This window comes from Nuphar pumila, chromosome 5, assembly GCF_984573655.1.
Source record: "Nuphar pumila chromosome 5, dmNupPumi1.hap1.1, whole genome shotgun sequence".
NCBI classification, from domain to species: domain Eukaryota; kingdom Viridiplantae; phylum Streptophyta; class Magnoliopsida; order Nymphaeales; family Nymphaeaceae; genus Nuphar; species Nuphar pumila.
The window spans coordinates 107,289,579-107,361,667 of NC_143253.1; the positions used below are offsets into that span (position 1 = coordinate 107,289,579).

The 72,089-nt window shown below is 37.3% G+C and overlaps 2 protein-coding genes across 7 annotated transcripts; one reads left to right on the forward strand and one right to left on the reverse strand.

The window, feature by feature from the left end:
- Positions 1–25,766: 25,766 nt before the first annotated feature.
- LOC149838041 (uncharacterized) lies at positions 25,767–49,171 on the forward strand. Of its 3 annotated transcripts, none has more exons than XM_090006333.1 (14): positions 25,767–25,991; positions 36,308–36,419; positions 37,982–38,094; positions 38,947–39,069; positions 39,194–39,366; positions 39,491–39,566; positions 41,136–41,222; positions 44,439–44,519; positions 44,612–44,644; positions 45,785–45,838; positions 45,972–46,013; positions 47,145–47,223; positions 47,712–47,782; positions 48,842–49,171. In XM_090006333.1, exons 1-14 carry the CDS (start codon positions 25,812–25,814, stop codon positions 48,944–48,946), a joined length of 1,329 nt encoding a protein of 442 aa, XP_089862459.1. In that variant the 5' UTR covers positions 25,767–25,811; the 3' UTR covers positions 48,947–49,171. The 3 variants fall into 3 exon arrangements, with proteins under 3 accessions (XP_089862459.1, XP_089862460.1, XP_089862461.1); XM_090006334.1 differs by having other exon boundaries at positions 39,236–39,366; XM_090006335.1 differs by lacking the exon at positions 41,136–41,222.
- A 741-nt stretch (positions 49,172–49,912) lies between these two features.
- Positions 49,913–52,646, reverse strand: LOC149838042 (zinc finger A20 and AN1 domain-containing stress-associated protein 4-like). Of its 4 annotated transcripts, none has more exons than XM_090006336.1 (2): positions 52,298–52,646; positions 49,913–50,793 (listed from the first exon to the last, which is right to left on the reverse strand). In XM_090006336.1, the coding sequence occupies exon 2, from the start codon at positions 50,695–50,697 to the stop codon at positions 50,188–50,190; it is 510 nt and encodes a 169-aa protein (XP_089862462.1). In that variant the 5' UTR covers positions 50,698–50,793; positions 52,298–52,646; the 3' UTR covers positions 49,913–50,187. The 4 variants fall into 4 exon arrangements, with proteins under 4 accessions (XP_089862462.1, XP_089862464.1, XP_089862463.1 ...); XM_090006338.1 differs by having other exon boundaries at positions 52,290–52,638; XM_090006337.1 differs by having other exon boundaries at positions 52,195–52,638.
- Positions 52,647–72,089: the final 19,443 nt, after the last annotated feature.

Here is a 72,089-nt window from a genome sequence, read left to right on the forward strand (position 1 = left end):
TCAAAAACATTTTATATAAACTCCAAAAAAATATTTAATCTAGTAAAAAACTTGCAGTTTACAGATTTTTTATCAAAACTCTATCAAAATATGGTTTAATAAAATATTTTTAATTATTTTTTGTTTATTATTTTTTAGATCGGTTTATTGGGTTGTGTTCTTGACATGTACAGGTAACCATGGTAAAAATATTATGATTTTATGTGTGATTTGTTATTCCTGACAGATTTTATAAAAATGGGTCATCAAGGATCTGAATTTTCCTTGATGACTTATGATTGTAATTAAGTGGTAACATGTTTAGATCTTATGATTTTAATATCTTTCTGATGTCTACTACACATTATCAGTGGTTATAAACCTTATTGAATCATAAATAAAGGGCTAAACATTTAGAAAGGATCTGAAAAGTAATTTATGCAAGATGTAATTGAAAGATATAACTAAATCTTGATTTATCTTGTAAACTGACTGTTTTGTTTATTTTTTAAAGAGAGTACATTTGTTTATATTATCATATTAATCATGTTTTAGCGTGTTTAGTTTATGAATTTATGATTGACCTAATAAAGTTTTAATGAGTTGTGGTTGAGAGAATCAAGACTGTAATTTCTTAGAAATTGATTTAGGGTTTTGAGCTCTTTCTTGGATTTTGATTTTTCCAAATGTGTTTGATGTTGAGATATGATGTTTATAAGCTTTGTGCAACATAAATTGAATCAAGTTATGTGTATTCACCTTGTTTAAGCATGGTTACAACTGAACGTAATTAAAAATACATAAGCCTTTCTAGTTTAGGCTTTTCGGAACCTAGATCGAGAAAACGACTTATGTATTTTTTATTATGGGTTAGTTGTAGTGAGTTTTTTTATTTATATCTTATCGTGAATATTTTATTTAGGTCTGATATGATTTGAGTACTGAAAAGTTAAGATATTAATTAGAGTCAGGTCGATTTGCTCAGTGAGGGTTTATAGGAGCTCTTATCAGAAAAGTTGGATTTTTTACTTTAATTGTGTTTTGATGTTTTTTCTAAACTATTCATAAATTCAGTTTTGAATCATATTGGATCTAATATAAATGTTTATGATGGATATAAAAGTAAGTGATCATGATTATCGTTGTGGTATATTCCACACCCCCAGGTATATTTCTCTCGAAGCATGTTGTTACTTCTCATAACCTCTGACTCCGCTCTTGGAGGATACGACTCAGTAGCTACTTGAGAAAATTAAAATATATAGCATAACAAATACTCGAGTAGTCTAGTCTATTTTGTATTGGTTCTACGTCATACCCAGGTAGGCCTTGATAATCAAGTAGAACATAAAATACTTATTCACTTAACTTTACTGCACTTTTATTAATGATCATGTGATTATGTGGATTCATACACATTAATAAATGTCTTGATTTCACTTGGAATAAAGTTATAGATGCTTGAAATTGTTATATCATACTTGTCTATACTTTTCTTGAATCTTAAATCCATGAATATCCAGTGAAGTCGTTTATTCTGCCTATTAGATGGTTGATGTGGTTCCTTAGTTATTGATGTATATTATGCAAGCTTTATGTATTATATCTTGCATTAACTGTGTGAATTTTACATAGACTTCTTAAAGTCTTATGCTTTCAAAATAAAATATTTTTCAAGAAATAGGTGATCTGTAGAGCGAGTGCAGGATGCTAGATGGGGCTGTGAGAACTGATGTTTTTTAGATCCCAAGGGCTATTTGTCTTTTTTTATATTCAATAATAGTTGACTATTTATTTAAACAATTGCTTTAATGGTTTGATACTTAAATACGACTATTTCATGTTTAGTTAATTTCTCTTGGTGGCATATGTTGATAATGTTTTTAAAATGTAATGTGTCTCAGAGATTTAACAAAAAATCCAGTTTATTAAATTGATTTTTAAAATTAATATTTTCCGTTGTGTTTGCTCACATAAGTAATAACTTAAGGATTTTGTCATTTGAACACTATATTCTTAAACTTTGTTCTAAGGAGCTATTAAACGCCAGTGCATGTGCAAGTTGACTCCTTAAAGCTTATTTTGGTTAGGGCAATATCAATGATGAAAGACTTAGATTAATAATTTTTTCTATGTAATGGTTCAATCAGATTTTTTAATGGTGGTTTTGTACTAGATTTGGTACAAGGAGGTTAAGACATACTCGTGTTTTTGCTCAGGTGGGTCGTCTAGTATTTGGCATGGTTGAAACGAGTATATTGATAAGATCGTTGCATTATTACATTCTAGAAAAAGATAATCAACAAGATGTTAACTTTTAAACAAAATTCTAGTATTTTTTGCTTTAAAATTTGTCGGGTCGTTACACCAATGGTGCTAACTATCACCACCGATCCACCTTCCTTCGTTAATGGTGGGCAAGAGAAAGAGAAGAGACCAATCAAGAGATGAGAGAGAGAGAAAAGAGAAATAGGAAAGAGACGAGAGAGGGACCCTGAAAGGCAGGCATCTTTTTGGGGTCTGTACACCTTATTTTTTAATAGTTTTTTTCATTTAAAACTTGACAAAAATAGGGAAGTGTTAAGTGCCATGTGGCATTCATCCGAGACATGTAATGGTCGGTCATTATTTTTGCATGAGCATAACACTCATGTTCTGCATGACCTGATTTGCTTCCCCATGTGTGATGGGTGACATCATTAGTGTTTTATATGAACCTTCCAAGCATACCTTTTTTTAAAGGGAAGTTGAGGCCAGGTAGACCCACCCGTTATTATTCAACATACCATTGGGTTTTGAACATGCAATGTCCCACCACAAGGAGACGTGCATTGACAACTCCTACCAATTGTGTGGAGCCAACCCGCCATGTTGGTACCAAGCATACTGTTATTACTAGTTAAAAAGTATTCACCTTTGGCGTGCAAAAGTATATTTGAGCTAAGAATGGCATGCATCTTGCCACAAAAAATGCAAGGGCACAATTGTTTTCTGAAAAGTTTAATTAATATTAGCAAGAAAGTATTTAGCAAATTGAAATGACCAAAATGACTTCAAAAGTGCTCATATATTTAAAAACACATGGTTACTTTAAGGGGGCACAATGAAAGAAGACTTGGTTGAAGGGTTTCTGCGGAGTCTTTTTGCTCTGAAATAGAATCAAAGCCCCACCCCTCACAACAAGAAAGCTTTTCACAGAATGGGGGTATCACATTAAAATTGGCCCTCTTTGTGCAGAAAAAGAGAGGGCAGTGTTTGTGTAGCCATGGTGGGGCTTGCAGAAATGCTTTGTGCTTTGTGTGTTTTCGAAGAAAACCCCCCTGTTTTGGTGGCACGCAAATGTGCCCTAAAAGGCAAAGTAGCAAGCTTTATGAGTAACTAAGCAGGTTTGGTTCTGATTGGGTTCAAGCAAACATTAATTTCCAAATAACATGTATTACATGAGTTGAACATAATTGGCTACTTGATGGAGATGCCCAAACCAGGTGCTAGTCCAACTAGAGGATAGATCATGAATGGACCAAGTAGTAGTCATGTTGCAAGCTACTCAAGCCTCAACTAAACTCGAGCTCAACGTTGCTCTCTATTAGGAAATTCTCTACATTTTACCCTATATTTTATCTTCATAACAATTGACAACAATTTTTTTTTAAGTCAAGCTGGGGTTAGGCCAACCCCTACCAGTATCATTAAAATGAATTAAGAAGATTCTTTGCTATACATTTTTCCTATTAGGGAACCAATCAGAGGGTGGTCCTTTCAGGCTTTTTTGGACACCCATTTTGCTAATTTAGCTAGTAATTTAGCTATACATTTTGAGTTACAAAATGGTTTACAGATTTTGAGGCGATCAAAATTGCTCAAAAGGTTTGTAACCTCACTTGGGATGGCTCATTTAGGATGTCTTCCTTCAAGATATCTAATGATGTTGGTTGTTAGATCCTTCCTACTCGATTCCAAGAGCACTTTGGATCTTAGTTTGATCAGTTGCAAGATGTCTGACTATCATCGCCATTCCTTAACAAAAACAGGATCAGGTCTAGTAAAGCAACCTACAAAACAAAAGAACCTAGTATGGGATCTAATGGAGTATCTGAAATGCCATGCTCTATGGTATATTCAACAAATGCTAACTTGCATTCAATCCAAATTCGGTGGAGTCCAACAATTCATTTGCCTCCATCTGACAAAGACTGGGTTATCCATATTTTTCAGTAAGGATAGTACATGTCCTCTAACTGTGAGCAGCCTCTCCTTAACTACCAATGTATCCTTTCTAAAAAATAAACTTGTTCCTACTCTTCCAAATGAACCAAACTATCACTTGAAAATTTCTTTCCCAACACCATTTGATGTGCTTGTCTTGAAAATTCACTGCATAGCTTATTAGATCCCCCTTAGAGCCCCATTTCAATCCAAAGATATCCATTGTTCATCTCCACATCTCCATGAGGGTTGGGCATCCTACGAAGAGATGATTAACATCTTCTCTTGCATTTTTGCAAAACTCGCATCTACTTGAAAAAGGCATACTTTTTTTTCAGATTTTCTTAGGTGAGTAAGTGATCTTCCAACACCCAATGAAGCATCACAACAGCTCTAAAAAAAGCCTTATTAATCCATGCAAATCTAAAATTTCTCTTCTTTTGCTCTTTTTCCCAGATTGTTTCCCTGATGTGCTTGTCAAAGAGAAATCTCATTTACTGGTCCAATTAAGACAATCCTGGATATCAGAGAACCATTTATGTTCTTTCACTTCCTCCTTCACATTATCTGGGACATGCGGGGCAAACTCCATGAAAGTACAATCTAGGTGCCTGTTTTTGGTAACAATTAATATATCATCCATATACAACATCAAAATAATATATGAATCATCATCAAGAACTCAAAAATAAACATAATTGTCATATTCACTATGGGTATACTCAATCTTAATCATTTAAAAGTCAAAACGCTTATACTACTATTAAGGAGATTGCTTCAACCCATAAAAAAAAATTCTGTAACCTATAAACAAGACTCTTCTTGCCTATTTTCTTGAAATCCTTAGGTTATTGTATGTAGATTTCTCTCTTTAGGTCTTCGTGAAAAAATGCAGTCTTCACATCAAGCTGCTCTAACTCAAGATCATGCATAGCAACCATTGTCAACAACACTTGAATCGATGTGTGTTTTATAACCGGTGAGAAGACTTCATTATAGTTGATTTCTTCTCTATGCGAGAATATGTTCGCCATCAATCGAGCCTTATACTTTTCACTGTTTTTTTTCTGATGCAACTTCTTTCTTTCTGAATATCCACTTGCATCATATAGCTTTCTTTCCCTTGGATAACTCCACCAAGTTCCAAGTTTTATTCTTAAGTAGTGACTCTATCTCTTCTGTCATGGCCAACATCCACTTATTGCTATCATTTGATTTGATAGCATTTTTATAGCATAATGGATCACTTACATCAATAGTTAAAGCAAAGGAAACTATATTTTCAAAGCTATACTTTATCGAAGCCTTATGGGTCATTCTTTCTCAGTCTTTTGTCAAGCTATAGGGTTGTTGCTTTTGAACTATGCTAGGAGCTTCTTGAGGAGAAATCTAACATTTTCTTGTTGGTGGATCAGTCTCATCTACTTTCACTTTAATAGCCAGTTTATTCTCATCATCTTTCTATTGCATGCTATCCTTTTTATTTGCTTTCACCATATGCTCCTCATCAAACACATTCCTACTTATGATGACTTTATAGGAATTATGATGCTATAACTTGTACCCCTTCACTCTCTTTTCATATCCAAGAAAGATGCATGGTTTAGACTTAACATCTAACTTGGAACATTGTCCACTATGCACATGAACATAAACAGGACATCTAAAATTTTTCTAAATAGAATAATCAACTAGCTTACCTGTCCATATCAACTCTAGAGACTTGCAATCAATTCTTTTATATGGATACCTATTAAAAATAAAGCAAGTCATATTAATTATCTCTGCCCAAAAGCTTTTCTTTAATCTTTCATTCAATCTCATACTGTGAGCCCTTTTCATAAGAGTCATGTTCATTTCTGCTAAACTATTTTGTTGAGGTGTCTCTAGTATGGTAAAGTGATAAGTAATTCTCTTATTTCTACAAAAATCCATAAACTCATTAGAGTTGTATTTTTCTCTATGATCTGACTTCAAGTATTTTATCTTTTTTTCTATTTGTATCTTTACCTTTGACTTCCACTTCTTGAATTTCAAGAAATACTTCTAATTTGTTCTTTATGAAGTAGACTAAACCTTTTTTGAGTAGTCATCTATGAAGATAATGAAATATTTAACCCCACTAATAGATTTAACTGATGCAGACCCCTATACATTTGTATGCACATACTCTAAGATGTCACGACTTGTACGCTTTGCAGTTTTAAAAGTCACTCTGCATTGCTTTCCCAATACACAATATTTACATATATATAGTTTGCATGACTTAACATTATTCAACAAGTTTCTTTTATCTTCAGCACATCTTTTTTACTCATATGCCCTGGTCACATATGCCAAAGAGTGGTATGATCTACATTGACCTCTTCATTGATGGTCGTAACTTTTCAACTTGAAATTGTGTTCTCTATCAATATGTATAAGTTTTCTATCAGCTGGCCTTTCATGACTATCAAAACTCCTTTAATCACCTTAAGAGCTCCACCTCTTGCTACAAACATGCAACTACTTGCATCTAAATCACCTAAAGCAATTAAATTTTTCATAAGTTTAGGCACATATCACACATTAGTCAAGGTTCTTATCACCACATAGACATCTTGATTTTTATTGTTCTTGTTCCTGTGATCTCACACACATAATTACCCATAAGAATAGAACCACCATCATAATCTTGATAGATTTTAAACCAATCTCCATGTTGGCATATATGGTATGAGCATTCAAAATCTAAAATCCAATTATACGATAATTGATTTATACCTGCAAAAACTGAAAGAAGATATGCACCATTACCTTCATTTACGTCGGCTGCCATACTTGCATGTCCTGAGCTCTTGCCCTTCTTCTTTTTTGTTTGATGTCATATTTATGCTTTCTACAGTCCCTCTTCAAGTGTCTCTTATTCTTGCAGTAATAACAAGTAATAGAGGTATTTTCTCTCAACTTCAACAATTCCTATTTTCAATACCTTGTGACTTAGATATACCTCTTTCTTGACATAAATCACTTCCTACTAGAAGCCCTTCTTTGTGATGTTGATCGGTGTTCGCTTTTTTCTTATCGCATTCATTAAAAGAGCTGCAATAACATCATCTAACTCAATAGTTGCATTTTTTAATAAAAGAGTGGTCACCAGGTGATTATATGATGGAGGAAGAGAGACTGAAAGTAACAAAGCTTGATCTTTTTCTTCAATCTTTACTTGAAGACTCAACAACTGAGTCAAGATCCTATTGAAGACATTAAAGTGATCCTACAAATTCGAGTCTTTGACCATCTGAAGAGAATATATTTATTTTTTCAAATAAATCTTGTTAGTCAATGATTTTGTCATGTATAAACTCTCCAATTTCAACCATAGCTTCAAGACCGAATCTATATTCATGACATTATAGACGACATCATTTGCAATATTAAGCTAAATAATACTAACCATATGTCATCCCAATCATCATTAGACATAGCTTTGGGTGTTGGGTCAAGAGATCTGTTACTCTATGTTACCATAACCCAAAATTCATCTTCTCATTAAATTTTTTGACCTTGTGCTTCACGGTTGATCTTTTAATTGTCATTATGAACAAGCCCTAAGATTGAGTCTTGCTCTGGTATCAGTTTGTGACAATGGAAAGCATGCAACCACACAATATAATGAAAGAACAAGAAAGCAATCATGCACACAAAATATCAAATCTTTATGGTTCGGCGAAATCGCTTACATCCACGAAAAGAATATGAGAAAAAACTTTATTGAAACCAGAAAGTACACGGTGTTACAAGACTCAAGAATAAGAAGAAATATACTAATATGCAATAAATGTGGATTACATTGACTTGACATGTCAAAATCAAACTCTATACCACCTTCTTTCTCCTCCCTTTTTGCAATCTGAATAAGTTGCCTTTCACACTTGTGAACAAGAACCCTCAAAGTCCTCTTAGTAAGAATCTCACGTTGAAACCAACATTTTATATGAGTAGTTTCGAAAACAAAGAGGGAATCTCCAAATACGCTGGGGGTATCTGTTGATGATAACCCTTCTCACCTCTCTCTCCTTGATTTACGGGATCTGATCTCGACGGTTACAAGAAATATCTCGTGTATCAAGTTGGTTATGGAAACTGTATATTGCACCGCTATGATTGTTTCCAAGTTAGTTATATGTTGTGTATTATTAATATTGTATCTCTGATGATTCAAATAATAGGAGAAAAAAGGAGAGCGAGAGTGTTTGTCGTGGATGTAGGTCTAATATGACTGAACCACGTTAATTCCTTCTTGTGGCAAATCGTGTTCATGATCCATTTGGTACATTGTGTAAATCGTTACACAGTGATACCTACAAATCACTTCCTATCTACATATCGCTACATGGTGTGTGAGTCATCTCAATAAATCGCTACATGGCGATCTCTTATAAATCGCTATGGTGGTATCTCTCATAAATCGCTACACAATGATATCTCATAAATTGCTACATGGCATCAGAGCCTAGTTGATCTCTGGCTGATGCGTCTTCCTCTCTTCTTGTGAAGTGTTTCTGGCAACTGTGTGTGATTTCTCTTCATGGCAAACAGCTCGTCAGGACAACCTTAATCTCCATCATCAACAGAGTGAATCCTCATTCAGAATAAGGTACCTAATACAAAAATCACATCGATATTATTGAATGGTACAAATTATCTTTCGTGGTCCAAATCGATTTCCCTATACTTAAACGGTAGATCTAAACTCAGGTATATAAATGGAGAAATAACAAGGCCAAGCATAAATGATCCTAAATATCGTGATTGGAGGTCTGTCAATGACCTTGTTATGTCTTGGCTTCTTAACTCAATGGAAAATTGAATTGCTAAGGGTTTCTTATTTTTAAATATCGCTCAAGAAATATGGACTACTGCTGAAGAAATATATAGCGAGCAAAATAATATAGCTCGTATGTATCAATTGTCCTGCGAGATTCATAACCTCAAGAAGGATACTCAAGGTTTCTCTGACTTTTTTAGAAAAATGAAGCGTCTATGGGATGAATATGAGTCATATACATCCACATGCATGGGTATGATTTCCTTTAAAAAACTTCATGAAAAGGAAAAAGCATTCCAGTTGTTTGTTGGGCTTGGGAATGAATTTGATTAAGTTCAAAGCCAGATCTTGTTATCAACTGAATTACCATCGATTAACAATATATGCTCTATCACAATGAAAGAGAAAAGTTGTTGTCGAGTAATGAATGTAGAGAAGTTTCTCCCTGAAGCATCTGATAGAGCTCTTTTTTCTGATGTTGTAGCTTGTGCAGCAAAAAACTATGAGTCATCAGGCCTCAAAACAAGAAACAAGATTTCTTGTACCTTTTGTAAAAAAATTGGACATACCTGGGATAGATGCTGGAACCTTCAAGGTAAACCAGGAACTGCTTCAGTTTGACGTCCCCATGAAGCCGCACCATCTAGTCATGTGGCTACCACTTCAAACCTGAACGATAAAGTTAGCTCAAAAGATTTGTCTACTCAATTGAAGAATATTGTTGAGCTGCTTAAAATTGTTTGTCACAAAAATGATCAAGTAGCTATGACGGCCTCCACATCCTCTCCTTTAAATCCAGGTAATATTTTTTCTTATCATAATGATAAAAATTGGATCATTGATTCGGGATCAAGTGAACATATGTGTTCGACCATAACTGATAAATTCAGGCTAAAACCAATTTGCGGTTGCAAGCATGTTGTCATTGCGGATGGAACAAAAGTTGAGGTAACAGGTATCAGTAGATTCCAGCCATTTGATCGTGTAAAAGAACTGGATGTTATGGTAGTCCCAAGCCTATCAGCCAACTTATTATCTGTGTCAAAAATTACAAATGAGCTTAATTGCCATATCACTTTTTCACCATATAATGTGATATTTCAGGACAGGGCGACGAAGATAGTGATTGGTGAAAGAAAAATTTCAGACGATCTTTATGTGCTTAGAAGACACGAAAGGGCCATGCTTGCTGAAAAATATGAAAGATGTATATGGCATAAACGCCTAGGACATCTATCAAGCCAGTCATTAAACATTTTGTTCCCTGGTTTTCAATTTGATTGTCATTCGTGTGATGTTTGTAGATATGCTTGAATGACTAGACTTTCCTTTCCTAGATCAGATAATATTGTTGAAAAACCATTTGATCTAATTCATATCGATGTATGAGGACCTTCTTCTGTGATGTCTTACTCAGGTTTTAGATATTATCTAACATTCATTAACGATTTTTTAAAGGCTACATGGATCTATTTGCTTAAGACCAAAAATGAAGTCCTTGGTAAATTTAAAGAGTTTTTTTCTATGGTAGAAAACCAATATGATACAAAAATCAAGATCCTAAGATCTGACAATGGCACTGAGTATAAGAATACTCAGTTTGACGAATTTGAAAAATAAAAGGGTGTAAACCATCAATTTACCTGCGTAGGTACCCCTCAACAAAATGGAGTAGCCGAAAAGAAAAATCGTCATTTGCTTGAAGTTACCAGATCCCTGTTATTCCAAATGAATGTTCCAAAATTATTTTGGAGTGATGTTGTTATGACTGCTTGCTATATTATAAATCGTCTGCCTAGCCGGATTTTAGAAAAACACTCTCTTGAAATTTTGAAGGGACAAAAACTCAATTTAAATCATATGAGAACCTTTGAATATGTTGTATTCATAGCCAAACAAGGATCGGATAAACTTAGCAGTCGTGCTTCCAAATGTATCTTCTTGGGGTATTCTGCATCCCAAAAGGGATATAAATGCTATAATGTAGAGGAGCAACGTTTTTTTATCACCAGGGATGTCGAATTCAACAAAAATGTTTCATACTTTCAACAAAATCAATGCCAGGAGGAGACAACATCTAGAGACATATTTGAGAAAAACTATTCTCAGGAAGAAGTAGTTCTGCCTGCGACCGACTCATATGAAGAAATTGCAACCAGCATAGGAAGAACTTTAGACTTATCGCAAGAGGCAAACTCTGAAACAGAAAATCAACCTTTGCTAAGAAGGTCAGAGAGTCAATCCAGAACTCCTGCTCATTTAAATGATTGTGTTACATTTTAAGTTATGTACCCCATTGAAAATTATATTGGGTATGACAAAATTAGCAGGACCCACAAAGCCTACATCGGTTTCATTTCTAAAATTAAGGAGCCATCCACATATGAGGAGGCTAGAATTGACCCAATATGGGTTCGAGCTATGAATGAAGAGCTTCAAGCTCTTTATAAAAATAAGACCTGGGAAGTTGTTTCTTTACCTCTTGGAAAAAAGGTAGTCGGATGTCGCTGGGTATATAAGATAAAACATAACAGTGACGGGACTATAGAGATATACAAGGCTAGGTTGGTGGCTAAAGGGTATACTCAGACTCAAGGTCTTGATTACGATGAAACATTTGCTCTTGTTGCCAAAATGAATACTGTCAGAATTCTCTTATCTGTTGCTTGTAATTACAATTAGCCTCTCTATCAATTAGATGTTAAAAATGCTTTCTTGCAGGGAGACTTAAAAGAAGAAGTGTATATGAAACTTCCACCTGGACATCCTGAAGAAGGAAATATTGATAGAGTATGCAAACTACATAAAGCCATTTATGGCCTGAAACAATCTCCTAGGGCATAGTACTATCAATTGAGTAGTTGCTTGGAACAACATAAATTTGTCAAAAGCAATGCTAACAATTCAATGTTTGTCAAAGGAGAAGGTAATCACTTGGTTATTATCTTGGTATATGTGGATGATATCATTGTGACAGGCACAGATGATGAAGGCATTCAAGAAACAAAGAGGCTTTTTCATAACACCTTTGACATAAAAGATTTGGGCAAACTTCGCTACTTCTTAGAAATTGAAATATCACATTCAAGAAAGGCTATGTTTTTATCTTAAAGGAAATATATGTTAGATCTTCTTAAAAGTGCAAGAAAAATTGGGTGTAAGCTCGTTGAAACTCCGGTAGAAAGCGGACAAAAATCTATTATCTCTCCTGATGGTGTAACCATTAATAGGGAAAGATACCAGAGATTAGTTGGAAAACTAATCTATTTAACTATTACTCAACCAGACATTACATATGTCGTAAACCTCGCAAGCCAATGTATGCATGCTCCTCAAGAACTACATTGGAAAATCATAAATCGAATATTGCAGTATTTGAAAGGAACGCCAGGCGAAGGATTATGGTACAAGCAGAACGATTGTCATCAAATTCAAAGGATCACAGATGCAGACTGGGCAGGAAGTTCAGACAGAAGGTCTATCAGAGGATGTTGTATTTTTGTTGGTGGCAATATGGTTATCTGAAAAAGCAAAAAGCAAGGGGTGGTTGCCAGATCTAGTGCAGAAGCCGAGTATAAGGCTATGGCAACTACTGCCAGTGGAATAACCTAGGCCAAAACTCTCCTAACAGAAATGAAGATGTCAGTCAATCTACCTATTTTCATGTTTTGTGACAATCAAGCAGCAATACATATTGCAGCAAATTCAGTTTTTCATGAACGGACTAAGCATATCAAAATTGATTGTCATTATGTTTGTGAAAAGGTTCAAAGAGGAGAGATCTTTACTCCATATACTAAAAGTGCAGAATAACTTGCTGACGGTTTCACCAAAGGACTGAGTCGAGTTCATCATCGTAACCTTCTCGACAAGTGGGGTTGTGCAAACATCTACACCCCACTTGAGGGGGAGTGTTGATGATAACCCTTCTCACATCTCTCTCCTTGATTTACGGGATCTGATCTCGACGGTTACAGGAAATATCTCGGGTATCAAGTTGGTTGGAAACTATATATCGTACCGCTATGATTGTTTTCAAGTTAGTTATATGTTGTATATTATAAATATTGTATCCCTGATGATTAATATAATAGGAGAAAAAAAGAGAGCGAGAGTGTTTGCCGTGGATGTAGGTCTAATATGATAAAACCACGTTAATTCCTTCTTGTGGCAAATCGTGTTCGTGATCCATCTGGTACAGTGTAAATCATTACACAGTGATACCTGCAAATCGCTTCCTATCTACATATCGCTACATGGTGTGTGAGTCATCTCAATAAATCGCTACATGGCGATCTCTCCAAAATCGCTACGGTGGTATCTCTCATAAATCGCTACACGAGGATATCTCATAAATTGATACAGTATCCTTCGAGACATATGAAATGAACTCCAAGTGAGTCCCATGTCCCATGCGGCAAGTCAAAGCCACATTACCCAACAGAATTATCATGGAAACTTCAACATAAACAAAATCAATAAATTTATAAAGGTATATATTAAATTTTGAAAAATATCTTTTGATCAAAATTATAATAGTATGAGAAACTTGAACACATGTTTAAACCACTGGAAAATAAAACTTTTGAAGTTATTGAAAATTTATCAGGATTTTAATGTTTTGTGAATTTTTGACAATAAAATTAGTCAGGATAGGTTCAAAATATCACCAATATTTGTGACAGACACTTCAACCGAGTTATATTTCAGTGTATTCATTGGATCACTTCTGCTCTTACCATGATGGAATGAAGAATTTTTTCATAGTAATTCATGACTTGAACTGGCTGACCAAAACTGAAACATGAAAAATTACGCATGAGGCAACTCATCTAGTTTGATGTGATAAAACTACCTTTAAACCGTGCATGGATGTACTAACTTATACGCAAACCCAGATATTTTAGCTTATTATATATTATTATTCAATAATGCAATTTTCCAGCTTACCCCAAGTTTTTGGATAAGTGGCTTCATCTAAATGTCCTTACTTTCAGAGTGTTCAACCCCTTCTTGATTCATAGCATGTGGTATAGAGATTGTGTCACAAAAAACAGGGTCAAACATCCATTATGAGATCTCCTACAGTATATTCTAGTTATTTGCAGTGTCCATATATTCTTTTTTTGACAAGCTGCTGTTGCAAAACTCTAGGTTTTTTTTGGGGTTACCCTTATTTTTCCAAAAAGGAAAAACCTAGACATGTGGGTTGGACCAAACTTTTGGTTTGTAGCCCAATTGATCCATGCCTATGCACAAGAAATGACAATCAAGCTGGTCCAGTACTGAAAAATACACAAACACGTGCCTGGTTTAACTGCTAATTGGTTACATAAGGAACCATGTATAATTAGGACAAAGGCCCGATCAAATCATGCCTAAGCCGCCCCAAGGGGGTTGGTGTAGTGGGGTTGGGCATTGGCTAAAAGACGGGCACTCAAGGTTCGATTCCTATAGGTATCGCCTCTCTGTACAAGCTAACACGTAGCATAGGCCCTGGGGGCAGCATCGGAGTTTTATGCTGTTGGCACGACGACCGTAGGTATGGCAGGCTGAACCAGCGCGACTAGGTCTTCGTGCTGGGTGCAGTTTCTTCGGGTTATAAATAAAAAAAAACCATGCCTAAGCCCAAGACCACATGAGGGGGCTTCGTTTTTGCAAGCCAATGTAAAAAATCGGTCCAATAAGTGAATCGGTTTTCTAAAAAAAAAGGATAAAATCTCTCCAATTCCAATCGTTTTTTTAATTGGATCGTTTCAAAAATCATCGAATATTGTTCAACATATATGTGTGCGTGGAATGGGGTGGGGGGTTGGGAATATTGGCTACTCGAGTGGGTTCCAAACCCTCTAGTTGAAACTCATATGTGAACATTGTTTTGATCAAATCTGACCCCATGGATGTGTTCAACTTGGTCAAAATAGTAGAAATCAACCCTTGGGTTTTATTTTTTGATGTAAAATTAATATTTTTTAAGGATTGAAAATTTGGCCCATTGTAGGCAGATTATTTTTTAACTTCCATAAAATCTGACATACACATAAAAAAAAACATGACCCAAGTATGTAGATCATATTCATGATAGAATTGGCCTGATATGGGCCAACTCTACCCAAATTGGTTGATTCCAAGAGGGTCCCACCAGTACCACCCCTTGTATCAACTTGATAATGTATCGATTTGAGTAGAATCCGCCGATTCAAGGCGAATCAAATCGGTTTTTACATCACTGCAGGGGGGACATTACCAATTTTGTCCAACCTGAACCATGCTGTCCTATGTCCACCCCTACTTAGGCATTGTGTTGAAGCTCCTGCCAGTCTTACCAACCAGCACTTGCAAGTAAAGCACACGCAAAGTCTGATACAAGTCTCCATCAAGTTGATGAGGTCCATCCACACTGCCTGCCCCACATGTATGCCTTGCAAATTTGCTATTCTTGGTTGGCCAGCTTAGTGTGGTCCATTAGAGAATTGTCTGCAACTCGGTTGTAGGGAGGTTCATCTTACGTTCTATCATTGTTTGAGGTCTGCATAGAGGACACAACAGAGTTGTCCCACCATTTGTTGATCATTAAGATCCAAGTAATTTTTGTAGCTTACAATTTGAAGTTTTCTTCTTTTATATTATATGCATGTAATTTTTTGTGGTAAATGTTTCTTCTTAGACTCGGCAGTAAATGGAAGTGTTGGAGATGTGACACCCCACATTTTTTTTTTACTCGGCGAAACCGCCCCAGGCGCAGAGACCTAGCTGCACTTGCTCAGCCTACTGTACTTATGGTCTCTGTCTATGTCGGCGTACAACTCTGAGGGCTTACCCTTCGACCCCAAGGAGTCGCCAAGCTCAAGGGTAACGCCCATGGGATTTGAACCTAGACTGCCCGTCAATCGGTCTAGGACCCATCCCACTACGTCAAACCCCTTGGTACTGATACCCACAGTTACAGAAGAAGGAAAACGTCATTTTGTCATAATGCATAAGAACTTTAGTGCCATAAGAATATAAATTTAAATAGCCGAAAATGTCATGTCATTTTCATAAGAAGGATTGCATGACATGAGCTTAGACATACATAAACATTGATATGGCTGAGACCTTCATGTGGAAGAGGGTTCAAGATTAACCACACTCTAGAAATGAGGCATATCTTGATACAATTGTGACAAGAAACTCCTAGCAGTTCTTCCATTGAAAATCAGGGACAGAATATTAGGAGATTTGGAAGTTATATATATATATATATGAAAAATGAAAAATGAAAACCTACCCAATAAGAAACATTTATTAGGTTTTGGGTATTTTTTCAAAATTCTGACCTTACAGATGTGTTCAGCATGATTGATTTACTAGAAATCGATACTTGGATGAAAAAAAATGGTATTTAAAGCCTCAAAATTTTATGAAATTTGTAGGCCATTGATTTTTAAAACCTTATAAAAACATATCCATGCATCTGTATCAAATAATCTAAGAACTAATTCCTATAAAAACTGACACATAGATCACATCTGTAAGGTCAGAATTTTGAAAAAAATACCGAAAATCAGATAAATGTTTCTTATTGGATAGGTTTGGCAGGTTTTCTATAAGGTAGGTTTTCATTCCCATGTGTGTGTGTGTGTGTGATGACTAGAAAACCTGTCCAAGGTGTCAGACCGTTTGGTAGATTCAAAATCCACATGGCATGGGCAAGTCTTCAGTTGGTAAAACCCTTAAGAGCCCCGATTCATTTGAGTTTGACCTTGCGGTAAGGGATGCTCGAACTCATGACGTCCCATTAACTTGAAGTTCACAAGCTGCCCCTATTAGATGAGAGGAGCCCCTGTGGCATCAACATGAAATGTCTTTGAAGCAACAAATTCCTAGAATTTTTGTATGCCAATGTGTAAGGCAGTCTTTAGGAAGCCATGAATATTATCTTGTTCCATTAAATTAGGTGTAGATCGGGAAAGCCATGCAAATAGGAGTAACTCGATTTACACCAAAAAATTTGCCCAACTATGATTATCTAGAAAAAATAGGAAATAATTAGAAAACAAGGAAATATCTGAATTTAATATCTCAAATCAACTTAACTGTCCATGTACTAAGATCCCTCATCTATAAAATAAATGAGATTTTCCCTAAACTTTCTACCCTAATAACTTTTTAAAAAGATAAAATTTATCCTAATATATTAAAATCTAGATATTGGATCTAATTCATAAATCCAATATCTGTTATGAACCAAAATACAAAATTATACAAATACAAAAGATTCTAATGATAAAAATCTAAAATATGAATTAAATCCAAATAAATCCTTATAGACCCGGGTCTTCTGCTCTGCAGAAAGTGATGTTTTTCATGCCCTTCTTACTAAGACAAGTTGACAGCAAAAGTAATTGTTGGGTCAATCAATATATTTTTTATGAAAGAAAATGTTTAGGTCAGTATCAGATGATGCTGCATCACACGATCGTGAATAAATTTCTTTTAGAAGGGGATCCACCACATTCCATATTGATGTTTCATTTTCATCAGCATAGTGTCTCTTAGGGTCGTAGTGAGGCGGATGTGGACCCAATAAAGCTGGACCCAGATCCAACCAATCGGTTCAATGATCTTATCAGGCTGGATCAGTTAGGACCCAAATTGCACCAGAACCGAATTCAGTTTAGTATTTTTCCCCTGAAATTTAACCCAGCCCCCGCACATTTCATATGTAGTAAAATTTTACGAAGAAGAATAATACACAGGTTTACTGTTATTGATCCAAATTAAGCTGTGCTCTTTGTATAACAAAACGCGTTATGCAGGGCTGAACGGATATCAGGCCTTGAGGTTACCTGCACCAACCCGATAATGATAATCTCCCTATGTACCAAAGCAGGCCTGATTGCTAATTGGTTTGAATCTAGAAGATCTAATCTTTGGTTTTGAACTTATAAACCAGAACCAAGTCTGACCCATGACCAAATTAAGAGCTAGAGTTTGCATGTAAAAATGTTAAAAAAATAATAGCTGGATCTGGTTCTTACATCCATTCTTGAATCCAGTTCTGGTTCTGTCTAAGTCGGGCTTGTCGAGAACCAGGTCCGAATCCGGCACCAGCACCTCAAAGTCAGCTCAATATATCTTTTTTACAGAAAGCAAAAAAGCGCAAATTGATTGAAAAAGAAAGGGTAATTTACATATCGGTACATATGGAAAATTTACAATTAGCGGCCTAAAGTTTAAAACATTTAAGATAGACTGCTATTGTTTTAAAAAATTACCACCATAATTGGTTTTTTTTTATAGGCAAGTTGGGGACCTGGGGTTAGCTAGGCAGATACACCCACCAATTATACAGTACTATACCATTGGGTTTTGAACTTGCAACCTCCCAACACAAGGTGACTTGCACTAACTGCTCCTACCAGAAATGCAGAGCCCCGTGGATAGCTTAGTTACTTTTTTGTTCACCTAAACCTAGCTAACTCTCCGAGATGATCATTTTAAACTTCCTTTAATTATTAAATGTCACTTTTGTAGCCCTCTACTTAAGGGTAAATAAGTGATTTTACAGTGCAAAGCAACTCATGCAATCATCTAAGCAATTCTTAAAAGTTTTCATCTCTATCATAAATATTTGAAACCTGAGGCAGCTAAATGCAAGTTCACCATATATAAATTATCAAAAAAAGAATAAGCATTTCAATACCATGGATTTCTTTGCGCTTAAAGCAATAGAAACACTTGCATTATTACAATTAAACACATGTATCGTTTTTTTTTTTTTCAATTTTAGGTTATTTTAAACATTTTTATTCACTATTCTTCATAAACTATATTCTCATTAAACCATGAAATAAGAAGCTCAAGCTTAATTCATATTTGAATTTCCACTTCAAAAAGGTTAGCCATGCCCCCGACGCTACGTGGCATGATGTGGGTCCACAAAAACTTTTTTTTGCAAAAAGGAAAACGGTTAAAGCAGAGAATATCCTAGAATGGAGGTCCATTATGAGAAAGTCGTAGCGGTTACTTCTGATGGCCACATACTTTACGATAGGACACTCATTTCATATCAAAATTGCCAAAAAGCACCCGATATTTTGTGTATAATCTCAAATGTTCAAAGATATTTGAATTTCTTTTTCAGTTTTGGATACTTTTAACGGGTATATTCCGTGAAGACGGTGACGGTGACGGCGACGGTGACGGTGACGGTGTATCTGCTTACCCACTTTCTAGCTAGACGCCAACCGACGCGCGCGATGGATGCACAGCGCATCCTGGTGTAAAAGATTCTTTACGGGCACTTTGCCTTTTAGAGTGTGTCCACTGACATCTAGCCAGGTAAGTGGATGACAGCTCTCTCTCTCTCTCTCTCTCTCTCTCTCTTTATATATATATATGTAAAATATTTGTTAATAAAAACCATATGTGCAAGCATAGTGACAAACGTTTTAAAAGGCAATTTCTTATTTTCCAAAAACTCGCAAGAAATTGAAAATTTTTCATAAATCTTGCATTTTTTCTGGCAATAAAAAAAATAAAATAAAAAATAAAAAAATATTTTTATAGAAAATTTATTAATAAAAGTTATTTAAAAATAAAAATACACATTTTTTCGTGATAAATAACGGTTTGAAACGTAAATATCGTGTTTAAATCGCGGTATTTATGTTTTTTCATAAATCTTGCGAGACTTTAAAGTTTTTCATCGGCGGTGACCTTAATGGACATGTAGGCATTAGTAGGGATGGATTTGAGAGTATCCATGGAGGCTATGGTATAGGAGAAAGAAATGAAAGTGGAGAAATGATTTTAGATTTTTGTTTGTCCTATGATATGATCTTAGCAAACACTTGGTTTAGGAAGAGGGAGTCTCACCTAGTAACATTTAAAAGTGGAGTTAATACGAGTCAGATAGATTTTTTACTACTTAGAAAGAGAGATAGGGGTTGTTGCATCGATTGTAAGGTTATACCGGGAGAAAGTGTAGCTACACAACATAGAGTCTTAATTTTAGATCTTAGAATTAGACAATGCCGCAAAAGAGATAGACATAGGATAGATCCTAGAATTAAGTGGTGGGCACTGAAAGGAGCTAAACAAGGAATGTTTGTAGAGCAGGTAGTTAAGGAAGTTGATTGGTGTCTCGAGGAGGATTCAAAATCAATGTGGAATAAGATAGCGGGTGGCATGAGAAAAGTGGCTAAGGAGGTATTGGGTGAGTCTAAAGGCGGTGCACGGTAAGGATACATCATGGTGGAACGAGGATGTCAAATTAGCTATTAAGGTTAAAAGAGAGTGTTATAGAAATCTAAGTAAGAGTCGTGATAATGAGAATTTGGAGAAGTATATGATAGCAAAGAAGGAAGCTAAAAAAGTTGTTCGAAACGCGAGGGCTAAGGTATATAAGGAGGTTTATGACAAGTTGAATATCAAAGAAGGTGAGAAGGATATTTATAGGCTTGCAAAGATGAGAGATAGGAAATCGAAGGATTTGGGTATGGTTAGATGTATCAAAGATGAAACGCAAAGGGTTTTAGTCAAAGATGACAAGATTAAGGAGAGATGGAAAGATTATTTTGATAAGCTATTTAATGATAGTCATGCTCAAAATCTTGGAGACTTCTCCATTCCTTTTCATGAGATAAATCGTGACTTCATGCGCAAGATTCAAAAGAAAGAAATTGCAGAGGCTTTGAAGAAAATGAAATCAAGAAGGGCAGTTGGCCCAGATGGTATACCTATCGAGGCTTGGAAATACTTGGGAGAGAAAGGTTTAGAATGGTTGACAAATCTTTTTAACTTGATTTGGCGAACAAATAAGATGCCTAATGAGTGGAGGAAGAGTACTTTGGTGCCTTTATATAAGAATAAGGGTGATATACAAGATTGCACAAACTATTGTGGTATAAAACTCATGAGTCATACTATGAAACTTTGGGAGAGGGTGATTGAGTTTAGGTTGAGGAAGGTTGTCATGATATCGGAGAATCAATTTGGTTTTATGCTTGGAAGATCAACTATGGAAGCTATACATCTTCTTAGAGAACTTATTGAAAGATATAGAGAGAGGAACAAAGATTTGCATGTGGTTTTTATTGATTTAGAGAAGGCATACGATAGAGTACCTAGGGACGTTCTCTGGTGGACAATGATGAAAAAAGGTGTTTCTCTCAAGTACATTAGTATAATTAAAGATATGTATGAAGGAGTAGTAACCAATGTCCGCAATTGTGGAGGGGTGACAACCAATTTTCCGATAACGGTTGGGTTACATCAAGGATCTGCTTTAAGCCCTTTCCTATTTGCGATAGTGATGGATGAGCTTACGAGATCAATTCAAGAAAATATACCGTGGTGTATGTTGTTTCCTGATGATATTGTTTTGATTGATGAGTCTAGAGCTGGGGTTAATGCTAAGTTAGAATTATGGAGACAGACATTAGAAGCTAGAGGTTTTAAGTTGAGTAAGAGTAAGACTGAATATATGGAATGTCGGTTTAGTAAGCAACGAAGTAGTGATGGGAGTGTAGTGAAGCTTGGTGAGCAAGAAATACTGGTGAATGATTATTTCAAATATTTGGGATCCATCATTCAAAAGTATGGAGAAATTGATGGAGATGTAAATCATATGATAAAGGTTGGGTGGATGAAATGGAAAAGTGCAACTGGAGTGTTGTGCGATCGTAGAATGCCATTGCGGTTGAAGGAAAAGTTTTATAGGACGACTATTAGATCCGCTTTACTATATGGTATGGAATGTTGGGCTGCCAAGAGACATCATATTCAAAAAATGAGTGTAGCTGAGATGCGGATGCTTAGATGAATGTGTGGAAATACAATAAAAGATAAGATTCGGAACGAGGAGATACGTAAGAAGGTAGGTGTTGCACCCATTGAAAATAAGATGCGAGAGAATCGTTTACGGTGGTTTGGACATATTCGGCGAAGGCCTAATGATGCTCCAGTTAGAAGGTTGGAGAAATGGGAAAATATATTTGTTAAAAGAGGTCGGGGTAGGCATAGGAAGACTTGGATGGAGATGATAGTAAAGGATATGAATGCTTTGAACCTCACCGAGGACATGGCCTTGGATAGAAATGATTGGAGGAAAAGGATTCATGTGGAAGACCCAAAATGAATTTCTTTTTTGGTTCATATCGCTGACCCCAATTGTTTTGGGATGAAGGCGTAGTTGTTGTTGTTGTTGTTGTTGTTGTTGCGAGATTTTAAAAATCTCGCAAGAAATTGCTGTTTTAAACTTTCAGGCAATTTCTCATGAGATTTTGATAAATCTCGCGATATTTGTCACTATGTGTGCAAATTGTATCGACTCAACCTAACTACATAGATGTGCAGCATAGTTGTTGGCTAAGGATCAATCCTTGGATCGTGGTTTTCTGATGTAAAAATATATATTTTGAGTTATGAAATTTTGGCACCTTGTAAGCCATTATTTTTTTAATCCTCTTAGAAACTTAATTGTTTGTTATAATTACATGATTCAAAACAAGTTTCCTACTTAACAGACTACGGAGATCACATCCAAGGAACCTTTTCCATGGAAAATCCACCTCCAGCATGTAAAAATCGCACGCCCGTCAAGGGTTTTCCGAAGAAACCCATGACTTCAATGTTTGTGTTGTCACTGTAGGGTCCTCGAAAATGCACATGGATCGATGTGTTTATGTGAAAAACAACCCACTCTCTGTGACACACAAACGCGCCCAAAAGCTGCGAAATAGCTAATTTGGAAAAAGCACAAGAAGGGCAACTGGTCAGTCAAAGCTATTCATCTAGACCAGCCAGAGTCAACTCATGTCAGTCAGGAGTGGCTGGCCGATTTGGGTGAGTCTTGTTCAAACCAATGCCTCATTCAGGTCAGCCATTGAGGGCTTACACTTGGGGATACAAGCAGGTTTGACCATAATAGGATTTATTTGTTTGACCATACAAGCAGGTTTGACCATATACGTGGGCTGGGTTTGGTTAGGCCCTTGGGCTACTGGGTCGGTCCGACGGGCTTGCATTATTTATTAATTTTTAATAATATAATATTTCAAAATTTTAATTAATTACATAGTAACTTGGTAATTATCATTATTTACCTAATTAGTTACATTAATTTTTATGAAAACTAGAAACATAATTAGTTGGGTACATGGGAACTTGTTAATTATTTATTATTAGTTGCACTAATTAGTTGAATTTGGGCTGGGTTATGGACTGCTCTTCAAACCCAAGTCTTTTAAGAACCGAGCCATCTCTAGGTCGAAACTGCACTTAAAGCCTGATGGGTCGAGCTCTAAACAAGCCCAAAAACAGATCCTCTGTCCTCAACTATGACCACAGTAGAGTCCCAAAAACAGATGATTGTACTACTTGTGAAAACTCAAAATTATCCATGTAAAAATAGGATGGAAATTCCCTCTGAAGTTGAAGTAAGAAATATGCCTTTACTTTCTATGAAAGCTATATGTATGGGAGTCCGGATCTGGTGCAATCACATGGCACAAAATTTGTGCATTTAAGTACCTGATTGCCCTCCATCAGGCACAACTGACAGGCCTGTCTCCAAGATAGAGGGGAATTAACCAGGCACAAATATTTGTGCAATCATATTGCACCTGATCTTTTCAGATGATATCCAAATGTTTAAGCAATTATGTGCCTAGATGGCCTATTTTTCAAGCCCCTAATGTTCCACACAAGGAGAGCATCATTCATGTAGGGAAGGTTGTAATTGAACTGCATCATCTTTTGACCACAATTCACAACTAATTATTTATTGGTTACCAAAATTCTACCAATGGGGGCTCTGCTTGTTTGGTAGGAGCTGTTAGTGCATGTCACCTTGTTGGGACGTTACAAGTTCAAAACCCAATGGTACCTTGTCTAACGGGTGGGGTCTGCCTAACTCCAGCTTGCCTATAAAAAAAAAAATCTACCTGCAACTCTCCATTCACCTTTCCTGGCAATAAGAGCTTGTCTTTAGATACAGATCTAAGATGCAAACCATCACTCATAGAACTTTGAAAACCAAATCCGGCCTTGGCGGCCATAAAGCCTTCGAAGTTGCAAACATATACCCATGCACCATGTTCTTCGCATTGAGATCAGCAAGACAGCTAAGTGCCATAGCTAATCGCATGACAGCATTTCATGTGAGGCCTGCGCGCACTCTAAAACTGTGGGCCACATACAATGCCATTGGTTATGGCACTTAGCCATGTCACTTAACCGCTCCTTTGATCTCAGCTTCATCTTCACATAAAAGAATGTGCAATGGCAGCTTTCAAACTCCGTCAACTTGGTGATGTTCAATTATCCGATGAACAAAGCTTCCATGGACAGGTTGATTAAGCTAGTAGTTGAAGGTTAGTGTAAAAAAGTTTTTTGAAAGAAAAATATTGAAGGTTAGTCTAATTTTAAAAAAAAATTGACAATTGTTGAAATAGGCATGAACCCACACAGATCCAAGTTTCGGCTAAGTTTCCGCTATCTATGCAGCATGGAACCCACACAGATCCAAGTTGACCTCTGTGGGAGGCTGGTAAACGAGTTGATGTATTCAAGTTAAGCTCGATCTTGTGGTGAGCTCAAGTTAAACGAGCCAAGTTCAAACTGACTTGTTTACAAAAAGATGTATTTTCAAAATCGAAAATAAAAAGAATTGGAACTCTAAATCTACTAAGGAAAGTTCAAACTGATTTATTTATTAAATAAATGTATTTTTTAAAGTCATAAGAAAAAGGGTTTGAACTCTAAACTTTTTGCTTGCACACTTCTACTATAAAGGCTATATATAGTCTATGATTGAAATATATGGAAAAGTTGTAGTTGCCTACTATATTTTTGGCATACCACAGGCTTATTGCGACCAAACGGATATTTTCAGGTTGTTTTTTGCAAATCTGACTCTACAGAATAGAAGTGTTCTTATGCAGGGTTGGTTTACTAGAAAACGACATTTGAATCTTTTTTTTCAATAAAAAAACATATTTTTTTAAGCCTTGAATATTTATGAAAATTTTAAACTGTCAATTTTTAAACCTTATAAAAATCTACATATATGTCACAATCAGACAAATCAAGTTAGAATATTTGTGAAAATTTTAAACCGTAGATTTTTAAACCTTATAAAAACCTACCTATATATTAGAATCAGATAATTCAAAAGTCAATTTTTATAAAATCAACGTAGAACACATCTGTACAAACAGATTTAAGAAAAACATGAAAAAAAAATTAACAAGAAAAGAAAAGTGGTAGGCAGCTACCACCTACTCATAAATATATACATGTAAAATATATTTATTACAAGTTAAAAAAACAATACAGACCAAGCCAATCTCGTTTTTCATGTTCAGTTTGCCCGGCCTAATTCACGAGTTTGGGTAAGCTCTTTCGGAACCGAGTCACGAGCGGCCCGTCTGGATTTCCAGCTCTCGTTGCCCGATTCTTTTTAATACGGATCCGACTCCTTGTCGCCCGTGCCTTACCGATTCTTCAGCTTTCGTCTCGGATACCGTCAGACCGCAGACGACAGAGCACCTCCAATGATATCCGACGACAGCAACGCAACTTACACGTGCTAATGCCACATCAGGCGATCCTTCCAATGATAACTTGCCACGTCGGCTCCGGTACTCGTGCGCGCGAGTGGCAAGTCGTAAAAGGCACGGGCATGCTTGTGGCGAAGGAGCAGCGGGTGACGTGGAAGCTCGCCGGGCACGCTCCGCCTCCTCAGTCCTCCCTATAAATTGGACACGGGAAGTTCCCTCCACCTTTTTCCGATAAAGGCAGAGAATCGGAGACGGAAGAAGCGGCGATGGATGTCTCGGGGTTTCGGGCTCTGGGCCCTCTGGTTCACCTCCTCATCCCTCTCTCCGTCCACTGGATCGCCGAGGAGATGACGGTCTCCGTGCTCGTCGATGTTACTACAGGAGCGCTCTGCCCTGGCGAGACGACGTGCTCCCTCGCTATGTACCTCACGGGGTTGCAGCAGACCGTGAGCTTCTTCTTCTTCTTCTTGTTTTTCCTCTCTTCTCTGATAACTTCTCGATCGGTTTTTTTGTTCTCTTGAGCGCGAAATTCCGGTGTTTTCGCGGTTCTTTTTATGTAATACTGATGGTTTTTGTGTACTGAGTTTCTTCTGTCATTGAAATTTACGTTGTGCTTGATGGATTCCTTCTTCTTTATTTGATCTCAGCCTTTTTCCTGTAAGTTTTTCTCTGATTGTTCTTAACGGATTTGTAGTTCTCGTGCACGAAATTTGCGTATCTTCGCGCTCTTCTGGTGTGCTACTTCTGGTTTTTGTGTAATTCAACCGAGTTTTCTATGTTAATGTCGATTAAGCGTGTGCTTGATGAATTAGCTGACGTTTTGGCGAGAATTGTAGTCTTGTTGGAGGAAATTTTTGAGGCAGAACGCCCGAGCCTTTTCTGTGTGGAGTTTTGGCCGTTGTTCAGTATGATTTCGTTGATTTTGTGTGTATCTTTGTAGTTCGTGAAGTTAATGGAGATAAAGTTTTGGTTCTTCAAAGAATGCTCCCCCTGCGGTGTGGAATTGGATGTATGTATTCTGGCCTGTGCTTTTGTGCGAATTCAGGGGTTTTTGAAATAATTGAGGGCGAGTGTGTGTTTTCGTTGGTAATGCTAGATTGAGTTGTCGTGGATGTGGAAATTGGATGAGGTGATTCGTGAGTTGAGGAAGATGCTCACAGCGACAGCAGAAGGTTCTGCTTTTTCTGATGGTCAAATTGTGAAAAGTTTGGTTAGGAGGATGTCTATATGTGTGTGGTTCTTTTTAGTTTTAGGATTTAGAAATGTGCCGGCCACACCGAGAGCAGAACCAGAGTTCTCTTTGTCTTTTTTTTTATTTAAACTCTCTCTCTCTCTCTCTCTCTCACACACACACACCGTCGCTTGCGGGTTCGTCATCTATGAGTGATCATCTTTCATCCATTATGGGTCTGTCTGTGGACGATGCAGCTCGGCGGCTCGAACTCGCGCTTACCCAAACCCAGTTACTCAGCATCGAATCTGTTATGCGTGAGTCTCTAGCTGCAATCGCAGATCGTTTACCGAACTCGGTCGTGGATGAGGGGTGTTTCACGAACGTCAGCGCCCTATCTCCTTCGGTCGGAGGGTTATCTCAACCTGAGCGGGGTGGTCTCCCAATAAGGAGACGTCGTCGGCCCTCGCTTTCTCCATCCGGCGTGTCTGGGGTCTCTCCCAGGCGGTCTATGAGGATCCGCACTCCTCGGGGATTTCCGGACTTTCAGTTATGAAGATCGTGTTGGAATATCCGGGGACTGAATTGCCCCTCCAAACGTCTTTTCCTGACGAGTTGGATCCGTCAAGAAAAGCCTGATCTGATTGCACTTTGTGAAACGAAGATGGCAGATATCCCGAGATCCGTCGTCTCCGAAATCTGACGTGGGGCAGAGTTCTTCTTCAAGCCTGCGATTCAATATGCGGGAGGCATCCTCATCCTCGGGAAGCAGTCTCTAGCCTTACAACAGGTGGATGAAGGTACGTTTTCCATATCCATTACTCTTTCACTTCCTTCAAACGCAAATCCAGCTGTGATCACTAGTGTATGGTCCCCACCGTCAAAGTCGGCGAGAGGAGTTTTGGTTGGACTTGAATAGGGTCATTGCTTCATTTGGGGACCATCATATTATCATGGGAGATTTCAACTGCCTTCTGTCTCCTATCGACTCAAGTATTCCGGTGCCCTATTCCGCTTCAATGAGGATTTTCCAAAACTTTATTCAGATGAACCGGTTGTACCACGTTTCCCATGTAGGCGAAGCTTTCCTGTGGACCAATCGACGATCTAGACCATGCTTTCGTCTGCTAGACAGGGTGCTTGTTTCGTCAGATCTGCTGAGTTCTATTAATGACATTTCATGTTAGCTTCTTCCACCATCTGTCTCGGACTATAGTCAGATTGTGATCCGATGGGGACAAGGCTTCACCGGCGACAGATCCTTTAGATTTGAGCAATGGTGGCTTAATGAGGCGGGTTTCGAGTCATTAGTCCAACAATCTTGGAGTCGACCTTGTTATGCGGTCCGGACGGCTACTAGATGCATGGTTAAACTTTTTCGCCTATCCCGCGATATCAAATCTTGGCTTATCTCCAATAAAATAAGCAAATTCCAAAATATGGAGGATTGAGAGCGTGAGCTGTTTTCTATAAATCAGTCTCTCTTGGATACGACCTATATGAATGCATCAGATATTGAAAGCCTCAATGCTAGATCGGCCGAGCTGACTCTTCTAGTGCAATCTTGGTGTCTAAAGGATGAGATTCGTTGGAAGCAGCGGTCAAGGGTGACTTGGCTTAAAGCGGGTGACGGGAATACAAGGTTCTTTCATTCTTTAGCGTCACACAGGCATCGAAGACATGTGATTCATTCTATGTATATCAACGGTATCTCCTTTTCGGGCGATCAGGTAATCAATGTTGTTACCAACTATTTCTCTAACCTGTATTCCTGCAACCAAGCTGCAGGTGGCAATATGGGTACAACTTTATTTTTGTCCTTGGATCGAGCGCTCTCCAACTCGATTCAGGGGTTATTCACCGAAGAAGAAATCGTCTCGGCGGTGCAGGATTCGTCTGGGTGGAAAGCTCCAGGTTTTGATGGGTATCCAGTGGATCTCTTTCGCATATTCTGGCAATGTGTTAAGAGTGACATTCTTAGTGTCTTCACTGAGTTTCATCGCAATGGCAGATTGCCGGTTCATGTTCACCTAGCAATTGTGTCACTTATTCCTAAGGAGGAAGCCGCATCGGATATCTCGCAGTTTCGACCTATATCAGTGTTAGGGAGCTTATATCGCATTATTGCCAAGGTCTTGGCTAATAGGATGCGGTCAGTCGCTCCTAGGATTTTTTTGGAGGCGCAGTTTGCCTTCATTCCTAACAGAAGGCTTCAACATTCCTTCATTTTGGCCACAGAAGTGCTGCACTCTCTGAAGATCAGCGGGGGGGGGGGCTTTTTTACTCTTAAGCTTGACTTTCATAAAGCCTACGACTCGGTTCATTGGTCGTTTCTCTTCATCATGTTGGCTAACCTGGGCTTCGGTAGGCGTTTCTCTAGCTGGGTGCATGAGCTGGTTACCAATGCCCAGTCACAGATTCAGATCAATGGGGTCAAGAGAAATCAGTTCAAACTTGGTCGTGGTCTTCGGCAAGGATGTCATCTGTCTTTGTTACTCTTTAACATCGTCTCTGAAGGCATTGTGGTTTTGGTTAAGAGGGCAGTGGAGGATGGTCTAATTGAGTCTCTCGGTATACAGGAGTGTCGTAGTCAGATCCTGACCTACGCAGATGACATAATTATCTTTGGAAGGGCGTCCATCCAACAAATGTTAAGATTCAAGCTTGTCCTTTTTTTCCTATCGATGTCAGGGTTATCCATCAACTACGATAAGTGTTGTCTATCCATGGTCAATGCTCCTCCGTCAATGCTGGACATGGACCAGCGGATATTCGGGTGCTCGGTATCGGAAAACTCCTTTTCTTACCTGGGTCTGCCGCTTCAAATCAGTCGTGTAACAACGGCAGCCTGGAGCGCTACTATTCAAAGAGTTCAGAACAAAATATCGGGCTGGCAAGCTTCTTACCTTTCTATCGCTGGTAGACTGACTCTCATTAAGCACGTTCTTTCTGCTATGCCAGAATTTTTTATGTCTATGTTCCTGATGCCTATGGGGGTTAGTAAGAAGCTAACTCAGGTAGTGGCGAACTTTTTGTGGTCGGGGCGAGGTACCAAAAACAAACGCCACCTCATAGGGTGGGACTCACTTCGACTTCCCCTATACAGGGGGGGGTTGGGAATCAAGGATCCAAGGCTGAGGAGTATGATTCTCGTCGTGAAGCAGAGCTGACTTGCACACCAACCTGGGTCCCCATGTGCAAGCATGCTCCTGGCTAAATACGGAGGTGTGGAATCCTTGGTGGGGGCCACTAGCGTGCGTCAGCGCACAATGTCAAAGCTTCGTCGATCATGGATCCAAGCTTGGTCTGCGGTTCTGTTTCATAATGGAAATGTTGACTCGCAGTCTCAGTTCGTTAGACGCATCTTTGCTCTGAACGAATCTTTCCGCTCAAAAGAAGGCTACCTCGCTCTCCTTCCGTCGGGGGTGGACCGGTTTCCGACGAGCCTGCTCTGGGGCAAGGGTCCGACTCCGAGATCATGTTTCCTGGCTTAGCTAATCCTACACGATCGGGTGCAGACTGACAATTTCCTCAAATCCATCGGATTCCATCAGCCGAGTAAATGTGTGTTGTGCGAGGCGGCCGAAGAATCTGCGTTTCACCTTTTTTGGGAGTGCTCTGTCTTTCAAAACATTTTCAAGGTGACTTGGAATAAGCCGGGGGTCAGCGTGCGTCAGGAATCGTTCGCCAACGATTTGCTGTGGGGTCCTAAGCAAGTTCGTCATTGCAACTATTGGCGGATCATTTGGCGAACATGGCTTCTCTCGTCATGGTAGGTTGTATGGATGACTCGCAACAATGCTATCTTTCGGCATATTTCGGCAGTGTTCAACAAAATAGTGAACCTTATTTTGGCGGACGTGTATGCCATTATTTGTAATGAAATATGCGGAAGAATCCAAGAATGCTAGAGCATTCACTATGTCCCACACAGACAAATGCAACAAGCATAAGAGAGGAAATCCACTAAAGGATATACGAAAGGCCTTATAAAAAGGCTACACACATGAAAAATAATATCACTATTATTGAAGAGGGGCTCTCAAGAGCCATACCACATACAAGGGGGGTTCCCCCTATTTATAAGAAAAGGAGACCAAAGGGGCTCCCAATAGAGTCGTTGGGAGCCCCCAACGATCACAATTGTGACCGTTGGGGGCCCCAACGACTCCATTGTGGGGCCCCTTTTCGGTATCCAAAATACATTTTAAAAAATAAAAAAACAAAAATAAAAAACAGCAAAATAAAAGGAATAAAACAAGTACCCCTATTGGGTACTTGTGAAAAGACCATAATACCCCTATCGGGTATTATGGTGAATATACATCTATATTTATATATATATAGAGATGTATAATTACATATTATTACATATGTTTTAACACCCCCCCTCAAACTTTACGGGGGAATGACCGAAAGTTTGCCAAGAAGGAACAAGAAGCGAGGATCAGGCAGGGCTTTGGTGAAGAAATCTGCAAGTTGATATTCTGAAGTGACATATGGCAGTGTAACTGTCCCACGAAGATATTCATCACGTACATAATGACAGTCCATTTCAATATGTTTAGTCCTCTCATGGAAAGTGTGGTTGCTGGCAATGTAGATGGCACTTTTGTTGTCGCAACAAAGCTTCGAAGCCCCGGTAATTTCGACTTCCATATCTTGAAGAAGACTTCGAAGCCACACCAGCTCCATTGTAGTAGTTGCCATAGCCCTGTATTCTGCTTCAGTAGAAGACAATGAGACTTTCTGTTGTTTCTTGCACCTCCAAGCAATTAGCGAATCTCCTAGGAAAACACAAAAGCCAGTAGTTGAGATTCGATCATTTGGGTTTCCTCCCCAGTCAGCATCAGTATAAGCTAGTAAATCTAAGGAAGAGATTGAGGATAGGAATAGCCCTTTAGTCAAAGTATTTTTAATATATCGAATGATCCGGAGCACAACACTCATATGCACAGATGTAGGAGCATGCTGAAATTGGCTTGCAGAGTGCACAGCATGAGCAATATCCGGCCTGGTGATAGTCAGATAGGTGAGGGAGCCTATGAGTTGCCTGTAGGGCGTAGGATCATCCAGTAGAACTCCATCCTCCAGTCGTAGTTTGGCATTGATAACCTCGGGAGTCTCCACCTTTTTATCATCTGAAATCCCAGATTTGGAACATATGTCTGCAGCAAGCTTCATCTGTGACAATATATACCCTCGAGGAGAGTATGCAACTTCTATACCAAGAAAGTACCTGAGAAAACCCAGATCAGACATATCAAAATTATGTTTTAACATATTTTTAACTTTAAGAATACCACTTTCATCATTGCCAGTGATGATCATATCATCAACATAAAGCAGAAGGATGATGATACTATTACCTGCACGTTTAACAAAAAGAGCAGTGTCAGTATAACATGAGCGAAATCCCAATTGTAACATGATAGCACTAAATCTATCATACCAAGCCTTAGGGGCTTGTTTAAGACCATATAAAGCTTTTAATAACCGAAGGGTTTGACCTTGGTTAACACTAATTCTCGGCGGAGGGTCCATATATACTTCTCCATTCAACTGACCATTAAGAAAGGCATTTTTAACATCTAATTGGAATATAGGCCATTTCTTAGATGATGCTACCGCAATTAAAGTTCTAACGCTTGTCATGCGAGCCACGGGAGCAAAAGTTTCCTCATAATCGATGCCATACTCTTGTGAGTATCCCTTAGCAACTAATCTAGCTTTATAACGTTCTAGGGAACCATCACTTTTTGTTTTGACTTTGTAGACCCATCGACATCCTATAGCTTTCTTATTTGGAGGAAGGTGAACTATTTCCCAAGTTTTAGCTTTATTTAAAGCATCTAGTTCAACTTCCATTGCTTGAACCCAATGAGGTATACTTTTTGCTTGATTATAATGGGAAGGTTCATAGTAAGAATGCAAGGCTATTAGACAAGCTATATATTTAGGTGAGAGAGTTTCGTATGAGACAAACCTATTAGGTGGAATTGATTCTCTAGAAGAACGCCTAAGGGAGGTCTCTTCTAGAGGTTCATTAAGCCGCAAGAATTTTTCTAAAGCACTAATAGGTTGGGCTTCCTCACGCGAGTGTATACTTGGAGATTGTCACCATTAGTTGGTGATGCATCATTATCATGAGAATCATGAGTATTTTCTAAAACTTCCGGATGACTCAAAGAGTCATCATTTGAATCTTCTAAGAGATTATTGATAAACATATAATCAATTTCATTTGGTTTTTCCAATATTTCAAATCCATTTTCATCTTCTAGAAAGGTTACATCTTTGGAGACAAATAATTTATTATTTTTATGGTCAAAGCATCTATAGCCCTTTTGATTTTCACCGTATCCTAAAAATACACATTCTATTGTTTTAGGTGACAATTTATCTCTTTTATGTAAAAGAACAAAGCATTTACACCAAAAAATTCGAAGACAATTGTAGTCGGGTGTCATATTAAAAAGTTTTTCATAAGGAGAGATATTGTTCAATTTTGAAGATGACATTCTATTGATTAAATAGGTGGAGGTTAACACGGCTTCGGCCCAAAAATTTTTAGGAATATCTTTAGAAATGAGTAAGGATCTAGTGGTTTCCAAAATATGCCTATGTTTTCTTTCCGCTAAACCGTTTTGTTGAGGAGTTCTTGGGCAAGATTTTTGATGACAAATGCCATGTTGTTTTAGATATGATTGAAAATCATTTGATAAGTACTCTCCACCCGAATCGGATCTAAGAATGGATATTTGACTTTGAAATTGATTTTGAACTTTTGCATGGGATTCTTTAAAGAAGTTAAAAACTTCTGATTTAAAATTAAGAAAATAAGTCCATACATATCTAGTATAATCATCAATAAAAGTAACATAATACGAATAATCACCTTTAGATAGAACCAGAGATGGCCCCCAAACATCGGAATGCACCAATTCAAAAGGTCTTGTTGTCACAAAGGTTCTAATAGGAAAAGGAGTAGACTTCATTTTGCCAAAAATGCAATCTTTGCAATTGATATCTTTTTCTTTACAAAACTTGTGTCCAAAAGGAAAAAGATACATTTTAGAGTAACTTGGATGTCCAAGCCTTTTATGCCAAGTTTCAATATTTTTGTCTTGGACATAAGTACAAAATGAGGTATTTGGAAGCATTAAGCTATCCATAAAATAAAGGTCTCCTTTCCTATGGCCTTGCCCAATCCGCTTCCCGGACCGGAGATCCTGCACAAAGCACCCTTGGGATGAGAAAGATATTTCACATCCATGGTCGGTTATTTGAGAAACGGAAAAGAGATAAAGATTTAATTTTGGAACTATTCTAACTTTTGGAACAAGGAAATTTTGAATATTTTTAGAATCAAGAGTTCCAACACCATTTATTTTGAGAAAAGTTCCATCGGCCGTAGAGACACAAGACATTTTTGAATTGGTGTGCACATTGGTTAATGCATTTTCATGAGGGGTCATGTGAAAAGAAGCTCCGGAATCTAAAATCCAAGAGTATGTACCGGGAGGTGATGATGAGGCAATGGCGGCACTGGAGGTAGAAGAAGTAGCCTTTAGAATTTGTTGGAGAGCCAAGGAAATTTGTCAAGAGTATCTTTGAGATCCCCGTTCTTGCCGTCATCTTCTTTGGTGGATGATTCTTCAACGGAAGCCACCTTTGGCTTGAATGCTCCATTTAGCTTTGGGCAAACGGGTTTAATATGTCCCGGCTCATAACAATGATGACATATAATCATTTTTCTTCCACCACTCCCTTGCTTACCGAAATGAGGTGGTTTGTATGTTTTGACATGATTGCCGGGTTTAGATACGGCAAGAACTTCATCAATGCTTTTACCCATATTATGCCTAGTCTCTTCTTGAGTAATCTCGGCAATAGCTTCTTCTAAGGGAAGAAACATAGATCTATGGAGAAGTGATGATCTAACTTGTTCAAATTCGGGACGAAGCCCAAATAAAAATTGAAACAATCTATCTTGTTCTATTTGTTTTTGTCTTAGAACCACATCTTCCATAGACACCCATTTAGGCTCTAAAAGAGCCAATTCATCCCACAAAGGATTTAGAGCACTATAATAGTCTTGTATGCTCATGTCACCTTGTTTTGTGGTTCTCACTTTTTCTTGCAAAAAATAAGCTCTTGCAATATCCTTTTGGGTAAACATACCTTTCATAAAAAACCAAGCTTCATTTGCCCGGCGGAATTTAGCAATATTTGCACATACCTTAAGTTCAACGTTATTCATAAACCATGCTAGGATTTTTGCATGGTTACTCTCCCAATCTTCCATTTGATGATGATAATCTTCAATAGCCTTGAGACGAGCATCGCCTTCAAGTGCTTTCTCTTGATCGTCTTCCATCTTTGTGAGCTTAAGTTGGGGTTCCGGAATGGTCCCCATTACATAACCCCAAAGCTTCTTGCCTTTGAGATTATTCTCCATTGCGGATGCCCACATCATGTAATTTTTCCCATTGAGCTTGAATGATAGATCGATCTTGACTTCCATTGCTACAAGATGGAGGTGTGAGAAAAAAAAAGGAAGTAGAGAGATACACGATTTTACCTTAGAAGATCGTATGGCTCTGATACCATGTAATGAAATATGCGGAAGAATCCAAGAATGCTAGAGCATTCACTATGTCCCACACGGACAAATGCAACAAGCATAAGAGAGGAAATCCACTAAAGGATATATGAAAGGCCTTATAAAAAGGCTACACACATGAAAAATAATATCACTATTATTGAAGAGGGGCTCTTAAGAGCCATACCACATACAAGGGGGGTTCCCCCTATTTATAAGAAAAGGAGACCAAAGGGGCTCGCAATAGAGTCGTTGGGAGCCCCCAACGGTCACAATTGTGACCGTTGGGGGCCCCAACGACTCCATTGTGGGGCCCCTTTTCGGTATCCAAAATACATTTTAAAAAATAAAAAAACTAAAATAAAAAACAGCAAAATAAAAGGAATAAAACAAGTACCCCTATTGGGTACTTGTGAAAAGACCATAATACCCCTATCGGGTATTATGGTGAATATACATCTATATTTATATATATAGATGTATAATTACATATTATTGCATATGTTTTAACATTATTCGCATCAACATCCCTGATCTACATCACAATCTGCCCACTAGGACCACTCATGATCCAGGGTGACGCTCGCCGACAAACTGGAGTTGTTCTGTGCTTTTCTGTTAACTTTTTTTTCCATTTTTTTTCATTTTTCATTTTTCATTTCTCTTTCTTCTTCTTTTTTTCCTTCGTTTTGGGGCTCCTTGGCATGTCCTGGGCCTGGTGGGTTATCTGGTAGGTTCAATGTTGGTTGAACCTGTTTTGTAATGTTGATGGTTATAGTTCGTCTCTCTCTCTCTCTCTCACACACACAGGCAAAGACATGTATGCTTGCGGCCAGACATGCACAGAACAGCAAACTTCATGGTATTTGACTTCTTAAGCTATTAAAAGCATTTGGTGTTATCAATGTACAGTGGAAAGTGATTTGTTTATGTATTTTTCACTAGTACGTATTTCCTGACGTTTCTCGAGTTCTTTTCCCTTGTAGGTCGTTGGAGTGTTCAAAATGATCGTCCTTCCGATCCTTGGCCAGCTTGCAGATGATTATGGGCGTAAACCAATGCTCCTCATTACTATTTCAACGTCTATTGTTCCATTTGGTATGGTGTTTCCTTGATACTGCTATGTTTCTCTTAGGTGCTAGTCATTCTTCATGCTTAATACCGTCGATCTGTATCACAGCAAGTCATGCTACTAGTTACTAGTTAGAGATGCTCGGGCTGCGTGCGTGTACTTGGCATGTCATTTGTGGGCAAATTTTTGGGAACATTTCTTTGCGATACATAAAAAAGCTTTTTCTTTTGGGGGGCAGGGAAGGTGGCTAAGAGGCCACTCGACCAATGACAGTTGGGGATTCCATTTACTTCTGTTCTTTCTTTGGCTTGAAGAGACCTGGATGTATATTACTGCAACATTGTGTAAGCATAACATTGGTTGATAGGTTTATCAAGATCATGTCCCATATCTTAAGCTTGAGAAGTCACTCATGTAAGACTTTGTCAGCCAAGTGCTACTGAACATGACTCATTTGATCTGAGTTGGGTAGCGGAAACCTTGTCCCAATTTTGGGTTTCGTATCTTCTAACCCTGGGTACATCATAAACTGTACTTTATTAGGCGCAGCTCAGAGACTGCAGGGTAAAATGCATACTTGTGTGCTGTTTTTCTTAAAGATCTTTTACGAATATGCATGTACATCATCAATCAACATTTCCCTGACACAGTTAACTTAGGATATTTCAGGAAGATGCTTCTGTGTAGTACACTCCTTTTTCTTTTGTTGCATTTCTGTATCAATTCCATTACTGTAACTAATAGCTGTGACAAGATGCGTTTGACACTAGACGCAAGCATCCTTGTTGGAGTAATGGGTTAATTTCTTATCAATGATATACAGGAAAAAGGAAAAAGAAAAAACTCCCTTCCTTTGAGTGGTTCTTCTGATCTGGCATGTTGATATAGTGGATTCAAAGTGGGCAGAGCTGCAGAGAGAACGGGAAGTCTGTGGAATCTTGCGGCAACTTAAAGCACAAAGTGTTGAAATTAAATTTGGAGTAGAAAGCGAGGCTCTGGATATTGAATTAACTCAAGTTGAAGAACTGTTTCTTATCCTCTACACAGTTCCTTATCCTTTCAAAGACAAATTCACAGGCACTAGCATAATATGATCTGAATGCCTTAGTCAAACTAAGAAAATTTCTGATGAGATTTATCTGTAGAAACAAAAGGTATTTGTTTAAAGACAGAAAAATACCCGTCTTCCACTGAATCGATAGTGTTCATTGCAAGATGATTCAATAATTTAGGGTCACAGAATAATGAAAAAGTCACATAAAACAGTACATTCTTGGAGGAAGATTCATATTTCATCCTGAATCCAAATGAGTGGATTCTGTTCTTTCTTTTTCTTTTTCATGAGTTGCCAAATTTTCATTTTCATCGCCGTTTGTTTTCTGACCTTTCACTAGAAAGAAATATGTCTGGCTTAAAAAACATGGAATATTCTTCACATAAATCTCAAAGGTCATTATGGGTGTCTACACATGACGCTGTTGTTTATTTGTGTTTCAGCTTTATTTGCTTGGTATAAATCAAAGTACTGTATGTATGCATCATATGCTACCTAATGATTTAATGAATCTCATGTAACTCTGTGTTTCAGCTCTACTCGCTTGGAATGAGTCAAAGCCCTTTGTCTATGCATATTATGTTGTCCGAACAATTTCATATATCATAAGTCAAGGAAGCATATTTTGCATATCAGTTTCTTATGCGGTAAGTTCCTTAGGTGTTTTTCTTTTGATAATGAAATGCCATTATATAGCAGATGCAGATGCCATGAACTAAGAAAAAAGAACTGGAGCTATGCATATTTTATTTTAAAACTTATCAGTTCTATAATTTTCTATTTCTTTGGTATGTTATAGCTGATCAGGTCTTCATAGCTCTGAAACCATTTGGTAAAACTTTTCATATTAGATTTGTTTCCATCATAAAACTCTGCCAGCCATCATGTGGTGATTTTTATTTTTCTAAGCTAATTGAATGAACTGCATAATTTGTAATTTCTAGGGTAACAGGTAAGACATGGATTGATTACTTGTCCTAGTCATATCCATCCTCAAGGACAGAACATGGATATGTGATATAGAACTACTAGAATATGGACACAGATGGCCTTGGAAATACAAGACAATTAGGAACTGAATCTGGATATAACTGTGCATCTCACTAATTTATATTTGAATGTCTCTATAGGTTTAGAAATTAAATTAAAAACTGAAAATAAAAAATTGAAAATTGTTTTTTTCTGGAAAAGGTTTCATAAGTCTTGTGTTGCGTTTCAGTTTATCACGACATTTGGAGTGTTTTGGTTCTAAAAGCCTTTTTAATTGTGCTGAAACTAACATGGCATTTGGCAACTGTATGTACACGTGTGCACTCCTTGAGTGTCTTCATATGTAAACTGGGAATGATCAAACTGGCACATAGCATGAATTCACTAATTTATGGCATTGAATGTCGCATCACAGAGTTGGCAAGTGCAAATTAGGATTTTTTTTATCTTGCCCAGATTGACATATCTTATGTGTATTTTGTATTAAACACATTTTTACGTCTTTGTAGGCAGATGTTATAGAAGACAGCAAGAGAGCTGCAGCTTTTGGATACATTACTGGTCTTTTCTCTGCTTCACATGTATTGGGGAATGTGCTTGCACGCTTCCTTCCAGAAGATAGTATTTTTGAGGTGTATTTCTTAACCATACGTGCAAATTGGTATTGTTTGTCATATGCATGTACCATCTTAAGCTTCCCATGTGTATGATATGGTTTCATATTTTTTTATCCTATTGACAGAATTACACATTCAGGTCTCGGTTTTTCTGTTGATCTGTTCCACAATTTACATGAAGCTGTTTCTGGTCGAGACAGTTGAAAGAACTCCTAGGTCCACTGAGCATGCACCATTTACAGTTATGATTAAGAATGTGTTCAGGAACCGAGCCATTTCAATGAAAGACACTATTACAGTGGTTATGAGAAGGTTTTGTTCGCATGTTGCCTGATAATCACACTTCTGTAGCACATTTTCTGCTTATATTTATGTAATTTACCTATGAGGCTCTAGTAAGGATAGATTCTCTAACAATAGGCAATTGCTTTGACAGTGGGATACTTAAGCGCATAGCATGTGTTTCTTTCTTCTATGAGCTGGGAATGTCTGGCATCAGCAGTGTATTACTGGTATGACTCTCTCTCTCTCTCTCTCTCTCTCTCTCTCTCTCTCTCTCTCTCTCTCTCTCTCTCTGAGTGTGTGTGCATGTGCAGATGTGCCCTTTTTGGGTGTTCCTTGATTATATCCTATGTCACCTGCGTGCGGGTGCAGGTACGGGTACCGAGGGTACGACACAGCAATTCTAAAAAATGTGGGTACGAGGACACTGTGATATTATATATATATATATATATATATATATATATATATATATATATATATATATATATATCACATAAATACAAAATAAATTAAATGTGATCTAAATATATATGTTATATCTAAAGTATATATTATATACTGAAAATATAAAGTTATAAACTGAAAAAATAATTATAAATTATAAATTAAAAGCAAATTTGTATGTACCATCCAGGTGTCGACATGGAGATACATGTGTTGACACGGATGGAGATACATGTGTTGACACGGGGACGGAGGGCAAAATAGAGTGTCCTGGTAACAGAATATATCTTGCCCTTAGTTCTCTCTCTTTTTCTTTATGCTGAATCTTCATGCATTGGCATTTTTTCCACCAACCTGATGGTAGAAAACCTGTTTAAGACCGCCAGGTTTGAAAATTCATATTCATGTCTCATTCATTTAGTTAGCTCTGCAAACATTTAGTAAAGTGGTTTTTTGCATAGTAATTGTGGGCCTCTTTTGACAGGATTCTATGCTTCATATTCCATGTATTCACGAATAACTGCCAAGACTCTGTGTTATTGGATTAAAATCCAAAAGAGGGAAAAAAACAAAAGAAAGAAAGAAATGGTTTCTTGGTCTATGTAACAATATATTATATTACATGCTATGTCACATGGGTGCGGGTGCGGGTGCGACTCGGGTGCGGCGCAATTTTAAAAATTTTGGACATGGGGACTCAGCTATATATATATAGATATTTTTAAATATATATATATATCCAGTGTGTGCATATATGTGGATATTGTCCTCTAAAGTTTGGCACCAGCATGAGTGTTTTTACGAACTTTGCAAATTGTTCTTTTGCCCTTCCAGAAAGGGGGGTCCGGGGGCTCCCCCCGGCGCGGGTCCCGCTGCGCGGTCAGCTAGCGGGGGGCAGCGCCCCCCGAATTTTTTTTCCTGGGGCTTATGTTTGAAACTCATGCAATATATATATGTTTTAAAAATATATATAAAAAGATCTTTTTTTTGTTTTTTGCCCTAAAAATGGATATTTTTGGACTCAGTCAACGTTGACCGAGTCCAAAACAAGGACGGACTCAGACTCGACTCGTTGACCGAGTCCAACTCGACGTTGACCGAGTCTGGGCCGTGTCCGTGTCCGCACCCGTGTCGGGGCGTGTCGACTCGGGTGCAGCGCCTCCCTAGCCGAGTCCGTGTGACATAGATTACATGTGTGTGTATCACTTGTTCTTGAGTTTGTTCACAGGCTCTATCACATTTTAAATACCAGGAGAAAACTCATTTAAATTTTGAATGTACAATGAAACATAAAAGTCCTTGATGTTTTCAGGTTTATGCCTTAGCCAGCTTATAAACTCCTTGTTGTGCAGTACTACCTAAAGGCGGCTTTTGGTTTTAGCAAGAACCAGTTGTCGGAGGTACTGATGATGGTTGGAATTGGTTCTTTTTTTTCTCAGGTATCTTATCCATTAAATGGTTCATATCATTGTGATAATGCATCAATTTCTCTTTTCCCTTTGTTCCATTTTCTACTTATTTGCTTTGTGTTCTAGGAGTACAGTTAGTTTCCATTATATTGTAATAAAGATGCAAATGGGGACCTAATTTTGTTGTGCCTTTGCAAATTTTCTTCATTCATGTGATTCTTTTGGTATGTGGACGTGTTTTTTACACAAACACACACACACACACACACGTGCATACTTGTGTATGTGTGAATTTCCTTGGATGTGTTCTTTTCATTAATTTCCTAGATTGCGTATGTGAATAATTACTGCATGAACACCAAAATATTTATAGATCTGTTAGGTGGAAAAAATGAAAAAAGTGGCGAGCATCCACGACAAGTCATGATATATATATATATATATATATATATATATATATATATATATATATATATATATATATATATATATAGAGAGAGAGAGAGAGAGAGAGAGTAATATCTCCCAGACTGTCCCATACTCCTTTAAAAAATGCACTTACATGTGTTTTTGTTTAATCCAAAGCTATAAATGTGTTTATCATTGCTTATTTACTAAGAATCATGGTTTGGATCAACTCAATTTAACAAGAATTTTTTATTTTTTGGTTAATCAAGTTGTTGGTGTGGCACCAGTCGGCTCAGCTTGAGAGCTAAAAAGATGAACCATTGTTTTTTTTTGTTGAGCTAAAAACACATGTAAACATGAAAAATGTTTAAACTAATACATGTTTTCTAGTAAATAAAGTATAGTGATCACACTTACTAGTTTAGATTAAGTAAAAAAACACATGCAAATATGTTTTTAAGGAGTCTGAGATGGTTTGAAACTTACACATTACTACATATATAAAGCAAATGCTTTCACAAACAAAAGTAAAAGACTGAAGTGGCCTTCTTGAGATACAAAAGACTCACATGTCTAGAAGATGGTAAAAATATATAATTTCTCATTGTTTTAATCAAGGTTGTAAAAAGCATATTGTAACCGGTATCAGCTGGGCTTAAAATAAGAAACGTGGTCATTAAACATTCAGCTAAGCATAAATGCCATAATCAACTAAATATAGATTTCTTTATACAAATTTTTTGTGACAAAAGATACAAAACATCATCATCAATCATCTTGATCATCAAACATCCCACGTTTTACATCAAAGATGACATCTTGTTGTGGACCTTGTGGCTCTTCATCATCTTTATCATTTGGTTGTGCAGCCAATACTCGAAAATATGCCATTGCTTGTACCACTTGCTCCCTTCTATTTTTTATATTTTTTATTTCTTCTATATTAGTGAACATCTTAGCTCGTGCATCATCTATAGCCACCTGACATGGTAGCACTCCCTCACCAAGCATTGCACTGTGCAGCTTCATGTGGTGCAAGCCTCTCTAAGCACTAAATGATAACCTACATCTCAGAGTCACATGCCCTCTATGATCGTCAAGAACCTCATAGTATCACCATATTGGGTCATAGTAAATCTAATCATCACAAATATAATTGATTACGACAAAATGTTGCTACATACAAAAGCTTAAGGGTTTTCATAATTCATTACAAAAGTTACCATTACATAATGTCGCCATACAAGCTAGAGTTTAGAGACATATATGTATATATATAGAAGTCATCTTCAGTATCAGATTTAAGTTCAATGATTTTCTCCATTTATTGCAACAACCTGAGATGGTAATGGATCATCTTCATCTTCTAAATCAGGGATCACCTTTAGCAAATTTTCTCTGGCAAATGTTGCATGTATTTGTATTTTTTTTATTAAAGACTAGTAAGAAGCTCAACACTAATATCAGATGGAATATGATGAGTACATAATTACGCTGAAGTTGTTATGCCCCACAACATGACATTCATTATAAAACCACAAAAGTCACACTTTACTATTCATTTTAAACCCGTCTCCAAGCTAACTAGTATGCAGCATTTCAATCATTTGGGATGTATCCTGCAAGGCCTTTATCCTCCATCGATCTCTTAAGGCACAAATTAAATCTAATAACCACAAAAGGTAAAACTAGGCTCAATAACACACCTAAGGCTAGATTTTGAGTTCTATGGGTAGAAAAAGGGAGATTAAGGGCAAAAACAAATAAATATCTTGTAAAACCATTAAAAAGAAGGAGCTTATCCTCCAACTTCAATCTTACACAAATAAAGCAAAAAACAAGGTCTTTTTATCTCAAAGCATGTCTTTAAGGCAAAAATGGGTAGAAAAATGTTCCCTTGCATGAAAATCACAAAAAACCTCTCCGTTACGCAAAAATCGGCCTTTCAAAAATGCCTCCAAGCCCTATAGGGTGTGTAGGTTCTTCTCTAATGACTTTAATACAAATGAAGGAACCGGTCCTGGGGGTTTTAAATCCAAAAGACAAAATTACTTTTTCGTCCCTCTTGAAATCCCATCGAGAATGTATAGTATGATACATGGGATACGAGACACACTCGAGTGTGTATCGTATCTCATATAGAAACCACAGCTGATTACACCATACAATGGAATACTGAAAAAAAAATGCCATCCATGGATTACTGTTACCATGGTTTGCTTATATTGAACATTGACATGTTGCATATTGGCATGGAGTCTATATTCCATCTTAGAGCATGCATTATATTTTTGATCATTTTGATTAAAACCAGTGTTGCAACATGTCAATGTTCAATATGAGCAAACCATGGTAATAGTAATCCATGGATGGCATTTTTTTCAGTATTCCATTGTTCGGTGTAATCAGCTGTGATTTCTTCCTATTTTTTTATATTAATATAGCCTTCCAAGCTTCATCTGAACTCTTATATCGCACTTTCATGCATACACACACGCATGCAAAATACTCTGTACAATTGAAAGAAGAAGGTCCTAATGCTAGAGGACTCAAAAGGAAAGGATGGGTGGATGGCTTATCCATCTGATGATGATATTTTGCTATTCTTTCTAGGGAAGATACTAAGAGCATCAAGAATGGAATTTCTACAAACATTTCTGTACTAAGGGTAGGCTTATATCCCACAGCAGGCTCTGTTTTTATTTTTCATTTTTTTCATGTGCACTATCTCATCATCATATTCATAGAATTTTGATGTTGTCTTTATATGCTCCCATTGAAGGAGATGTTCCATTGTTTGCTTGTTGAGATTGCTGACATGCAGTTTGTTTCTTATAGATTTTGGTGCTGCCTGTCATCAACCCTTTGATAGGAGAGAAAAGGGTTCTATGTCTTGCATTGAGTGCAGCAATTGCCTTTGTATGACCATAATATGCGATCCTATCCTACTTATTTAATTAGTAGAACTTCATAATTATATCTTTCTTCAATGACAATGTTTATTTCTGCAGGCTTTGCTATGTGGTTTGGCATGGGCATCTTGGGTATGTAAAAAACACTCTGAAAGAGTCATTGAGAATTGAAAAAGTTGTTTATATACTTTCACACATTGTAGCATGTTTATTTATGCTCTAAGTAGGAGATAATATGTACTTTTTATATGTTAAGCCAAATACTATGTTGACAATCTTGAATAGCCAAGTTTTTCCCTGTACTTATGCCATGTAATCAAAAGCACTAGGCAATGCCTAGGGTCTGGTTCCTTCCTAGTCATCTGTCTTGCTGAGGCATGCCTGAGCTTCTCCGATAGCTGCATTGCAATTAAACAAAAAAAGGAAAAGAATCAGGCTTAGGTCAATTTGGTTGCCTATCTTGCTTAAGCCTTGCCTCTTGCCTCAGTCACCTAAGACCCTTCTGTAGTTTTTTTCAAATGCATGATGCCTAATCACCAGCCAGGATCTAGGTCAACTAGGCAACACTTAGTGCCTTTTGCTACAAAGATATTAGAATTTAGAAATTCATAATGGATCTTTCTTGACCCTCGTCACTGTTTCATATTTACATAGTAAATTTATTTTCTTTATCATAAAAAAAGATAATTCAAAGTTTAATTTTAGGTCATAAATGCTGCAGCCCCAGACAGGCCTCAAAAGAGTGCAGTATCTCTACGAAGACTTTTCATTAATCTAAATTGACATTGTAGAATATATTTAAGCAAAAGTTCTCTTATGCCTAGGAGAGTGTAAAGGATACTTGCAGATGATGATATAGATACCTTCTCTGGCGAGTAGAGAAATAAAGGAGAAAGAACCATGAACCTAGCAGCTTACCAATTACCATGCATTAGCAACAGGTTCAGTGGCTCAATTTCTGAATGAATTGAGAATGAGTGATTGGCCTTCTATGACACACAGATGCTCCATTTTGACTCCTATTCCATATCCCCTTCTATACACGTCATATTGGAAACTTCATAAAAATAGCTGTAGCCCTGTATCTGCAGCCCTAAACTGTGTTGAGGCTGTCATTTCATCTCTTGAATTGTTTATTAAATCATCTTTCATGCCCTTTTTCCAATCATTGTGTTGCTAAAGTGGTGTGCCATGCAGAATCTGGAATCATGAACAAATATCATTCTAGATTTCTTTATGCTCAAGCCTTATCTAATAGTAATAGCAATGCAGGTGCCATATCTTGGTGTTTCTTTTGGCGTTGTATATGTTCTTGTGAAACCCTCTGTAAGTACCATGGGATTTTGTGTCATCTATATATATTGAGATGATTGATTTCTTTCATTCATAAAATTTTCCCTTTTTTATTTTGTTGATATAGCTGTGTTATTCAATGCTTTTGTTCTTTGATGTTGGGCAGACTTACGCAATTATTTCCAAAGCAACAAATGCAAATAATCAGGTTTGACATCTTTTCTCTTGTTGTCTGCTTCCTTGATAAGATTCTTAGTTCCTTAACGGTTAGATTGCTATTTACTTCCAATACTAAAAGGAACATTTTATCCAACTCTTTGAAGTGACCCATGATAAAAGCAAAATTGGAAAGAAAAAATTGCAAAACAAGAACTTGAGAACTTGTTCTAATATCATACTGCCAATATTTTGCCGTTGACACAAGCTAATCTGTTCACATGGTGTCCAGAATAGGATGTGTATCTGAATACATAAAGGGCATTGATTTGGTTTACCCATTTTGTAAGATCTTTCAGTGACAATTTTCCATTTTCTATAGAGTTGGAGTTCTCCAGAAGAATTCCATTCTTTTGCTTCAAAAACTGCTTGAATAGGCTTAGGATTACGAGTTACATGTATCACACAAAAATACTGTGTTGATGATAAATATGTGAAGACCAACTCTGGATTTATTACATATACTATTAATTCATTCTGCATCTGATAAGTTAAGCTCCGCTATCTGTAACATCTATAACAGGATGAGTAATAATTGATATGCAACGACTAAATATTAATTCCAAATTCTTATATGGGATAAAACACATGTTAGAGACACATTCATTGCTTCATGCAGGTTTCACCATATATAAGTAGGAAGTATTATTCAAACGTATTGTATCATATATGGCCCCAAGCACAAGTATCACACATGCTAGCTTAGAGCTTAGCGGCACATGTTTAACTAAAAGTTCAGTGTCTGATTGACTTGGCAGAATTCTGATTTTTGGCAACAGGATTATATTCATAGCCAAAGAAATCCAGAGACATCATATCATGCGTTTATATGGCAATATATAAGGGATGTTTGGATGCACCCACTTATCTATAAAAATAACATTAGGGTAATTGTGTTGTAACAGTTTGCAATTTACCGACTTGTCCTCCTTTTAATTGTGTGCATTCAAGTAACTCCTTGGAATTGAGTTAACAGAGCTCTCTCTCTCTCTCTCTCTCTCTCTCTCTCTCTCTCTCTTTATGGAGAAAGCTCTGAACATCAGTTTGTTTTGTTTAACCATTCCCATGGGAAACGGTTTGGCCTGTTCCTCGTAACTGTTGCCGGTCTATGGAACTTTTGCAGGGAAAAGCCCAAGGATCTATTGCTGGGGTGCAGTCCATTGCCAGTTTGCTGTCTCCAATTGCGATGAGCCCATTGACATGTAAGTCATTTGACCATGTATAGTAGGGACCATGTTGATCGGACTAAAGGAAAATGGGAACTCTAACTTATGTGTGGCCGAGTACATTACAATGCTGACCCAACGTGAAATCAATGAACGACATGCATCGACCGGCCTTCATTCTGCATTCCTCATTTCCCATCTCTCGTCTCATTCATAGGTATTTTCCCATGGCATTACTATTGCAACTTTTGAGAATGGTTCTTGTTGTTGTTGGCACCCAATTCTTCTGTGAGAAAGTGAGCTCTCAAGCTTGCTTCTCAACTCTCAAGCTTGCTTCTCTCAACTCCCTATTCCAACATGGTTCGTAGAGCTTCACCGTGAGTCCGTGACCGTGATATGCCGTTGGCTACCCCTGCATCTTCCCTTTCCTCCCATTTATCTATCTACGTGCTTTGCAAATGCTTACTTCACCCTATCGCTCACGTTCATAGCAATTGACTTTTTTGTTTGTGTGGATGCATCAGCATACTTCCTGTCCAGCGACGCACTATTCCATTGCAAGGGTTTCAGCCTCGTGTGTGCCTCCATCTCAATGGTGACCTCTCTCTCTCTCTCTCTCTCTCTCTCTCTCTCTCTCTCTCTCTCTCTCTCTCTCTCTCATAATTGAAAAGTTAGTCTGGGTCTTACCCGGGAGAATGATAGCTCACCGTGTCCCTAATCTAACTAGGGGTTGACTCAGCTGGATCTGGACTGAGTCCGAGTTTGAACCGGTCTAGATCTTGATCGGACCTGGCATAGGCAGGATCAAATCTCGGCCGAGGTCCAGATTATAAGGACCAGACCCAGTAAGATACCTGTTTTTTCCAATACTTCACGTGTAAAATCCTTGAATCCAGTTTTTAAACTTCCAAACCCAATTGATCCCCATTGCCACCGTCCCGTGTGCAAGTGGTGGGGCCTACGATAACGGCTCTAATGACGTTCACCATCGGTGGTCGATGTAGATTTACCACGATAGATGGTGAGGATGTTAAAAGACAAAAAGTCGATGATTTGACGTATCACTTGATTTTTCCCACCAGACCAGACAAACAGAAGCAGCTACACTCCCCTGACAGCTGTCTATCAATTGCACCACTGTGGTTTTGAAGATTGACCTGGTTGAAGGCCAAGCAGGCTTCAAGATGCTTGGCCAAAAACTTTTATCGTCCATTCATACGTAAGCTAGTTGAGGGCCCATACTCGTCGGTGCTGGACTTGGGCGACTCTATAAATAACCCTCACAGTGGTTTCATAAGAAGCTTGGAATAACTTCACTGGCTCATGGGACAGTGTTGAGAGTACAGCTACGCTTAGCGGTTGTTAACATGCTCAGTTGGTCATAGCGCTGCTGAGCGAGGCAAAGGCAACTTTCGTCTTTCTGTCATTTATCTCCATCCTTTAATGATTTTGGGTTCAAGAACCCAAACTGTCATAAGTTGGGGAATTTCTGCTTTTACTCCAACTGGCAATGTCGTGGGTTATCCCACGATGCTGGATAAGTGGGTTCGGATGCACTCCGCTGCAAGTTCTCAATTTTATCGTATTTTCGAGTTAAAATGTCTCCAAAACGACACTTAAAATGTCGCATTAAATTTGCAAATCCTCTGGACAGGTCGCTGCTTTGTTTCAAGCACTGACGCTAAAAACAGAAGATGACGAAGATGATCCACAATGCCAGGACATAGACCACAACCTTGAAGCACCCCTCCTCGCCTAAGACTCGAAATTTTCAACCATGCAAAAGATCGCAATTTTTTAGAGATGGAGCATGGGAGACATTGTGGAGAGGAGCAACTCAAAGTGACTCATAAAGAAGGTGATATCTTCCAACCACTCGTCAAGCAGTACAGTGGCTGCTAGTTTACTCTCAGCTTCATTAGCAGTGTTATGTAAACTGTAAAGAAAAAAACAGAGCCGAGTGTAAATATCATAAATTATCAAACCTTTTTTGTTGTTTCTCAAATCCCTTTGTCATTAAAATGATTACTAGATTTGATGACCAAAAGAAAAAACAGGTTCCCTCGAAGCATGTGATGAAATGATAAAATAATTTTCGAGAAGACAGCCTCTGGTGATTAAAAGGTGCCACTCACCAAAATCTACAGCCTAAAAGGAATAAAGATGTCCTACCTTACCAAAGGAAACTCAAGGCAATGAAACAAAAAAATGCATCATTACTCACTTTTGAGGGTTAAAGATGGCCAATCTCGTCGCCACTCAAAGGAAACAAAAGCACAATGAGTGGTGAGAGGAACCTTTCAAGAATAAGCCAATCTGGAGCCAGTGGAAATGTGAAAGCTACACCAATTTAAACCGTATATGAAGCAGAAAACCTGCAGACCCATAGAGATCAATAACACGGTTAATCTTCCTACGATGGGCAAATAAGAGTAGATAGCCATCTTCCAAGTTGTAAAGAAGCTTTCTTTTAAACCTAGTTTGGATATCTTCAAAGACAGGAGAGCGCGTGACTCCACCGATATTAAACCAACCTGAGATTGAAAACAGATAAAGTAATATGTTTCAAGTACCGGAGGTAATAAAGTAAGGATAACTGTAACTTCCGTCAAATCATAATTCAAAACTAAACGACGGGTTTCCACACCATGCATTAGAAACAATCGAATATGATTTATGAACAAGATGAGAGAGTAAAGAAGCATCCACATTCCAACACCACGCATCAATAACATAATATAACATGAGTAAATGAAACGGACAGAGTTCTCCAGGAGGTTGCACACTCCACGCGCAACGCTTTACCCACACAACCACACTCAATACATATTTTTCAGGGGCGAAACCAAACAAGCGTCTCCATTGAACCGCATAAAGGAGTTTTCCTTCAGAAACAGAGAGAGAGAGAGAGAGAGAGAGAGGAAGAAGGTGTGGTCAGGGGCTCCGTTTTTTACTTTTTTTCTGGTTCATGGCACCGTCGCCTTTTTTATCTTAGCCGCATCAGATCTTCTCCAGCTTCTCCGCCTTCACCACAGGGTTCTCCTTGCGGATCATATCCTGACCACGCAGCTTGTAGTCGTAGTCGCACTTGTGCTCCTCAGGGTACCGGTGGGAGGGGCAGAAGGTCCGGCCGCAGCGGCACCGGAATCCAGTGAGCCCAACGCGCTTCCGGCATGAGGAGCAGCGGTTGGGCGGCTGGTGGGCCGGGGGATCCGACGGCACGGCGCAGGAGGAGGCGTGCTTCAGGCTGTCATCCTCCGAGCCGGTGTAGAGCGGCGCTGCGTCAGCTGCGGCTTGGGTGGTGGCAATGGCGCCCAGGGATTTCTCCACGGCGGCCTTGGCGGAGGAGGCCTGCTCCTCCTTCAGGCAGTGGTCGCCGTAGCACTTGGAGCAGAGGTTGAGGGTGGCGGAGCTGCCGAAGAACCCGCAGTTGTTGGCGCACAGGCGGTGGCTCTCGGGGGCCTGGCAGCCGGTGCCGTCGGTACCTCGGTGCCAGCTTTCCTCCGCCATTGCTGAGCTTCTTTTCTCTTGTTGAGAGAAGGGTCAGGGGATTGCAATGTCAGAGGCGCTCTCTGATCCAAAGGGCTTCTTGTGTCCAACCGCAACCTGAAAATTCACAAAAGAAACTAGGATGAGAGAGACAGAGGGTGATTGCGAGCTTCTCTCCTGCTGTTATCAAAACAAATTTGGAAGACGATCTTTAGACCCCCACACACACACTGGAATGGACCAATGCTTTGGATTATAAAGGAGAGGAATGGAACGAAACCTGTGATGAAAGAAAGAGAGACGAACCAAATAAGGGGCCAACACCACAAGACGTAAACGGAACGGAAAGAATGATGACTCTAAAAAGGCCGAATCATAGAAGTATTTAGCGTAAATCCAGAACAAAATCCCTAACGTGAACATGAATCCGGAAGAGGAGGAGGATTGGAATCCGCGATTCCAGGAAAGCATCCGCCGTAAGACGAACAAAAGGAAAGGAAAAGAGATTATGATTCATTTGAAGGAAAAGAAAAAGAAAAAAAAAGAACGACTTTAAACCGAAAAACGATACAATACCATTTTCAGATTAGCAAAGGAATCAAGCACAAAACAAGCAAAAACGGGGGTACCAGGCAAGATGTGGGTTGCAAGAAGAATAAGCCTTTATGGCGTAAGAGTTTTGAAAAACCCAAACCATGAAAAGTAGGATTAATGATAGCTGAACTGTGAAAAATAAAAAAAATATCAATGATAGATGAGTTCCATAAAACTAAATTTAGACAGAAAAAATAGAGAAAATGGAGAGTTTGAAATCGCATAAGCAGGCGAGAGATACACAAACACCAATCATGCAGCAGCCCAAAAGAGAAAAAAAATCAACCTTCCTATTTCCAACAAGAATTCGAACCCGAAATATCCATAAAAATTTATCTTCACACAAGAAAGATTACGTTATGAGGTTATCCCATCGACACGCAAACAGAATTTGTTACACTCCTCAAAAGAAGGCAACAGAGGATACGAAGCTTCACGCAATGGATGAAAAACCATCTACGAAAAGGCAAAAGGCCAAAATGACCATCGGATGAGGAGAAGAAAAGGGGGGAAAGAAACACGATCACAAAAAAAAAATGGAGAAAACGATTTCAACGGAGAAAAATTTAGAAAGAGTCGCAGATCATGAAGAAAAAGAACCAAATTCCAGGCAGGAAACCTCAAAACAGCAAATTAAACAGGAAGAAAGCCCCAGAAAAACCAAAATACGGCAAAAAAAAAAGGAAACATCGAAAGCTGTCCAACAAGGACTTGAAAGACGTAGAAACTATCCCAAAAAACTAACAAACCAACCAAAAACAACACCGAAGCACATAAAACCCCAAAATCCAAACCAAAACCCCACAAACGCTCAAAACACGCCAAAACCGGTCCAAAAAAACTCCAAAAACGTCGAAACCAAAACAAAACCCCGCAAAACCTTCACCGATCATGAAAAAAAATCAAGATCCACGAAAACTCCACCTGAAACAGACGATCGGAGCCAAAAAACAAGCCAGATCTTTTCCGATCTAGCCGAAAACCAGATAAAGACGAAGCAAGACCTCAGATCCACGCACCGACGTACCTGCAGGCTCCCGCCCTCCGAGATCTACGGCCAGAGCGATCCTCTCTGTCTCTATAACAAGCGATCGATCCAAAGAACAAAGAGAGAGGGACAAAAACGCAAAACTCGCAGCTAAAGAAGGAAAATGACGTAGGGATGAAGAAGAGAACTGATTTCAAAGGAAGGAGGACGTTTTGGGGGAGAATTTATAAAGAGGAGAGAGAAACGAATCGTCTTCCTCCCTCTCTCTCTCTCTCTCTCTCTCTCTCGAACCCACCAACCTTCCTTTGGGCTGCAACCAATAATACCATAAAACTGCAAAACCGAAAGTGGTATTCCCGATCTCTCTGTCTTCCCTTTCCGCTAACCTAGTCTGGTTTTAATGAAATCATGAAACTTTTTACTGCCTGAAATAACCCTTCCTTTTTATTTAATGTTGTGATATGTCCTTGGGTTTGGACTCGCAGTTCGAGTTGGATCCGGTTCTCTTATGTCGATTGCGTTTCGGGTAAGTGTGATGGAAGTCGGGTTTTTATTTTTATTTTTTGGGATTAAATTTTCCTTCGGAAGTAAGAGATGGATCGGGTCTGAGTGGGTTGTGACTCTTTGTGAGCTAGGGTGGGTGCGTTACACAGCTTGTGAGATGTATCGATGGTCCAGAGTAGGGCTGGTAAACAAGCCGAAGCAGCTAAGCCTGAGGTGTCCAAACTCAGCTCATTCTTGCGGCGAGCCAAGCTTAAGATCATGTCGGACCTAAGTTAAGCTAGTGGAGATCCATTTGGATCGGAAAATTATTTTTTATGAGAAAGAGGAGAGTGTATGTGGAGTTTATGCCTAGCACACCCACTCAGGTCAATGTCACACCCCTTAGGCCATAACAAGTTCGAAACCCACGGGTGGTGGTCTGTAAGGACCTTAAGGGTTTTACCAACAGGATCTGAACAGTATCGTAATATTTCCAAAATATGTAATATCTGAAATTGTGGCAATAATTTTGGATTTTATAAGTGTATCAAATTATATTTGATGAAAATCATGATAATTTCAAATATCATCAATATTCGATATTGATTGCATGGTTTTCAACCTATTTTTTTACCGTATCCAATAGTACGACGTGAAAACTCTGGATTTTAAATCAAATATATTCCAAGTGATTTATATTTCGTAAATGAAATTAAGGGTTCTGATTTATTCCTTTGAAATTCGGATTCGGTCTGATCCGAAGAAAGTGCAATCCATTTCGCATCATCCCTTGGGCCATCCGCGTGAAGGTGTGAGGGGTATTTTAGTCATAAGCTTTGTAAGAAGACTACCTTGAGAAAGGCACCGCAACCCCGAAGTGCAGACCCGGTCCACAAAGCGGCGTACACGCGTAATAACGTGATCACGGGGCGGCGTAAGCCCCTACGGATCTTCTCGTCCGTTCTTGAAACCCTATTATCTTTCTCTTGACCAAAATAACCTTCGCGATTTGGATCCTCATAGGATCTGGGCCAGGACAAGACTCGGTGGGTCCGGGTGCACAAGAAAAAACGGGTTCAAAGGAAGTGGTGAAGGGATCAGGTGCAATATGATTGCACAAATATTTGTGCATTAAGCACCTTCCATCTTGGGACAGAGCCTGTCAGTTGTGGGGCCCAAGGCCTGATGGAGGGCGATTAGATGCTTAATGCACAAATTGTGCCATGTAATTGCATTCTATTGGGACTCAAAGGAAAAGTAGGCCCAAGGGGGTGGTTGGCTTAGTCGGGTGAGGGCTATGGCTGCTAAACGAGCAGCCAAGATTCAATTCTCATGAGTATCTCTCCTTTGGGCAAGCCAATGAATATAGCATAGGCCCCAAGTCAGGGGTCCTATTAGGTATGGCTGGCTTAGCCAGTGCAATCAGGTCTTCGTGCCCGGTGTGATTTCTACGGATTCAAAAAACAGGGTTCGATTCGATCCCCCTCGAAAATCGATCAAAATCAGTCACTTTTTCATTGAATCGGTTATGAAAAAAAAATAATGTAAACATGTGTAAAGTGTAACATGTGTTTTATTTAATGGATTGTGATGATACTTTATGAATATTTTTTTAAATATCATCTTTAAGAAGGTTGTCTATATTAACGTCTATTGTTTTGTTATTTTTTCATTTTTTTGCAAAATGTAACTTTTTTATTTTTCTAAATTTTTTAATAAAAACAAATTTTAAATGTTCCAATTCGATTCTTTTGTTCTTTTAAAAAACGTATTCACTTGGTAAATCGATTTTAATAACATTGCTTCGTACCATATTGGCTCTGGAATGTATTTAACGGATCGGGTTCAGTTAGACCCGAAATAACAAAACGTGAGTGGCAAGAAATATTAAAGACTAATTAAATATATTTTACCAAACAGGGCATGTTTAAATATATTTTGCACTCAAACGGCCAGATAAAATAATGGCACTAAAAAGAAAATCCACACATATGATGTGTACGGGATTAATTAGACCTAATTTTACAAAACAACGTAAATAGCCCAGACAATATGTATATAACTTGAATCAAATGTAAGATCTATTAAACATTTTTTTTGGACATTAAAGTTTTTATGAAAACTACAAATAGTTTTTCTTGTCCTAAACATTTTTTATTAAAAACCGGGTGATGACATACATGGCGCTCATTTCTAATGAAAATACCATTACTAATCGTAAGTTAGAAAATACGATGAACATGGCCAATTTATTTTTTGCTTGACACTTTTGCCTTTTGTTGCCTAAAAATTTAGAGTATGATTTGTAATGCTTCAAAATTTTAACCCAAAAATATTACTAATTTTTTTTGTGCAAGGTTTCATCGATGCCATTGCTCAATACGGGCTCAACTAAAACTAACTTCAAAAAAGAGACAACCAAGGACAAAAACTCTTTATCAAGAAAACCATAATACAATAGAAAAAATTTATCTTAGTTTTAGTGAGAATTTCAAGCAGGTTACATGTATTTCAAATCAGCATGGGACTTGATCCAATTCTAGTATTGGACTTGGATTCAATCCAAACCATGAATTGGTTCCAACACAATAACCTAAATATGAGATATAACAATAACATTACAATTCACGAACCAATTTAAATCATCCATCATTTGATTTGTAAATAATTATCAAACGGTTTAACAAGTTTTGGTAAATCATGAACTATTATCAAAATGAAATCTCGGATATAAAATTATTGGTTCTTGGCACCACCAACAGCATTCTGTCATCATTTCAACTCTTTATTCATTACTTGTATATTTAGATATAGAGGTCAGACTCATCAAGTCTTATTAGAAACATGATAACATTGAATGTATATACAGAGAGAAGCATACCCGAAACATATATTTTTTCAGAATATATATAATTCAACATAACAATCATAACTCATTTAACTGGATAACTATTTATGAAATATATTACGTAACAAGAGTATATTCATGATTATACATCTGAATTATTGATGTGTATATCAAACAAACATTAACCTTAGATAATGTTAAGGTATATAAACCAATTTAAATATGCTTGTAATCACACATGATACATGAACCAATGCATAATGCATGATGTAGTTTTTATATTCCATATTACCACTTTTGAATGCATAAACATATTAATTGCAATCAACTTAAGTTTTCTCCTAAAACCTCTTGTGAGTATTATCATCGTTAAACACCGAAGTATAAGACAATACCAGGAGTATTTTCACTCATACACAAATTTTATTTTATTAACCTAATATGTACATGGTCCTTGGAGTGACATCAGGCATCACCACCCAAGGCAAGGGCATCATCACTCCACCATCCTCAGAATCACCACCTTGGATGGATACCACCTTAGATAGCCACTATCAAAGAATCACTACTCTAAATAGTCATTATTAGATAATCATCATTCGAATGGTATCATTAGAGAATTACCACTCTAACGACATTGTTTAAATATGTACATCACCATGCATCATTATTCATTTCAAACATTCACATAACCATGCATTATCTGATTGGGCAATCACTCCTGCTCGAACACAACAGTGTACTCATTGTGTGTCAATATGTATAATTAATCATATGCATCATAATAATAATTTAAATAATGCAATAGTGCATAGCTTCAATAGGCCCAGATGTTGCTCACTAACATACCACATATCATATTCGCGAACTTATGGCACCACATTATTTCTTTTAGACCATTTGCTCATTCATGAACATCCACATGTGCATGCATGTTTTTCAAGTCTTATAACACAACACAACATCATATAACATCATATTGCATATTAATACATCATGCTGCACATTATATCTTTATAACATAAATTAAAACATAACATTCAAATTATATTTAAAAGTGATGGCACAATTGTTCAGCCTCAATAGGCCCACTTATTACACATCAACAGGTCAAGTGCCAATTCGGTTCACCTCTAAAATCGAGCTATATTCATTTGGTTCACTTTAAGAACCATGACATGTCTTCAAACACAAGTTTTTAATTCAGAACTGGTATGACATAATTTCTTAGTCATTAAAAATTCTGCCATAATTCATACAAGATGATTTTGGTTTTGAGATTTTTATTATAGATTTATACACATATTAACTGTATATAAAAATAAATTAGACCTTAACTCATTCAAAAAAAAATTTATAAGTACAAACTATTTTTTCTTCGTAGAATAGTCTTGTCTCATGTTGTCTTTCCAATGTAAAATCAGTCATAACTCATACATAACGAATTAAATGCTAAGATTTTTACGGTGGGTACTTTTATATGTCTGACAAAGTCTCAAAAAATCCAGACTTAAATTCGTTGTCAACAGAGAATTGAAAATCATATAATATAAATATTTTTTATTATTTGACACACTATGTTTCAGAAATTATAAGTTTTGGATCAAACTTTCCTAATTTTTAATTTCCAAAACATGATGGATCTGCTTCCAAAAATTTTATCGTGTGTTCGTCTATATATAAACTAACACATATAAAAATCTTAATATTAAATCATGAATATTTTGGGAGGTATAATTTTTACAAAAAAAGTCTGCAGCCTAAAAATATTTTCTATAAGGACATGAATTATGTGTTGACTTATAGAGAGAATATCTCCTAAAACACAACTCCTCTGAGCCTAGGATTTTTATTGGGGTTGCTTTCATATGCCTGAAACATCTCTATAATTTTTTAGGATTTATGAGTTCATCATTTTAGAGAACTAGATTTATTTTTACAACTGGTCAGATCGAAATATACAAAACATGTAGTTTTCAAAAAAACAATAAGAACTTCATGTTTTTTATAAAGAAAACACCAAGAACACATATCCAAAAATTTTAATCTATCAAGAACACATCATATTCCTGCTTGCACATATTAAATCATGTTGTGATAACAAAAACATAATTCATAAAATATATCTACATCCAAAATCATAAACAATCCTATAGAGAATATGTTTTTATCACAAATGATTTTTTGAAAAGGGATTTTAGTTTATTAAAGCCTTCATATGAAAATCATATTAGTTCTTAGATAGATTTAGACTGATATGCATGTTGATATACATATGAGAATTATCGATAACATGTTCATGTATCTACTTCATACACACATGTAAGATTATAGTGTACCTACCTCAAAATCAAACAATTTATCAAAAAAAAATCTCCTAAATTATGTTGACCAACCAGATTCTTCTAAGTATGCACCATCAAGATGCAACCATTAGCAACACCAGCTTTCTTAGCTTCAAGGAGGGTGTGTGGAAGGAAGAAGGAAGAAAAAAGAGAGAGAAAGCTAGGGCATGAGATGAGAGTGAGAGCTAAGGAGAAAGGGGTATGTGATAAGTAGGAAAGATGAAGGCCTCTTTAAATAACCCCTTCATGAGATTTCTTAATGCAATAAGAAAACCCCCAAGACCCTTATGTAATTTAGGATTTTTAATTAATTAAGAAAGAATTAAACAACTTAGCTAACTAAGTCTCTTGACACAATATGAAAACTTACTAGCTAGTTTTGACTTTAATGTAGATAGAGTTGGAAAAGTGGGAGAGGCCCACAGAGGGTACCACCCTATGGGTCCAATTTTCTTATTCTCAAATTCAAATTTCAAACCCAACTTAATTCTTAAATTAAATCTAAATTGCAACTAAATTCCAAATTCAAGCTCTATCCCAGATAAAGTGTAAAGTCCACCAATTTTCTAGGATTTTAGAAAATTATAAGGGATTATTCTTGGTATTTCTATAAGAAATTCATCGATTGTGAATAATCGATGAACTTTTGGATGTTATAATGATATTTAGCTTATACATACACATTATAGATTTGGCTCTCAATAGGGGACCCACGAGGATCAACTCCACTAAAGCCCACTTTCAACTGTACATTTAAAATGTAAAGGATTCAATAAAGCTCTTGCTTTAAACAAATTTGGATCCAGTGAATAATTCTAATCTATTTAACCTCATAATAAGGACTCGAATCCATTTTAGTGTACCTAGTCTGGGTTAATATTAATTGAGACTCGAATCTTTTTAGAGATCTGGATTGCTCAAAACCTTTAAAATAGATTCTTGGATTTATTAGAAGGATCCAATCTAAAAAATGAATTGGATCTAAATAAGATCCATACTAATAAACTTTATAAGTCTATAATTGAATCCAGGAATTTGGATTGATTCTCAAGCATGCAAAAACCCTTATTTTATATATATATATATGTATATATATACATGAATGCTTGTGTTTTGAACTAAGATCCAATCAAGACCCAAAATTGGTCTCATATAAAATAATATAGGGTTTGGGCCCATTCAAACTCAAACCAACGAAGAACAAAACCATAGAGCTTGAAATTGGAATTAGATCCAAATTTGGATCCAATCCAATCTCAATCCTATATTCAAAACAAGAAATAAGTGTTGGGAAAAGATTTGGATTTTTAATATAAATCCAAATCACCTATATATATTATAGAATTGAGTTGGGTCCAATTGGACCCAACCCAATCCGAACCAAATTTAGCAATATATAAATATATTTGGATTTAAGTTAGGTACAAATGGACCCAACCCGACCCAACTTCCGCTAAACCGAGCCCCCTAAAGTGATTTGGACTTGGGTTGGATCCAACCTAAGCCCAAAACACCCTTAGCCTCTTAAGATGGGTTGGATCCAATCAGATCCATCTCGGATCTGACACCACTAACCTCCTCACAATTTTCTATTTAAACCCCTCATGGGGTTCTCTCCATCCCACTGCCATTACTCCCTCTTAAATTTCTCTCTCTCTACTCTCTCTCCATGCGCCACCATCGCCAAGAATGTTGACACTGTGAGGAGCTCAGGTGAGCCCCTTCTCTTCCTTTCCTTCATCCTCCTCTATTTTTCTCAGAAAAATAGCAGCAACATGATGTTGCTACTGCCTTTGGAAGGCCGGTTGGGAAGGGGTGGCTGGCGTTGCCCGCTCATCCACTATCACCCCTCCTTCCTCCTTGCCTGTCCTCCTTCCTCTTATTTTGCTTTCTTCTTCTTGTCGTCGGCCCCAATAGCAACAAACTTGTTGTTGCCACCGACCAGGTGGAAGGGACCGATCGGAGGCGACCCAAGTTTGGGTGCCTCCGTCGCCTTTCTGCGGTTCCCCCCTCCCTTCTGAGGGCCCTTTCAATGAGCCAGCAACAGCAGCCTATGGCTACTATTGGTGAGTGTTGGTCAGAGCTAAGCTCGAGTTCTCAGCCCCCCTGCCGCACCGCCATGGCATAGTCTCTCTCTCTCTCTCTGACTTGGACTGCCAACTACGTTCAGCAGTGGCCTAGCCACCTGTCGTACCACCCTAGGGTAAGGCAGGGTCGAGATCCAACCTGCACCGTTGCGCCTTATTGGTCCTCTGCCCCTCTCGAGGAGTAGTAGCAGCAAGTTTGAGCTCGATCAACATCGAGCTCATCTCGGTCACCCCACCCTCCCCTTAGATTGAGCCTGGCTTGGTTGAAAATGAGCTCAGCTCGATCAAGGCCCCCCTATCCTCTTTTGAACCGATGTTGGCTCATCTTGCTAGTTGAGTCTGCTTGACCACTTGGGGTGGGCTTAGCTTAGGCCCAACCATGCCCGACTCGATTGAGTCCCAATTGAGCCGAGCCCCCATTCCCCTTCCTTCTAGGTCTGGCTCGATTAGATCGAGTCGGCTTGGTCTTAGGGTTACACCTCATAAATTGAGCCAGACTCGGTTCACCAAAGCCAAGCCAAGCTTGGGTATTTGCTTCAAAATGAGCCCAACTCGGCCCGGATGACTCAAACTAGATTAAGATTGGACCTCTGTGATGCAATCATCACCTCCTTTCACCAGAAAATAGTTTTATATTCTCGTTCTTTATGCAGTTCGATAAAAACCTTTTAAGCACACTATATCAGTGCAATTGACTAAACTTCATACTCCTGACATGAATACCAAGGCACAAGCATGCTTGCACCTACACTTGAAATCATCAAACATTTGGACTATCTTCGAGATAGGAAAAAAACACATTTGATAATGACAATTGAACATTTCTAAATATATATATTTGTATTTATGTTAAATATAAATATTGTATCATATATATATATATATATATATATATATATATATATATATATATATATATATATATATATGTATTTACTTCAAGTACACAGTTTTGCATACTGTGGCTTTTTTTTAATTTATGCATTTATTTAAAGCACGCAATTTTGCGTACTTTTTCTTTATTTATGATAGCCTTTTGGCGGACATTGCTTTGTTATATATGTAATTATATATATAATTATTTAGAGTATGAGATTTTACATATTCCTATTCTACTTTAAATTTTGCATTGATGTAAAGTACACAGTTTTACATACTTCTGCTTTATTTATGATAGCCTTTTGGTGGACATTGATTTGTTAGATGTTTAATTATATATACATGTATAATTATTTAAAGTATGCAGTTTTGCGTACTTCTGCTTTATTTAAATTATACATGCATTTATTTAGAGTAAACATTTTGTGTACTTCTACTAACTTTAAATTATGCAAGCATTTATTTAAAGTCACAGTTTTGCGTACTTCTTCTTTAATTTGATTTCAAAAGAGCTCACATGCACAATTTTAAGTCTGCATGACTCCAACATTTCACAAAATACAAGTATTTTACGATCGCATGCGTGAGATATTCAACATTTGCATCCGCTGCCTATCACGCAAATAAAATAGGATTCATGTGCTTGCATGCAGCAAAGGTTTCTCATTCTTATACATCAAACATCCTTTAAATGTCGAAGTGTTTTTTGAAATACTATTTCTACCTTGTTTGAACTTTAAATAAGATGAGACTCTCATAACTCAGGTATTCACAACTGTGTCTTGTCTTCGAACCAACGAACGTGAGACTTCGACTATGGAGATTTCGATCATACTTACGTCAAGTCCTTTCATTTTTATCCAGTAACGACCCGGATATGCCCCCAATCTGAGGTTTGAAAAAATCATGAATTCTTATATTTCTCGATTGGTTTTCTTTCTGAGAAACCAAATTTATTCTCATCGTAGTAGTACTATCAGATATGAAAGACATGCTCGTACACCAATGAATGAAGTGAGGTTTATGAGAAATCTCGTGTGATAATGCATTATATTATAAAAAAACCATGTATAAATATATAGATCACCTTGATAGGCAAGATGCTCGATTCATATTAAAAGACTAGAACATGATGAATGGGTTGCTAAATAAAAGAAGACCCGGCACACACATTCATCATTGAGTTCTATCAAGAGAGAAGATAAGATGCACAAACTCTGATGGACAATATTGTTAACTATGCTCCTCGAGTGGCAATGACTCGGCTCTCCGGTCATCAAAGAGATGAGACAGGGCTACCAATTACAATACTAAGAGGTAGATCCCATGACTTCTGCAGAAGTTAGGATGCATCTCTCATTTATTCCTGCATCTAGAGAATTCTCTCTCGATCTCTAAAACTGTCCCTTTTAGATCAGACTCACCTAGCCATTCGAGTTATCAATTCACATAAAATAATAAAGTCCGGAATGGTATTAGTTGTTTTTATGATTTCTTTCTGTGAGTACTCACATGTAGATAATTATCGAAACAAATATGTGATGTGTACATTATTTATTCAAAATAGAAATGACACCTCGTCTATACAAATTTATGGTTCGTTCATTCACATATGATCTAATGTTTTTAAGCATGATAAATACTTGTATTAGTCTTGTTCCTTTTGTCTAATATTGTTGTACCTACTAAGCTTTCATGAGTCTAAACCTTTTTATGGGATCCAGGTGACGAGTAGACCGAAGTAACAAGCGATGATGTGATGACATGACATTTTAAAAAATCCATTTTTTTTTGTTGTTTCCTCCTGATTATATTTTGACTTTTGTAGAAGAACTTTTGTATAACTTTATTTCGGTATAAAGTTTTATTTTAAATCTTCATGATTTTAATGAATGTGTGAAAATGCAGATCTAAATCCAAGATATTTGAGGATCTAATCCATTTATTGAAAATCTCGCCTATAACTATTTTCGCTGAACTATCATTTTTCAACTTTGAAAAATGATTGACTATAAAAAAATTTATTTTTTTAAAATTTACAAGTTAGAAATTCGGTGGCATTACATTAAGTCCAAATTGAAATTTAATTCAAATTCAAATTCAAATTTGAAACTCAAATTCAAATCAAATTGAAATTCAACTTAAATTTGAAATTAAATATCAAAATAAAATTCAAATCAAATTGAGATTTAAATTAACTTAAGATTCAAATTCAAACTTAAATTTAAATTTAAATTTAAATAAAAATTCAAACTAATTTTGAGACATAAAATTCATCTTTATTTATCAAATATTATAAAAAATTCTCAGGTATTACCTGATTTTTCAGGCAACAATTGACTTGGTGCTTGAATTTTTTCAAGTGATAATTACATGACCAAGGCATATGATTTGTTAGGCAACAAAAGGGTAAAATTGTTAACAACAAAAAAGTGGCAATGTTTGACATATTTTTCTAGACTCAGCCAAAACAAGGAATGGTGTCAAAAGTAAGTATTATCTACGCTATTTTAATTAAAAAAATTGAGCTTGTTTTGGTATTAAAAAAATATAATTTTATTTTAGTTTTAGTTTTCAAAGGCTTATTGAAAAGGTTAACGACAGTAAGTATGATAAACAACACGACTAGGTCTATGATCTTGAGGTTGTTTCTTTGAGTAAAAAGAAAAAAAATAAGGTTTTCTATATGATTTACCCGCAAGAGCTTAGCTCATTGTTATCATTGCAAAATTTTACGTTTGCAAGTCAAACTGACCTTTGAAAAGGATTTTGAAAATAACTCGCCTTTATTTTAAAATGCGAGAAAATTTAAGGAATATGACTCGTCTGTCGGTACGAGGTTCAACCATTCTTGGCTCCATAACCAGGGGTCATCAAATCAAGAATCAATCATGTGCTTTGCTTTGCTCAACTGTCTAAATAGATGTTCTATTCCTAAATGCACAAAAAATCAGGCATGTGTTATGACTTAGAAAAATGATGATTGAAAACATAATGTGTGCTTCAAAGATTTGGAAAATATCAGGAAAAGTGGACACTTTGAAAATCATGAATTACATTAGGAAAGTATTTTGAACAGGAGGAAAATTGATTTCTGAAGAAATCCTGATGTTTTAAAAAAATTGATTTATGAAGGAAACTTTGGGTAATTTTTGAGAAAATTGATTTCTCTGATTTTAACCTCTGAAATTAGGAAATAATGAAGCTTGGAAAATCATGAATTAGATTTAGAAAAGTATTTTAAAAGGGAAACTATTCTGAGAAAATTGATTGAAGAAAACTTGGGAAATTTTGAGAAAATCGGTTTATGAGGAAAAGGCTTAGAATAACTTTGAGAAAATCGATTTCTCTGAAATGGATTTGTGAAATAACCCAACAAGGAGGGGCATGTGGCCCTATGAAATCTTTTCATGATGCTATCTAAACCTAAATGATGCATGAATGCAGTTTGAGAAAATATTTTCTGAAGAATTTGAGGAAAATTATTGATAAAAAGGATTTTTTATGTCTTATAGAATTTAGATGAGATATATTCACCACATATTTCTTACTATAGCCACGAACACGTATTGATTATAGTTCATTTGATTATAAAAGGAGAAAATACTTAGAAAAGTTTTAAAAATGTGCTATGATTTCTGAAAATAGCGTAAGAGTGTAGTTCGTTTGTGGCTTAAAAGAATATGATAAATCTAGATATTATTCGTATTCTGACTATGGCCACAAATACGAACTCAATCGAGTTTATTGACTCTTTAGAAGCAAGTGTCTGTGCCATTCGTGTAGACCATGGTGTATTTGAAATATGCATGAATCATCATCCACCACACAATTAATATTATTGAAAATAAGCTATATGCAATGCAACCCTAATCTAAGCAGAAAAGCAAATTCTTATTCCAATGTTTACAACTTAATTTACATCCATGATTGAAATAAAATAAAGAAAATAAACTCTTGAGATGCTCCTAGATTTCCATAGCATTTTCCCAACTCAGAAAATAGGTTCCGACTTTGATTTTTGAAAGCAGGGTTACAGACCTCTAAAAATCTTGATTTTTTTATTGAAAACCGTAGGCACATGCATGATTTCACCATAAAAAATTTAGATTTTATTAACGAACATAAACTATCAAAAGAATTACATTAACTGATGACCAAATTTACAAATAACGAATCTAAAACCCTAAAATAAAATAAAATAGACTATTTATGCTAAAAGCATAAAAAAACTTGTAAATAATGTAATGAATCATGATTTGATACTTGAACAACTAGAATAAACATGAATATGATAAAATAAATGAAAACAATCACGAAAGCATGGCTGAGATTTTGATTTAGCCATTAAAAGAGGGATTCGACCTATAAAAAAGGTTAATCTTGATCTTTTTCGAGCATTGAACATAATAAATAGATTACCAACGATTTCAACAGATCAAAACGTAAAAATAACCATGGATGATCAGTAGATCGTCATATTGAATCATGGACAATGGGCTTTTGAACAAAAAGAAAAGAAAATGTGCATAGGAGGGGGCGGCAATGGTGGAAATACCTAAAAAATGAAAGTAATAAAAAAAGGAAGAAGGAAGAGGGGAAGCTCACCTTGATTGCAACAATGGAGGAGAGAGAAGGCTGGAGAGAGGATGAGAGATGCCTTGGTCGACCCTCCTCTGGGTTCTTTTTATAGATTTTTTAGAACACTTAATTAGGAATTGGATTTACTTAAAAGAGTTAAAAAAAACAAAATAAGGGGGGAGGAGGGGCGATTTTGCTTGGGGACTTTCAACCTATTAAAATTCTAATTAGTCAACCCTAATTAAACCTAATTAAGATTCCTAATTAACTCTAAAAAATCTCAAATGTGGCGCCACCTAGGTGGATTCACATTCGCCACATTTAGTTTTTAAAACCCTAATTACAAGTTTTAAAAACAAAGTTGAAATACTAAAGTGAAAATAGAGTTTTAAAATCAATTTTGCCTTTTTTCAAAACTTTTAATTTGAGTAAAACACTAACTAAACCCTAAACTAACCTAAACATCTTCAAATGTGACGCCACTTACTGTGGGCCCCATTTGATTTTTCAGAAAATGATTTTAAAAACTTGAAAATAAAAGGTTTAAAAATGATTTTTTTTTAAAAACTTCAAAAGGACACCTAGACTCACTAATATTTTTGTAATTTTGAAATGTGTAACACATGAAAATGAAATGGAATTGGATAAGAAAATGAAAAATTAGGGTTTGCACCCCTGTAGGGTGGGCCCCACATGAAGAAAGTTGATAAAAAATGGAAATTGATTTAGAAATCGAGTTTAAAATAAATCCAAATCATTTTTCTAAGGAAAATATCTTTGAAATAAAGAATGTAAAGCTTTGGGGGTTGGCCAAATGGCAAATATCGATTTAAAACCCAGTTTTTTTGAAATTTGTTTTAAAATAAGGTTTTAAAACTCAAATCTGGATTGGAGTTTTAAAAAACCAGACTACTGGACCTTGAATATGACATGCAATAACATGCAATGCAATAAAATGACATGAAATGATACAAAATGATTACAAAATGTAAACCCTGAGCGAGGGATTTGAAGTCCCAAACCCCTGACAGAAATGAGAAATTGAACATTCGTGTTTGAGGATGAAAATTGAGGATTGAATATCAGACCTCATATTGAATCTGATCTAAATGTGAATTGAGTCTCGGATATAACTAAAATTTTCAAGAAGGGAACTGATCTGAGCTCCGATTAGTGATTGTACCAGCTAGGGGAATGATAAAATGAAGTTCCGAATAAAATGATCCGAGAAATGAGTTTGCCCCTGCTAGGCATGGAGTGACACTGAAAATGAGGTTTGAACTGGTCTCGACTGGTTTACACTGAATCCTAGAGTTTCTAAACTTAGGTGAACTAAAATGATATTGATTCAAACAAACTCCATGACCAAATGATTAAGAAATGGTACAATTCTCAAAGAATTGGTAAGAAATGCACACTGAAGTGAAATGGACCACAAAAATGCACTAGGTTTGAGCTAAAATAAAGATCAGAAATATTAAGATGAACTAAATCTGAAGCTCAAACACTAGCTCAACTGACTGAATTTAGCTCAATTTCAGCTGAAATGGGCTCCTACACTGCGAAAAATAGATTTGTACTAAAACTGAGCCAATTGAGCTCTTGGTGAACTCAGATTAGACTTAGAAGAATATGGTCAACTGAAATTGACTGACTCAGAAATAATTGGCTACAATTTGAGCTAAAAACAAACTCATTTCTTAGGAAATAAACTGATTTTAGCTGAAATGGTCGAGAATGAATAAGATTTTCTTATTGTGAGCTCAGGTGAGCTAGAAATGACAGACATTCTAACTGTTTTGAACTTAAAAATGATCTCGATTGACTCTGTTTGACAGAGATCTAGGGTTACCTAGGGGTAAAATAAGAATTTTACTGACAAAGTGAGGGTGGAATGATACCTAAACTTGGATTAACCTAGGGCTAGACTCCTAAGAGATTGACATCTGCTGAAAAGAGATGTATGAGGATGAATGAGAAAAATTTGGGGCGTTTACACTCATCAGTAGGGGCGACTGGTGAACACTGAACATGGCCAAGTTGACCAGTCAGTCCAAAGTTGGGTGAACTCACTAGTAGGCAAGGAGATATGCAGTGGGTGAACTCACTAGTAGGCAAGGAGATATGCAGTTGACAATTGACCGAGCGTAGCAGTTTTTCCTTGGTTTTGTCAATATTAATATCGGCCTTGAATCGTTTGGCTAATGATTCAGCTGTATCGGGCTGATACTGGTACTCAAGCAAATCGTTATGTATCAGCCAAAAAATAACAAAAAACATTATTTGTCAAGCAGAACATGACACATATTAAAACCTTAAAATACTAATTAAAATTATTAAAAAAATTAAATTTTAGCATTTTTTAGACTTATTAAAAAAGAACCGATTCGTGATGCATATCTATTTTCTGCCGATACGATACGTATTGGTGATACGCTTCGATACTGAACATTAAAAAACTATGATCACATATATCAATCTAATGTATTATTTTCACATATCAGTACTAAAATAAAGTATCTATTGTCCCCTAGCCTAATGGTTGGAGAGGTCTGGGGTTCGAAACTTGGCAGCGTCCAAGTCAGAGAAAAGATTCAAAATAAAATCCCAATGTGTTTTCACACGAGAGTCAAGTTTAGTTTGGATTTGGATCGCCCTTTTTTGTTGGATCTGTATTTAAAATCCATATAAAAAATGATCCTTTTATGCTTTTAGCATGTGAAGTACAACTTTTTTGACCTACTTTTACTTGATGTATGGTTTTTAAAAAAAAAAACTAGAGCTATTTATTGGATCTATTTCTGATTTTAATCTGGACTTGGACTTAACATTGAAGATTCGAAACAACCATAAATAGCCTGTATCAGATCCGGTTGCCCCAATTAGCCATTACCTAGAAAAGCCTTTTTTTCATTTTTAGTTGTTTTTCATAAAACTAAACTTACAATGTGATCTACGTATTTCACTTAGTGAGAATCGGCTCTTGAATTATTCAATTAACACACAAACAACAAACAAACAACAACAACGCCTTCATCCCAAAACAATTGGGGTCAGCGATATGAACCAAAAAAGAAATTCATTTTGGGTCTTCCACATGAATCCTTTTCCTCCAATCATTTCTATCCAATGCCATGTCCTCGGTGAGGTTCAAAGCATTCATATCCTTTCCTATCATCTCCATCCAAGTCTTCCTAGGCCTACCCCGACCTCTTTTAACTAATATATTTTCCCATTTCTCCAACCTTCTAACTGGAGCATCATTAGGCCTTCGCCGAATATGTCCAAACCACCGTAAATGATTCTCTCGCATCTTATTTTCAATGGGTGCAACACCTACCTTCTTACGTATCTCCTCGTTCCGAATCTTATCTTTTATTGTATTTCCGCACATCCATCTAAGCATCCGCATCTCAGCTACACTCATTTTTTGAATATGATGTCTCTTGGCAGCCCAACATTCCGTACCATATAGTAAAGCGGGTCTAATAGTCGTCCTATAAAACTTTTCCTTCAACCGCAATGGCATTCTACGATCGCACAACACTCCAGTTGCACTTTTCCATTTCATCCACCCAACCTTTATCCTATGATTTACATCTCCATCAATTTCTCCATACTTTTGAATGATGGATCCCAAATATTTGAAATAATCATTCACCGGCATTTCTTGCTCACCAAGCTTAACTACACTCCCATCACTACTTTGTTGCTTACTAAACCGACATTCCATATATTCAGTCTTACTCTTACTCAACTTAAAACCTCTAGCTTCCAATGTCTGTCTCCATAATTCTAACTTAGCATTAACCCCAGCTCTAGACTCATCAATCAAAACAATATCATCAGCAAACAACATACACCACGACACATTGTCTTGAATTGATCTCGTAAGCTCATCCATCACTATAGCAAATAGGAAAGGGCTTAAAGCAGATCCTTGATGTAACCCAACCGTTATCGGAAAATTGGTTGTCACCCCTCCACAAGTGCGGACATTGGTTACTACTCCTTCATACATATCTTTAATTATACTAATGTACTTGAGAGAAACACCTTTCTTCATCATTGTCCACCAGAGAACGTCCCTAGGTACTCTATCGTAAGCCTTCTCTAAATCAATAAAAACCATATGCAAATCTTTGTTCCTCTCTCTATATCTTTCAATAAGTTGTCTAAGAAGATGTATAGCTTCCATAGTTGATCTTCCAGGCATAAAACCAAACTGATTCTCCGATATCATGACAACCTTCCTCAACCTAGACTCAATCACCCTCTCCCAAAGTTTCATAGTATGACTCATGAGTTTTATACCACGATAGTTTGTGCAATCTTGTATATCACCCTTATTCTTATATAAAGGCACCAAAGTACTCTTCCTCCACTCATTAGGCATCTTATTTGTTCGCCAAATCAAGTTAAAAAGATTTGTCAACCATTCTAAACCTTTCTCTCCCAAGCATTTCCAAGCCTCGATAGGTATACCATCTGAGCCAACTGCCCTTCTTGATTTCATTTTCTTCAAAGCCTCTGCAATTTCTTTCTTTAACACACATTGGCAGAATTTTAAAAAGCACAAAAAATCGATAGCCTACAACGTGCAATACTTTCCTGGTTCATAAAATTATATTTTTCATTGAAAAACATGACCCAAAAGCTGAATCTCACTATTTTTAACATGCTGAATCCATCCATGAGGTATGATTGCGAGATCTTAGTGTATTTGTATGCAATGGCACCATTGCCCCAAGGGAGGTGGGCGTAGTTGTGTGGGGGCCTGGGCTGCTAAACGAGCAATCAAGGTTGAACTCCCATGGGTGTCACCCCTTTGCACAAGTCAATGCGTAGCATAGGCCCCAAAGATAGGGGTCCTAGCCTCGAAGTTTTATGCATCCAACATGACGATCATAGGTATGGCAGGCTGAGCCAGCACAATTGGGTCTTCTTACCGGGTGGGGTTTGTTCGGGTTATAAATTAAAAAAAAAATATAATGGCACCATTACTAAAACATTATATATATATATATATATATATATATATATAGAGAGAGAGAGAGAGAGAGAGAGAGAGAGAGAGAGAGGTACATGCGGCAAATGAGGTGGGCCAAGTGCATGGTGTTATGTTTGAACTAGGGATGACCGTGGACCGGGGAAAAACTGAGCCCCACCCTGCCTCTCCCCGTTTGGACAAAGGATGGAGGGCATGAAATGGGGATGGAGGCGGGGATAAAGGTTAAAATCCACCCCATGCAAAGATGGAGGTGGGGATGGACTTATGCTTTCTCCTGCCCCTGCCCCATCTGGTCTCGATCCCCGCCTTGCCCCACCCCATCCTCAATCCTTCTAAGTGATGACAATAGACTGAGGAGAAACCCCGCCTCACCCTAGTTTGGATGGGGGATGAAAGACGTGGAACGGGGATGGAGGTTAAAAATCATCCTGGTGCACAGATGGAGGTTCGGATTTTGAGATGGGGTGGGGGGTGGAGACCTTGTCCCAGCCCGGCTCCGCCCCGCCCCGCCCCGCCCCGGTCCATTGTCATTCCTCGTTTGAATCAAGATTCATGACAAGACGGTAGGTGTAGAGTTTCCTATCAGTCAATAAGATATTCACACAGGGGAGAGAGAGAGAGAGAGAGAGAGAGAGAGAGAGAGAGAGAGAGAGAGAGAATGCTTGTGCTTGATTTTTCAAAGCCATCAAATATTTTTAACCCAAAAGATACTTTTCATCCAACCATTTGATGATTACAAATCATTTGGGTTTAATTTTCATCCAACCACCATTAATTTATTATATACGATTGTAATGCCAACAAAAAAATTTGCAGCTTTATAATGAATGCTGAGTATGAGTTTTCTGAATGTTGGTTTTTGAATAATACCATAACTCTTCTTTTGCTTGAGCCAATATAATAATCCATCAAAGTGGCCAACACTATGATAGCTGTGCGGGATATAATACGCAAATATTAATTTATTGTTTATGACAATTTAGGCGAAGAAAGTTGTTTCCAAAGGTTAGGATCCAGTGGATCGGAAATGTCCTGAGTGGAACAGATCCAGACACGAATGAGGTCAGTCTGCCAATGGGTCAGTTCTCAGTACCCTATCCGACCCGATGATATTAGCCTCTGAACCTACTTAAAGTAGGTCTAATATTAGTTAATCCGATTGGCTTTAAAAGATCAAATTTGGCTCCATTTGAGAGCCTTGAATCAGAGATCCAAGGATCAGATGTGGGTGGAGTAGCGCTGGTGTGGTTTATCCATGATAAATAAAGTAAAAAATAAAAAAAGAACTTGAGTTTAGTTTGGAGTTGAAATACTTATAGATTTTACCAGATTTAGTGCTTACTCTGTGGACCTGGACCCAGATCTGGTCCTGCCTAAGACAGGTCTGATCAGATCAGCAGCCGGTGGCAGCACCTCAAAGTCAGACCTGGGTCAGGGTCCAGATTTGTCAGGCTTAAGTAAGACTCGTTGATAGCCCCAGTTGTGGATCTAGATATCCGTATGCTTTTGAAAGAAGTCTGTACAGCTTGAATCGGGTAATCCAGATTACCCACCTATAGCTCCAATTCTGCAAGTAACATTATGAAATTGCATCAAG

What these genes read in the sequence shown, in the direction of transcription:
- LOC149838041 (XM_090006333.1), top strand. Translation starts at nt 25,812, where the DNA reads ATGGATGTCTCGGGGTTTCGGGCTCTGGGCCCTCTGGTTCACCTCCTC. An exon ending in ATTACAGTGGTTATGAGAAG is followed by an intron (nt 39,367 to 39,490) that starts GTTTTGTTCGCA and finishes TTGCTTTGACAG; the next exon opens with TGGGATACTTAAGCGCATAG. An exon ending in TGAGTGCAGCAATTGCCTTT is followed by an intron (nt 44,520 to 44,611) that starts GTATGACCATAA and finishes TTATTTCTGCAG; the next exon opens with GCTTTGCTATGTGGTTTGGC.
- LOC149838042 (XM_090006336.1), bottom strand. Translation starts at nt 50,697, where the DNA reads ATGGCGGAGGAAAGCTGGCACCGAGGTACCGACGGCACCGGCTGCCAG.